The sequence below is a fragment of the Typopeltis vanoorti genome, chromosome 24, assembly GCF_054136105.1.
Source record: "Typopeltis vanoorti isolate ZY-2024b chromosome 24, IOZ_Tvanoo_1.0, whole genome shotgun sequence".
Lineage (NCBI taxonomy): Eukaryota > Metazoa > Arthropoda > Arachnida > Uropygi > Thelyphonidae > Typopeltis > Typopeltis vanoorti.
Window position 1 is genome coordinate 79705694 of NC_143572.1, and position 72089 is coordinate 79777782.

The 72089-nt window shown below is 34.4% G+C and overlaps 1 protein-coding gene across 1 annotated transcript; it reads left to right on the forward strand.

Annotated features, from left to right (window-relative positions):
- The first annotated feature begins 11397 nt into the window (after positions 1-11397).
- On the forward strand, positions 11398-43636 carry LOC150093443 (zinc finger BED domain-containing protein 5-like). The gene is made up of 2 exons (XM_090413615.1): positions 11398-11636; positions 43078-43636. The coding sequence occupies exons 1-2, from the start codon at positions 11398-11400 to the stop codon at positions 43634-43636; spliced, it is 798 nt and encodes a 265-aa protein (XP_090269741.1).
- The last annotated feature ends 28453 nt before the right edge of the window (positions 43637-72089 follow it).

The following is a 72089-nucleotide window of genomic DNA, read 5'->3' on the forward strand; positions in this document are numbered from 1 at the left end:
TTAAAAAACAACAGAAACGACACAGTCTCTAAAGAAAAGCTTGTTTCGTCTAAAAACTGGGAAACAATTTTCTGAATAAGGCTCTTAAAAAAAATCTCATGAAAAGGCACACCAGAGATTACTCATTTGAATGCAAAATCTGTCACAAGAAATTTTTCGGCTTGTCACGCCTGCAAAGACACCAAAATGTTCGCAGAAATATGGTACACCTGTATGGAAGTTTTAATTGCCGATGGCAATGTTTTAATTGCCGACCTGAACTGCTTTGTGATTGGTCTTTTTAGACCAGCTGGTGTGACGTTGATCGTTTCCCGACAGCCTTATTTCTAGTATAGTTTAATTTCTCCCCTTATCAAAAAGTAATTAAATTTATCCCCTCAACCTTTGTTTCGAGATCGTAATAGGCTAACGTTTTTGTACCTCAACGAATGAGGGGGGGGGGGAGAGGCTAGGCTTATTTTTGACCTGAGTCGAGGTCATGGGGAGAAGTTTTAATTGCCGACGGCATTGTTTTAATTGGGTCAGATAGGGTCATGCTTTGAGCCTGTGTTGGTATGACATCATGTACATCAAACGGTCTGAACTGGTTTGTGATTGGTCATTTGAGATCAGCTGATACAGTATCATTTCAAGCGAAGTTTTAATTCCTCCCCTTATCAAACGGAATTAAATTTATCCCCCTCGACATTTGTTTCGAAATCGTAATAGGCTAACGTGTTTGTACATCAACCGATGGGTAGAGAGGTACGTCATGGACGGTTGGCTTATTTTTGACCCGAGTCGGGGTCATGTGTTTTTCCCCTACTTGAAAGCTTTCTTGTGTATTTTTAATGCACATTTTTTCACTTCCCTCAACTATAGTTTAAATTGCAAACTATTAATACACACTTTTATATGAACATAAAAAAACAAAATACTAATACAATCATTTAAAAATAGATACAAGAAACCTGACTATTTCAGAGATATTAGTTTTATTGAACACACGTTTCAAAAATAGGTTCATTATTTTGACAATGCATAGATTACATTAACATGGATAACACGAATAAGAGGAATTGTGAGACACATTTTCACAAAATCTGTGGAAGAATTCAAGAAACGTCTTTTGTCTCGAGCTTTTCTAAAATACCGGGCAAGGTGTTTTTATTCTATTCTAAAAATGTGAGTTAAAGGGAATTTTTATTGCGGTGTTTATTATCTATCAATAAAAACATACCAGCTTCATTTTTACAACCGGAGATCGATATCTTTTTTAATTTTGGTTCATGAATATCGTGAATTAATGTTTGAACGTCTCATTACTGTAGGAAAACTAATTGGCTTTTTCTCCAGACAGTATACTAAGATATCAGACGTGTGGAGTCTATGAACATATTTCATACAACAGTCTGTTCTGAAGGGGGGGGGGTAACATGGTTTTTGATTTCTTTAGTGCATTGTTTAGAAATCATTTTGACAGTAATGATCACTCGATTTTAAATCTGGTTTTACTCCATTTCCCAAGTAAGCAAACAGACAAACAAGTCAAGTTTGCGCCTGCAAGTGTTGCAAGTCTAGCTGATCCTAACAGGTAGTGCTGCAAGACTTGGGAAATGGAGTAAACCAGGTTTAAAATTGCTTGGTATCTTTAACATTTATTATACGCAAGGTAAAAATATTTTCTACATTTATATCTCCTCCAGAGATTTTCATTTAATAAGGTTAAAACACCTTATGGTAACTTGTTCTGGTAAACTTATAAGCTCTGTATTACTAAAATCTTGGTATTTCTAGCCTGGTTCTCACTGATGGGGGCTGGCTTTGAGAGGCTCTGCTTGGGGATAGGTTTTTGCCTGTCTCTGAGTATGGCCACCGCTGAGATTATGGCTTTGGCTGGTGGTGGGGTGAGCCTGCCACTGGGTAGAGCCAACGCTGAGAAGTTCTTCACATGACGGGGTGAGCCTGTCACTGAGTGGAACAATGCTGAGTTGGACGTTCTTTCGGCCACTGTGGAGTGGTCTAGGGATCGTCCTCATTTTTAGAGAGAGGGCTTTACTTAAATACACCTCAATAAAGGTCGAAACCGGTCTGGGTAGTGGTCCCCTTGCCTTTAATACAAAACATCATACATCTCCTCTAGGAGATGTGTTTTCGCATGAAGGGTAAATATTAAGATTAATGATCAGAGCTTATACCACCTTTACCACGAGTTGCCTTGGTCTTGCACTACCTGTAGAATCAGCTAGACTTGCAGGCGCAAACTTGACTTGTTTGTCTGTTTGCTTACTTGGGAAATGGAGAAAAACAGGTTTAAAATTGCTTGGTATCTTTAACATTTATTATACCCAAGGTAAAAATACTTTCTACATACATTACATATATATATATATATATATATATGTATATATATACAAACAATTTACCAGCAGAGAATCACTAGAATTATCCTCTGCTCCTCTACCCTAGCTTTCAAGGGAACTCCCCCTACCTGGGTGTCCACTTATCATTGGCGCACCCAGGGAGGGGGACAAGGGGGCCCTGGCTCCCCCAAAAGAAAAAGGAAAAAAAAAGACTAGAAAATTTTTTCAAAAATCTTTTCCTAATTAAAATTCCTTTTTTTTTTTATTTATATTGTGTCGTGTCTTCTATTTCTTTACTACTTATGAATTAATGGTCACATAAGGTGGGAATACCCTATAGCTCTCGGGAATGACTGCCGTTGTGAACGCAAGGCGAACGAAGTAGTGCTCGGGCAATACTTAGTTCGCCCTAGCCAGGCCATAGATCATGGGTATCGTGTATTGGCGATCACTACAGATGCTCAGTCGTAGGCCGTATGCAATGCGTAGTGTGTATTCGCAAATCGTCTACTCAACTCGTCCCCCCCGCCCCAAGATTAAATCTTGAGTAATCGGCCCCCTCCAAGATTGAATTCTGAGTGCGCCACTGCCATTGCTTTTGAACTTAAAGTCAAATTTCATTTCCGGAATCCTTTTTGTTTGTACTGTTCCGAGATTGGAAAGTTTTAATTTTCTAATCTTGTTTTCAATGAAGTAATGAATCCATCATCTATTCTCTAGTTATATTTCAGTCATCAAATTGACAATGAAATAATTGAGTCAATAAATATCCAAGAACCTCTGAACTTTGGTGTCCTAACTGTTTGTTTTACGCAGTTGGCAAATGAAAGTCAGTTGCAGGTGTGATGATTAAACTCTTCAAGAAAAAACACCCTTACTATTTAGAAAAGCTGTTATGTAGATTATTGATTAGAAGTAAAATATAAATTGTAGTATTATTTCTAAAATAAATTAAAAAATCCATAAGTCAATTAGAATGCATGTCACTTCAGAATAAACTAGAAAGCCAAGTGTTAAAGACTATATTTCGAAATAAACGTATTCGACATGGAAAGCAACAGAAAACGATGCTAAAACATCAACGATGTGACTTTCAGGAATCTTACATTATACAAAGCATGTATGTGTGTAGAAAAACTGATATTTCGCGAAGAAGTAACCTTTCTAACGAAAACTCTGAATAGAGTTTGGTTTATAATTCTGAACACAAAATAAAATGAATAATTCGGGAGGTTCATAATCATTTCTACCATTAACATACTGCTTCCTATTGGAGTTAAAAACAGAACTAAATAACAGTTGAAATTTAACAATAAAAAAAAATGATTAATTATTATTAAAATAATATCATCTACCCAGTGAATCTTTAAATTGTTATGCTGTAATTATCAAGTATTAGAACAGTAACATCAAGGTTATTTGTAGGTCAGTGAAAAGTACAAATTCAAGTTTGAACTGTTAGCATTTAGTGACGTTCTGCACATGATTTTTTTATGAAAATAATTTATTTTTTGTGGTAATACATATGGATTTTTATTTTCAACATGATAGAGAGAAAAAAATTCGTATCAGTCTAACAGTTTTAGGGTAACATTTCCTCAGAGGTTATTAAATTTTTTAATAAAATATATCCAATTTGACAGAAAGAACTAAAGTATACTAATGCAATTATAGTAAAAATAGATACAAGAAACCTGTCTATTTCAGAGAAATTAATTTTATTAAACATGTTTCAAAAATAAGTTCATTACTTTGACCATAATGCATAGATTACATTAACATGGATAACACTAATAAATTTATAATGATGAGAAGTAGATTAGATCTGACATAGTATTTAATACACAGTAAATAACCTCTACTCAGTAACTTAACTGTAAACCACAAGTGTCACTACTATTTGGTTTCAGATTTTTAAGGTTGTCCAATATCCAATGATATACAAACAACAAAAATTCCAAAACTAAGTGTAAAAAGCTTCTAAGAAGTAAGGAAAAACTCCCACTCCCCTAACAAGGGAGGGGAACTGGTTGTAACAGCCTCTTTTCACCTGAACAAGTAAAAACAAGATACTACGATAAAAATCCAAGAGGGTATTTTTCCGGCGACATAAATTAAGTTAAGGAGGATAGTAAATCCGGTATTATTTTACAGCCGGGTGCGAAACTCAGAGATCGAAATATAAGAGTTTCATGCCGAAGAACTGTCGGCGAGTCCAAGCGTAAGTCATCACTTGGTTAGTACAACACTAGGGCAACTCTGAGTAAAAGTGGGGCAAGCTCCGTCACTTGCTGTTTTACATCAGGAGGAGAGGTCACTACCCAGACCGGTTTCGACCTTTATTGAGCTCTCATCAGTGAGTAGGTAGACCTGGAATATCAAGGTTTAAGTGAACCGAACTTACATATACCCCCCACTAACGAATTGCCAGACTGGTGTATTCATATTATTAATTTACCAGTCTGGAAATTCGTTACACATATATCCACATCCATTTATTTCTGGTTTTGTAATGCTGAATGCATTCTATATTCACATTGTGCTTGAACAAAACCTTTGTCATCAGGGATGTACCTTGAATTCCTTATTCTTAAATAATGTAAAAGTAACAAACATTTGAAGCAAACATTTTCCTGCATAATTTACATGATGTTTTCTGACAGTCGTAAAAGGTAACAAATGCAGTCCATTTGCTTTAAACATATATGGAAATGCTTTTCTTTGTTTATTATTACAAACAAATTTTATAAAGTAATTTTTAAATATGATAATCATTAATCGAAACACTCTCATATGCATTATGTTTCATTACACTTTCGCATGAACATCCTCTTTGTGAGAAAGTAAAATAACCATCAGTTCCAGTGATGCATGTAGAATTATGTAAAAAACAATTGAAATCACTATTATAAATAGAAAATATTATAATGGTTTTCTCATCTAGATAAAAAGTGATTACATTTAAATTGTCATCGACAATGGTATAATCATACAAAAAAGTAAATTGTTCACTTACATGTTGTAATTCAGAAAATGATGTTATCAATGGCAAGTTAATCTCTAACACGTTATATTCTGGTATTGCAAAACCATTTAAAAGTTTCTGAACAGTAATTCCCATAAAATGAAAACAATTAGTTTGATATACTAAATAATTATACAATCTCACTGGTACTATTCGATGTAATTTTTTAAATATATCATCTAATTCACTATACGAGTCACTTGATTCAATTTCGTTATTGTTAACTTTAAACAATTTATGCAATTCCTTATCTAAATTTTCAAAATATTGAAATTGTCTTGAGACATGTCCAGTTTTCCACAGAGAAATAACCACATGATGAAGACAAGTACTGGTAAACGAATTCTCTTTCAAACTCGTTTCTACCGATTCATATTAGAGATTTGTAAGTTTTTGTAACTTTTTATTTGTGACATAAAGCCATTTAAAGTTCGCAATGTGTTTCTCTATCGTTTCTCCTAAATAATTCTGTATCGATGCATCTCCATCATGTCTTATTAGACACTTGGTGCATCTCCATCATGTCTTATTAGACATGATGGAGATGCATCGATATCCAACACAAAGAGTAAAATGTCGTCACCTAGTAGAGCCCTTTTAGAACCTGTACAAATAGCACAAATAAAATTAACACATTATACCCTTCAACTACAGAAACGTATGAAATTGAAAAATTTCGAAGATATCTACTTCCATTATGTATGTTATTTGTATATTTACTGTCATTAATGATCATTAGTTTATATTGTCCATTACAAAAAAAAGATAATAAATGACATTATATATATATAAAAGAATCAATGTATATAAGTTAAGAAAGGAATTAAGTATGTCTATCCATATTTAATTTAACTCTTGCATCATAATATCAGATGAGTAGGCTTCGGATGGCTTATAAGAGAACGGACTTTAGGGAGTGTAGTGAAAAACGTCCTGATGTTGTATTTTTTAAGGACTTTAGCCAATTTATTGGAGACTGAACTAATGTAAGGTATTGAGATGCTACCTTTAAAATTAGTAGTTTCTGTAGTACACTGCCTAGGAGGATCTAGAAGAAATTTCTTAATCGCTTTTTCAGAATATCCATTTTGTTTAAAGATAAGAGAAAGGCGATTAATTTCTTTTTGGAGCTCATCTGGTTCATTTAAAAGAGAGCGTGCTCTGTGTCCTAAGGTAGAAATAGTTCCGAGCTTTTGTGGTGGAAAGTGATGAGATTGACAATGCAGATATCTATTGGTATGAGTGGGTTTTCGGTGTATAGAGATTTTAAATCTATCAGAGCATTGTGTAAGAATTACATCCAGGAACGGAAGGCAGTGAATTTTATATTAGAATGCTGGTTGTTAAGATGATGAAGAAAATCCAATAGAGAAGTGTGCCCGTAACTCCATATGATAAAAATGTCGTCAACATAACGTAACTACCGTTTCAGTTTAAATGAGAAAGACGATATGGCTTTCGTTTCAAAATATTCTAGAAAAATGTTTGCTAGAACCGGGGATAAAGGGTTGCCCATTGCTAGGTCTTGGTTTTGTTTGTAAATGGAGTTCCTATATCTGAAGTAGCCAGATTCAATACAATGCTTTAATAAAGCAAATATCTTTTTAGACAATTTGTCCTTAAGTAATGTTAATACCTCCTCAGTAGGGACGTTAATAAATAATGAGAAAATGTCAAAACTTGCATTGATATCATTTTCGCTGATGGAAATATTTTTGATATGAGAAACGAAATTTGTTGTGTTTTTGATGAACGATGAAGATTTATTGGAGAAACACTTGAGGTAGTCTGCAAGATGTTTAGAAAGCTTATAAGTAGGACCATCAATTCCTTCCACAATTGAGCGAAGAGGGGTGTTTCCCTTGTGGATCTTCGGAACTCCATAAATGCATAGTATAAGAGGGTGTAGAGAGCATAAAGAAATGCGAATATTGTGAGGAAATTAACTTGTAGTCTTTAACAGAATGTTTGTGCGGTTTTGTAGTTCCCTTGTTGGATTATTCTGAAGAATTGAATATGCAGTATTGTCTTCAAGCAATTAAAGCATCTTATTGTGGTAATCTTCAGAGTTGAGGACGACTGTGGCATTGCGTTTATCTGCAGGTAAAATAATCATATTTTTGTTCTTTTTATGATTCTTTAAGGCCTGTCTTTCGGCAGGAGAAAGATTATCTGTTGGAGGTTTAGCATTATTGATAATGAAGATGGATTCAATACGGAGAAGTTTTGCCAAATGATTAGGAATAAGTGAACTGGCTTTTTCTATTTTAGTAAGTAGAGATTCTTTTGGAATAAACTTTGGTGAGGGAATGAAATTTAGACCTTTACTTAGAATATCTTTTTCTGCAACTGTTAAAACACGTGACGATTTGTTTACTACAATTTTAATAATAATAAGTTTAATAATAATAATATTATTATTAAGCTTAAGTTTAATAATAATAAGCTTAATCTTATCAAGAAATTTGAGATTCTTAAGAGAGTATAAAACACATCTGTTCCTGAAGGAATATATGTATTCCTGATGCTCAAGAATACATATAGGTTATATATATATATGTATATATATATATATATATATAGAGGTTACTTTATTAATTTAAATTTTATTTTATTACTGAATTACTTTAAAAATATTTTTAATGTTTCGCTCATTAGACTAATAAGTCGGAAGACGCCACAGGAATTCGCATTGAGTTTCCTTGGGATAGTGATGAATGTAGATTTAAGCCATTCTGGTGGATATTCGCCAGTTGCATATATTTTATTGAATAGTTGTTCAAGAAGTTTAATGTTGTCTAGTTCTATTAATTTTAAAAATTCTGTTTGCACACTATCTGGTCCACTGGCTTTTCCTGTTTTACCTAATTTTAAAGCATTCTCTATTTCATATTTCAAAGTTGCTGGTCCTTGAATGTTATCTTTTATATTTATAGGCTTCTGTCTAGTATTGTTGAAGAATTCTGTTACATATTTTATCCAAATTCGTGCTTTATTGTCATCTTCTATAACTATTTTTCCACTTTCGTTTCTTAGAGACACTGTTTGATTTTTTTCTTAGTTTTCTGCAAATTTCGTTGATTCTCTTATACAGATTGAAATGGTCATGTTTATTTTGAAGCAGGTCAATCTCGGTACATAAATAAATTTTTCATCCAATTTTCCTTTGCTTCTTTTATTTTTTTCTTGATGTTATGTGTTTCTGTATATTTGGCTAAATCTTTGTTTTTGTAGATTCTTCTTGTATCAATAAGAGAAAGAATCTCATTTGTCATCCATTCCTGTTGATTTATATTATTCACATAATCTACCTTTTACAATACTTGTTCTTACGATAGCATTCTTTAAGCTATTCCAAACAGAGTCCACTCTTTCATTTTCTTCTATGTTAATCTACTGTAATCGCAGGTTAAGCTGTGTCTCAGCTCTTTTATTTATCTTTGGGTCTTTTAATTTTTCCACATCAATTTTCTTTTTTCTTCTTTTGTGATTTTTTGGCTGATTTCAATCTAAGTCGTATTTCTGCAACTATGGGATTGGGGTCTGATGAGATATCTGCTCCAGGATAAGTCTTTGAACTCTTTATACTATTGTGGAATCTTTCATTCATCAGTATTTAATCAATTTGATTTCTGACAATGTTATGCCATTATTTTGAGGCGATTTCCAAGTGTACAGTGTTCTGGTTGGGAGTGTAAACCAGGTATTTGCAATTGATAGATCTCTTCCTCACAGAACTGGACAAGGCAATCTCGTCGTTCATTTCTGGTGCCTAAGCCATGTTGGATAACATGGCTTAGGCACCAACAAATTTTTCCAATACCCTCTCGGCCTACTTCCTCATTGAAGTCACCCATCGCTATGTTTATCTCAGGTTTCTTTGTTAGATATTTAATCTCTTTTAAGTGTTCATAAAACTCTTCAACTTCTTCACTTTTGTCAGCTATTGGTGCATAAGCTTGGATGATATTTATATTAACAGGGTTTCCCTTAAGTTGTAACAGCATTATCCTTTCAGAAAATGGGATGCAATTTATTACTGATTTATTGATTTGTTCATTTACTATTACAGCTACATCATGTCAATGTTTGTTCTCATCATTCCCAGAGTAATACATTGTCATATTATCTTGTTGATACTTTTCAGATCATGGCCATCTTGTCTCGCAAATTCCCAAACTCCGTAAGCCCAGTCTCTTCATTTCTGTTGCGATATTTCTTAATTTGGCAGCTTCATACAAAGTTCTGACATTCCAAGTTGCGATTTTAAAGGTTGACACCATTTTGAGCCCGGAGATTTTTCGCACCGCGTTCCATTTAAGCGATGCCGGGAACTCGTGGCTAATTGTAAGAGTTCGCTCGCCATGGGGGTTCTTCTGGAGATGAGGTAGAGCAGTAGTTTCTCCATTTGCATTCTGCTCGCAGTATTACAAACGTACACAATGTAATCTTACTGCCATCTGCCAATTTCTAATTACAAGCTTTTCCGTGATCATTTGGCTTCAACCTTGTGTCAGTACTGAAATGGTGCTTCCCACTGTCAGGAGCAGTGGCCCAATCAGGTGCTTATTTAATGGCGTCACTACTCGCCATGTCACCGAGTTGTCGATGGGCTTGGTGAGGTTTCAAGTGACAGAGTTGCCACTTCTGCTCCCCCACGCCGTGATCACTGTTGGTTCATGGCTGCTTATTCGCCAGATAGCTCTGCTTATCTCGCAGCTAGCCTCCATATCTGAAAGTCATTTCCTGATCCGCCACCTTGGGACGCAACCGGTAGTAGTCAGCTCTGCTCCAGAACAACTGACATAATGTTACAAATTTCGAATGCCGTGTAATTGTTATAAAATTTTGCATCCTTTTCTTTCCATCGAAGAAAGTAACATGACTTTAAATAACGAGCATAATATTACACAAAAGCTTGTGTATCATGATTCAGACTGTTTCAAACATGGTTCACATTGTTGCATAACATGAACTTCAATTCACCAGTACAACTAGACAGAATAGCGTCACGTGTGTTAAAATAATGTTCAGTTGAATTGGCTTGGCTGTTGACATGTTTGTCTAATGCGAGTCACTTCAGAAGAGATTTCGCTGGAATGGAAACAATGTACCATGGCTCCATTGTAGGATGTAAAAAATCCGATGTGTTCTAACTACCGTCATGTCAGTCGTCATATCACTCGCAAATTCCCAAACTCCGTAAGCCCAGTCTCTTCATTTCTCTTGTGATATTGCTTAATTTGACAGCTTCATACAGAGTTCTGACATTCCAAGTTGCGATTTTAAAGGTTGACACCTTTTGGCGCCCGGAGATTCTTCGCACCGCGTCCATTTAAGCGACGCCGGGAACTCGTGGCTAATTGTAAGAGTTCGCTCGCTGTGGTGGTTGTTCTGACACAGTGTTGAGAGACAATGTATATTTTGCTAAGACAAAATGTGTTTACTAAATGGAGGTCATCAGGTTTTAGCAGTGTGCTTATATTTTATAAAAATATTAGGGTTGCGTTGGATAAAGGGAAAGTATACAGCATGATATTAAGGCATCCCATAAGCTACCACATAAAATGCTGTTGCTCAAACTGAAGAATATCGTTTGAATATCTCTTGTCTTCGATAAGTGGATGGTTGATAGACAGATATCAAAAATGGTATATGGTGGGTGTAAATTTGCCAGATTTAAGATGACTAATGGTGTAACCCAGGATTCATCCCTTGGACCATTGTTCTTTAATCTATACTTTAATCATTAATGATATTGGGAAGTACCTGAAAGCAGATGCTGAATTGTTTGCTGATGAGGCAAAAATGATAGGGTTCGCTACAGATATACAGCACTTATGAAAGTATTAAAATATGCTGGAACAGTGGGTAAATGTTAGTGGCTATCAATTCAGTGTGAATAAGTGTAAAGTTTTTCCTTTTCTTTTTTAAGGATCACAACTATCTGAAAAATCATGGCAGCGTCATTCAGCCTTTAATGAACCAATGGATTAGTCCAAGCAGAACTTTTCTTTCATCACATTTTAAATGGATGAGTTGAAGTTAAAGGCGATTCTGAAATTTATTCGTGAAGGACGGCTTGCGATCACCCAATTATTCTGCAACGCCTTCGAGACACAGTATTTCGGAAAGGACCTCACACATGGTTTTCTGATCCTTGGAAATCTGCGAGCCATTTCTGAATTTGGAAAATGCAATGCCATGCCTACTCTAATTTACTTAGTTAGGCAGAGCTCTCCTGGGCGGAGTATAGGATTGGTTACCAGGTTTGATTGCCTGTGATTTCTTCTTCAGGCTGAAAGAACTCTCAGAAGAAACGATATCAAGACATCGCAAATGTACAATTGAATACGTTGATGAAGGAACTAAGAACAGTCTGCATATACATCATATCGTGTGTGTGAATATATATATATATATATGAAAAAGCTTTAATGACTGATACCAAGAGATAAAAAGATGACAAGATATATTTGAAAAGATACTACTAGTACACTAGTTTCGTTGAATTCATCAACATCTTCAGGTATCACAATCAAAGAAATATATAAAGAATTACAGAGACTTAAAATTGTAATAACAGAACAAGTACAAAAAGACAGTAGCTTGTTTGAAAACAAAATGTGAGCTTGAGTTCCAAACAAACGTATACTACGCGCTGTCGCGAGAGCGCCAGTGCTGAACAGAGGCAACGTGTGTGTCAGAGAGATTAAAACTCAGGCTGTTGTTGATATGAGAGGAATCTAGAGGAATTTCCCTAGATTCGACAATCTTGCTCTCGAGTTCAACCTACCACACATGGATGTTAGAAGTTTGAGTCCAATTCACAATGTGTTGGCGGCCTTCGTCTGAGTTAACTGAAAAGAGAACGTGACTAGAGAGAGCGCCTGGTTTTGGTCCTGTAACGTGTTCTTCCAAACGTAGAAGGATGGATTTAGCAGTCTGGCACTAGTATGGCTTTCCACAATCACATAAAATCTTGTACACTCCTGGAAACTCAGTTGGAAGATATTTCTCTTTAGGTTTACTAAGTATTGATCGAAGTTTTGGGAGTGTAGTGAAGCAAGTTTTGAAGTGAAACTTCTTGAGAATTTTTGCCAGTTTTGGTGAAAGAGAGCTGATGTAAGGAAAAGAGATGAAGGCTGTGGGGGAAGAGGGACCTTCAGAAGTAGTTAAGTGACTGGGGGAAAGAAATTTGTCAATTTGTTTAGGAGAGAAACCATTATCAATAAAAGTTTTTTTTTAAGAAAAAAGGAGTTCATTTTCAATTTCTGTTTCTTCTGTAAGTGAATTTTTTCATGACACTTATTTAGGAGGTCTAAACATAAATTGAGATTGTTGACACCATCTTCCCAGATGAGGAAAATATCATTAATATAGCGATACCAGAATTTTGGTTTAAGATGGAAGGAGTTAATAGCTTTTTTCTTCAAAATCGTTGAGAGATATATCTGCAAGAATCGGAGAGAGCGGGCTGCCCATGGCCAGAGACCTGAGTTTTGTAAGTAGATCGTATTGTCCTATTTGAAGTATCCTGACTTTGTGCAATGGGAGAGAAGAGCAAAGAGTTTTTTGATAATTTGTTCTTGAGAAAATCGAGGACTTCCTGAGCAGGTACTTTTGTAAAGAGAGAAACAACATCGAAACTGGCCATTAAATCTGTTTTTTTAAGTTTGATATCCTTGATTTTAGAAACAAAATCTGCAGAGTTTTTAATATGTGAAGACGAAATTCCAGAGAGAGTTCTTAGAAACCTCGCGAGATATTTGGAGAGGTTATAGGTAGGAGAGTGTATGCCCTCAATTATAGGTCTGAGTGGGCAGTTTGTTTTGTGAATCTTGGGGAGACTCTACAGTCGTGGGTTGTTTAAGGAATAAAGTGACCTAAGAGAAAGACGAATGTTTCTTTGTAACTCCAAGGTGGTTTTTAATAAATTATTAGTTCTATTGTGTAGTTCAATCGTAGGGTCACTATTAAATTCTGAGTAAGTATCATGTTTAAAAGTTCCAAGATTTTATTATGGTAATCAGACTTGTCTAATATGATATTCGCATTCCCTTTGTCTGCCAGAAGAATAACTATGTTATTATTATCTTTTAAAGACTTGATAGTTGTTCTTTCAGTGTAAGAAATGTTGTCTGGTGGAGGTCTAACTTTATTTATGGTGAAAATTGCTTCCATACGAAGGAGGTTAGCTTCTTTGTTTGGTAATAAAGAAGCTGCCTTTTCTTTCTTTGTTAAGAGATGTTCTTTAGGAATGGATGTAAGAGCAGTGACAATTTGAGACCTTTAGCAAGTATGCTTTCTTCTGCCAAAGATAGTTGATGGGATGACTTATTGATAACAACTTTCTTTAAATAGGAGTCAAATGAGAAGTTTTGCTATCCTGTATATATTTAAGAAAATCATATTTTCTAATGAGGTTGATTTTATCTAAATTCTGTATTTTAGAAGCTTTAAGAGTGCTAATTTCTTTTCAATAGTTCCAAGACGAACTGTTTAGATGTATTTCTCAAAAGATGTAAGTGCAATTCTATTATTCCACGCTTCCTTAATTTTAAAGAATCGATAAAAACCGATAGAGCTGAAAGGATTTACAGGAGAACAAAACTAGATCTTTTATCGGAACGCATTTGTAATAACAAACGTTGTCATGCTGCTTATTTCTCTAAGAAGACCTATCATGAAACACGTTTATCTCATTCTCTAAACAGTTCATCTTGGAACTATTTAAAAGAAATTAGCACGGTTCGAGTAATGTAGGAAATCATTTCTAGTTCTGGAGCCTACCTACTGGCAAATGATGGAGTTTCAAACCATCCCGAAGAGAGTAAAAATGAAATTGCAATTATTTTCATCACCAGTTTCTTCAAGACCTTCCACTTCATATATCAGGGGTGTTCAATCCGTCTATCGCGATCGACCGGTCGATCGCGAAGTGATTTTTGGTCGATCTCTTGTGTATTCCTCCTTACAAATTTAATTAAAACTGAAAACATAATAATTTATTTATCATTATTTTGTATTATTTTTAATTCGCTTTAAGTGTATTACTATTGTTTATTTATTTTTCGTTAAAATTGTCAAATCAGTAATTTTCTTAATAAGTCCGGGTAAATGAATTAATTTGGATCAGTGGAAGTCAAACAGCGAGCCGAGTGAATACGATTATAAACAAAGTGTAAAAACTCGATTGTAGCTTAAATATTTCAAAGCACATTACATCGATTTTTTACTTAGGTTAAGTCCCATGTGAATATTGTAAGAAACTACACTTTGTTTGTCTCGGTATAGTTAGTATTAGATGTTTTTGTAAAAAATCTTTTGAAGCTAACCGAATATATACTGCTTTAATAAGAATATCTTAGAGTGTTAAAAACAAAGACACTGCTTTTGTCACCGAAGCTGTACATGGCGGCATTAGAAAGATTGTTATTGAAACTTGTATGTATGAGAAAGGCTCGCAGGCTCTAAGTGTAAACATCTCCGAAGTCAGTCAGAAAGAGTTCAAACAACTTTCCGATGGCCGGCAACTTGCAATCAAAAGAAACCAGAGAAGAACAAAAGGCGTGCGTAACTTGAAACTTAAGATGAAAGACTCATACCGATTCTTTGGGGGTAGCCAAACTTCATGCGAGGTCTCAGAGGAGGCCTAATAAAAAGGGACTGAAGCAAGCAAAAGGGGTCCTGGTTCCAGAATTGCTGTCAGAGAGGAGGCCGCAGGGTCCAGAGTTGCCGTCAGAGAGACTGCCCGGATCCACGTTGCTTGAGAGAGGAGTTTTCCGCTTCCAGAAAGGAGCTTCTCGGTTCGAGACTTCGCTAGAGAGAGAGAGACTACTTCTAGGCCGCAGACAAGGTTTCAAATTGCCGGAAGGAAGAGTTCCAATTACCGGAGAGAAGTTTCCAGGCCAGAGAGGGATTCAGTTAACAGTTGGCGGCAGTTGTAGCTGTTGAAACGGTAGAAAAAGAAGGCAGTCATCCAGGCATTTTCGGCGAGCTCAAGCAAGGAGAAAAGGCAAGGCAATATTTCCCGAAGCACCTTCACTCGTACGTTTTCCTTTTCGCCGATATATAATTAACGATATAAAATTTTTTCTTGAAGAAAAAGGAGATATTTATCCACAATTGAGTGATAAAAGATGATTGTTACACTTATCATTTTTAGTAGATTTCTATACGAAATTAAGCAATTTAAATTTAGAGTTTCTAGGTAGAGATAAAAATTTATTTGACATGTTAAAGTCAATAAAAACTTTCCAACAATACTTACTTTTATTAAAGAAAAATATAAATGACCGCAAACTTAGGCATCTCCCATATTTATTAAAATTTTTTGAACAAAAGTAAGAAATGCTTCGCTATGATTTAAAAGAATTTGTTCGTGAAATAGAATTAGTAGAGGAAGAAATAAATTCAAGATGTAAAGATCTTTTATCAATAATCCATTTCAAGAAAACTTGAACATCACAGAAATTTCAAAAAAAATTAGTGGGCTGTTTGATATAAACCAAGCTGAAGTAGAACTTGTGATAATAAACTTTCAGAATACTTTATATTTAATACACAATGAAGTCATTTGGAAGTATGTACATGAAAAATTCCCAATATTAACTGATATTGCGTGAAAAATTCTGTCGTGTTTCGGATCGACATACTTGTCAGAATCCGCTTTTTCAATTATGACCGTCATAAAAATTCAATTAGGAAACCAAATTAAAAATGATCATTTGGATGATTGTCTGCAATTGGCCACTTCTTCATGTCAACTTGACTATGAAAATATTGCGAGGTCCAAACAATGCCAAATTTCACATTCACTTTTTTTTTTTTTTTTTTAATAAACCAGCATTTCCTGTAACTTGTGAGTTTGTAATCAATCTGTTGTTTTTTCTAACTTTGGTTTTCCAAAATAGAGAAATAAATATTCTATTCCAATATATTTGTTTTTTTGTTGTATTGAAATATTTGTTGTATTAAAATAATTAAAAGTGATAAATAAATTTTTAAATACACAAATCAAGTTTTTCGTTGTGTATTTTTTTAGTTGTTTATTTGTGTGTAAACAGATATTAGGTTGTGGGGCGGGGACCTGATCTATATAAGAGAGTAGATCGCCGAATAACTTTTTAAAGAAAAGTAGCTCGCGTAATAAAAAAGGTTGAACACCACTGTCATATATCGACACTTCCAAGACCGCGTAATTAATCACTTCACCACTATCTATAAAATACTGTATATAATTTTATATTGCTGTTCTTCATCCGACTGAATTTCATTCCGGCAGATGTCGCGCATAGCAGTGGAATAAACAAGTCGATGTCATTTGTTACATTATAGTAGTGTACTGAAGTCCTCATTTTGAATTCCAGGTGGCGAGTAAATTGCTGTAGTCTCACGGAGCGGTTAACTGCGAATTATTATTATTATTATTATTATTATTATTATTATTATTATTCCTGATACCTCCAAGGAGTCCGAAGACTCATCGCGGGAGCACATCTTCAACTGTCTCTACACCTTACCTCTACTACGAATCAACGCCATCTACCGCCCACCTCCAACACCACTACAATTAGTAATTTTTGTCTGTAAATTGCGTGTGTTCTGAAGGGTAAGTATATTAGTAAGTATATTTTAGTGTGTACCATATCAATTATTCTACAAAGTGATATAATTGATAATTCTGTGTCCCTAACAGTCAATGAAAAAGGTTTCCATACCTGAGTACTGCCATAACCTTCTGACCTACGTACATGGCAAGTGCCGATTTTAGGAAATAAGGTGCGTGAACTCTGATTGTAACGTTTTTGTTACAGTTAGTTTTTTTTTTAATTTTTACTATAATTTTTGCTGCGCATAACTGAGTGAAATTCAGTACAAAAAATCAGAAAAACAGAAACCTGACCTGTCAATGTATGACCTGAAAATTTAGAGATCAACCAAGTTCAAAGCGGTCAAGTTCTTTGTCCGAAAGTGGTATGCATTCGACTACTGAACGCAGGGAAATGTGTCACTCGGACCTGACAGCAGTGCAGCTACGGAATCGTACTAAATTTCAATACTTGCATATCATGCATTTTCGTAACTTTTAGTTATGACAGCGCAACCAAAGAAAATTAAGACTCAATAGCACATTTTGAATTATTCCATTTCGAAAATCGTACGCTTTCCTTCGAAACGGTCATTTCGTTAACACAGGAGTCTATTGGAGATCACATCGGACGTGAGAGGGCACCTCGTCTTAGTTGGCAACCGGATCTGACGTTTACGGTAGGAGGGTACAAAAGGAAGTTTCGCATTCAAGGGCTAGCTAACGCACAGTTTTCCTAGAGCAGGAGGATAACGGTTCGCTACTCGAGTTCCGATTCAATGAGTTAACAGTTTTTCCTTATGAGCAGTTGTGAGCTATGGAATTTTAACAAATTTCGTCGAGTAACAAAAAAAAAAAAAAAAAAAAAAGCCTATCTTAGTCCTTATAATACTTATACTGCGACTTTGTAGCGCTTCTGACAGATATAATAATTCCTATAGGATATCAATCATTAATGCTAGATCTTTTAAAAATTCCAATTTGAGAAGTCGGTTTAAAAAGCCCTTATATTTATCGTTCGATGCAAAATGCTTGCATAAAGCTGGGTAATTTCTCCACAAAGCAAGAGCCGTTCGTAAACTGCAAGCTGCCCATCGTGGTTCAAACACGGCCGATAAAATTTCGATACCAAGGTCTTTTGCAATTGTATTTAATTCTCTTTCATTTTTTTGGTGATTGATGATAAAAAGTGTATAATTTATCCATAAATATTTCAAAATTATTTATTTCTTTAATGTTTTTTATCGAATCGTCTAATGCTAAGTGTAAACGATGAGCGCAGTGCCAAATCACAACGCTGGGAAATTTTTGTAGCAGTTTGATTGCAACATCTGATTTGTTTCCTAACATTACACTAGCTCCATCAGAACAAAATGCACTGAAATGATTTTTTATATAGTTATCAGAAAATCCATATGAAGCAATTATAATAGCATGTATACATTCCACAGTGGTATTTTCTAGTTCTACAAGATTATTAAACAAGATGAACAAGGGGCTCGCAAATTTGAGAAAAATTTAACAAAGGGCTCGCGCGCGGCCCTTATATTTCACCACTGCTTATGAGGAATTATACTACCTTCTTTATTATGCAACCATGTTAGACTGCATAGATTTTGCATTTTTTACTCTTTCTATTTTTTACTATTTTTTTATCCTTTAAAATGGTGCAAACTGGAGAAACGGCAAGAGAAAATTTCTCTGAAAGAGCTTTAACAGGGCTTGATGGCTGGTGACAATTTCGCGTTTTTTCTCTAATTGCTTTCCTTTGTTTCTTTTGCTCATTATGTAGTTTTGTACTGTTGCTTCTTTTTGACATTGTTGTTAGAGTGAAAGGATTATAGTTAAAAAGAAAACAAAATAAAAAATCAGGTGTAATTGAAGAAAACTACGAATAACAGACTCGCTTCGCAAGGCTCGTAAGTCACTTAGGTTCGTTCATTACGTCGTTATCTTCTTCACGCATTATGTGTAATATAATGTCTGTTGTTACCAACAGGCATTAAAAATGTGTATTTAAAAATAAAATATAAAAAAATATATATATATTCTGGCAACTTTGAAATCAAAAAAGGAGTAAGGCTAGGATGTGTCTTATCACTCTTACTGTTCAATATATATAGTGAGCAAGTTTTTAAAAATATTTCAAAACTGAAGGGTGTAAAAGTCTTAGGTAGGAACTTCAATAACTTCAGGTATGCAGATGACACAGTTCTTATAGCTGAAGCTGAAAATAATCTTCAAAACTTAATCACAGAAATTTACAACAGAAGCGTAGACATGGGACTAATTATTAACCTAAAGAAAACAAAGTGCATGATTATATCAAAAGAACCAATAAATAAGAAACTGAACATAACTATTAACAATTGAAAATTGAAAAATTGAAATCAAAAAGAAAAGTGAACAGGTTCAGTCTTTTATATATTTGGGACAAATGTTTACAGCCAGAGGAAATTCCCTTAAAGAAATAAAAAGAAGAATGGAGATAGCAACAAAAGCCTTAACTGGTATGAAAACTGTTCTAACATCCAGAGGCATTAATATAGACACAAGAAAAAGATTAATAAAATGCTATATCTGGTCAAATCTTCTCTACAACAGTGAAACTTGGAGTCTAAATAAAGAAGCAAAGAAAAAATTAGAAGCTTTCAAAATGTGGATCATCAGAAGAATGTTGAAAATACCATGGACAGAGAAAATGAAAAACGAAGATGTTTTAAAGAAAGCAAAAATGAAAATAATTAAAGAGCAAAAACTTAAATATTTTGGACATAGATTTTGGATATATAACTAGACAAGAAGGCATTCAGAAATTAATATTAGAAGGGAAATTGGATGGAAAAAGGAGAGGTAGACCTAAGAGAATGAGATTTGAAGACATTAAGGACTGGACTGGCTTGAATTACCATAAATCTTCCAGAGCAGCAAAAGAAAGAAAAAGGTTCTGTGACATGGTTGCCAACCTCCTTCTAGGGGATGACACTTGAAGAAGTTGCTACCAAGACTTCATCTTCTTTTATGATATCGTTTAATCTTTTTCTAGGTCTTCCTGTACCTCTTTTATTCTTTAGTTTCCAGCTGTAGACTTGTTTTATTATTCTTTCTTCCCTGCACATGTTTAATCCATTTTATTCTCCATTTTATGAGCAATAAACAATTGAATGCCAATTGTTTATTGCTCATATTTTGCAGTTTTCTTATATCTGTATTTTTTATTTTATCCAGTGTAGGTTTGTTTACTCATTTTCTTAATACATTCATTTCACCTGTGTTTAACAATTGTCTTGTTTTTGTAGTGTCTGGTCTTGTTTCTGCATTATATGTCAACAATAGGCTCATGATTACTTCTTTATAAATTTTGGTTTTTATCTCAACTCTAAGATGCTTATTTTCCCATACTGTTGCATTCAAGCATCCTGATATTCTTGCAGCTTTTTCAACTTGTTCTTATTTCTAGGTGTGGCCTTCCTTCCCGGTTCAGTTGTATACCTAAATAGTTGTATTGTGTTATTTGTTCTATAATAGTACCTTCCAATTCTAATTTACATCTTTGTGGTTCTTTTGATACTGTCACACATTTTATTTTAATTTTTTATATCTTCATATTTTGTAATTTTGCTTCTTTATTAACTGTGCAGTGCTCGCGGTGGTCAAAATTGCAGCACAGGTTGCGGTATATCTGAGAGATACATTCATTACTAGTATGTGCTAAAATGCAATAAAACATAAAGATAAAATACGGCAAATATAATACATGATGGTAAAAATTAAGTGGATATAGAAACCACAAGTTTCGTACCGAATATATAGAAACTAAGTTTCGGCGGATGCAAGCATAAGCAACCTTATGGGCAACTCGTAGTATAGGTGGAGTAAGCTCCAGATCAATTTCCATAGTATTTTACATAAATGTAAAGCACATCTCCTAGAGGACATGTATGATAAATAAGCCTTTCTCTCTCTATTTCAGTAATACATGATGGTTTATTTATTTTCAGTTACAATCTAGAAATTATTGAACAAAGAATAATAAAAAAAAAAAAAAAAAACTAAACCAATACTATACTGACATGGGAGGTCGGGGTATTTCTCAGATACAGTTTACTGTCAAATATCACATAGCTTTACAAAACATGTGTTAAACCAAACTGACAGCAAAAAATAGTGTGGAACATCACATGTATCATATGAATGCACAGCTACTCATTACCTCTAAGCTATACACTGAATTGTGTAAGAATATTTATATTAAACATTTTGCATGTATCTGTGAGATCAGCTGCAAGCTCTGCAGGGTTAAGTACATGTAGTAATATTTGTAAGTGGGTTTCATTTTCTGCAATTAATAAACACATCATCTGCATAACATATAATTCCTATTATTCTATTTTTTTTATTTCCACTCTTGTATATTGTATTTTATTAACACTTCGTATTATTTTATTCATTATTGTATTGAATATTCTTAGGCTTAATGAGTCTCCTTGTCTAATGCCATTATTAATTTGTATCTCTTTACTAGTTTTTCCTTGTGTTTTTATTATGCAACTATTGTTATCATATATTTCTTTAATTATTTGTATTATGTTTTCTGATACTTTTCTTTTCTACAATGTTTCCATTATATCTTGAATTAATATTCTGTCAAATGCTTTTTCCAGGTCTATAAAGCATATAAATAATTTTCTATTGTATTCTATTCTTTTCTCATTGAATTGTCTAATTATAAATATTGCACTCTACATAATCTATCTTCTCTAAATCCTTGCTGTTCATCTAGTATGCTAATTTCCTTTGTTATTTTATTATTTAGAATTCTTCTTAGTACTTTTGAAGTATTTAATAATTTCATCCCTTTAAAATTTTCCGTTCCTCTATAATTTTCTGCATATTGGTTGGTCAAGCAGACCAACAGGTGTGCAGCAGAGGAATAACAAGCCGGCTGCATTAATTACCTGAAATCTTTAAAGATGAATTCTCCAGGAAATAGATGCAGAAATAATGCTACTGCATATTGGAGAGCCAACGTGCCTAACTCAAGCCCACATAGAGTAGGCAAGAAGAGAGCTATGTAGAACACAAAAAGCATATATAATATTTCAACCATCAACATCAGGACATTGTACAAACCTGGTAAATTAAAACTGATAAAGAACTTGAACTGTTCAAATTGGAAATAGTGGGAGTTGCAGAGACCAACTGAACAGGTAAGGGAAAAATCAACATAAAAAAATGCAACCATATTTTACTCAGGAAGAAAAGATAACCAGCATGTGTAGCACTAATAATTAAAAAATGGTTCCTAAACTCAATAGTTGAGGTAAGACCAATTTCCTCTAGAATCATCTCTGTAAAATCCAAGTAAAAGATGGAGGAATATTCATAAAAAAAAAGAAGTTTATGCCCCAGACCAGTCACATGAAGATGTGGAATATAGTCATTTTCTTGAACAAGTGCAAGAAGAAATCAGGCAAAAAAGTACAAGAGATATCTTGATTATAATGGGAGATTTTAATGCAAAGATGTCAGTACTCTGAAGATAAAGCAGAAGTAATCGGAAAATTTGATCGTGGAGAGATGAATGAAAAAGGAGAGGACTTGATTAATTTTTGCAAAATAAATCAACTTTTAAACACAAATATCTTATTCTACCACAGGCCACAACAAATACACCTGACATCACCGAACAATGAAATCAAAAACTATAGACTAGATAATTGTTAATAAGAAATGGAAAGTGTGAAGCATAATGGTAAATGGAAAAATATAACACATTTAAAGTAAAACCAGTAAAGTAAAGTCAGTTTTAGTAAAACAAAACTAATGATAACAGGAAGAAAAAGGGAAGCAATCCAAATGGAAATTGGGAACAATAATATAGAACAAGTAAAGCAGTTCAATTACCTAGGATCAATGATCACTGAAGAACTAGACTATTTTGAAACCATAAAACACCAAATCAATAATGGATGGATAACAATGGGCACACTGCAAAAATACGGAACAATAAAAGTTTAAGCAAATAATTGAAATTGAAGATATAGAAAACGATAATCCCACAGTACTCTATGGCTCAGAATGCTGGATCCTATGAAAAAGGAAATGGATAAACTCAATGGTTTTGAAATGAAATGCCTAAGAAAAATCAATAGAAGAAACTGGACAAAAAGAAAAACAAACAAAAAAGTCAAAGTCAAACTTAACTTTAGAGAAATGATAATTACAGAACTAAAAAGAGCCAATTAAGCTGATTTGGACGTGTTTCAAGAATGAACCCAGAAATACCACCAAACATATTAAGTGATCGAATCGAAGGACAGCCCAGCAGAGGAAGACCAAGAAAGAAATGGATTAACAACATTAAAGAAAGCCCCCACTTCAACTCCAGAATAGAACTTCATAAGACAGTAGACAGAAAGAAATGGCAAAGATTGAGGAACTCAACCCACCATGAGCAGAAGAGAAGAAGATAATTTTCTGTTTTCTTTTTAATATTTTTTTTAATTATTGGTATTATTATATTTTTGTCCATTCTACCAAAATCTTTTTTGTTTTTATTATTTGATCGTATAGTGCATCTAAACTCTGAGTTATAATTTCTTTACCATTTTTTAATAATTCATTATTGATATTATCCAAACTGGTCATTGCCTATTCTTCAGTTTTTAATTGCATTTTCAATTTCATGTTTTTTTTAAATTTTTATCTCAGTGGTATTTATTTCTGTTTCTTGGTTTGTTTGTTTGTTTACCTAGTTGTACTTTTATTTCAACTATTTTATTATAAAAGTTTTAAAATAATTTTCTAATTCTTCTATTTCTACTTTTAATATTGCAATATATCCTACCTCTTCTTTCTTTTGTGTATCAATAAATCTCCACATTTGTTTCTGTTTAACATAAAAATCATTTTCAAGGTCTTTAGTTATATTATTCCTGGAATTGATTTCTACTTTCTATTTTCTTTTCATTAGCTTATTTCTTATTTTTTATATTCGTTCCAATTATCTGTTGTTTTCATTTGCAGATATTTTTCTTTCTTCGTACCATGGAGTCCATTTTCTTAATTTTGTTCTTTTATTATTATTATTTTTTTTTTATACCCCTAATACTGCTGTTGCTATTTCAGTTAAATTTGTTTTATAAATCTTTCAATTATCTTCTACATGTTATTTGCTGCTTAGTGAGTTATCTTGGAGCTTAGTTTTAATCTGTTGTAGTATAATCTTTTTATCCTTTCTTCTTTTAATAATTACACTTTAAATTTTCTATTGGCATTGTGTTGATTTTCTTTAAATTTTAATTTCACCCATTTCTTGTTAAGTCTTAGTTCACATATTAACACGTTAGGTCACCTCCAATTTCTGCTGCTTTTAACACTATAACGTCTTCTATTTCTGATGGGTATTTCTTGTGAAAAGGGAATTTGGGAAACATATGTCAGAAGAACTTCTGCCCAAAGGCCAATAACTACCAATATAGCCGACCAGGGGGGGGGGAGGGGGGCACCATCAGGACTTTAGGAAAACGGTTGCTTCCTCGCTTCGTTTCTCATTTGCTGTTATGTAGTACTTGTGTGCGCTTGTCTTTATTTTAAGTTTCCAAGAAGATGGCAACGTGACGTTGCCGAAATATCGGAAAGTATATATTAAAGTTGTTTTAATTTATATTTCTAATGTACGCTGTCAATTCCTTAATTATTAGTTATCATGTTTAACCAGCGTATATGCCTTTCCACAAGAATCACGATCATTCATGGAGATTCCTTCGCACGCATGGCCTGCCATTACGGCAAACTGAATCTGAAGTTATCCAGACAACTGAATCGGCTGACCTTCCTAAAACGCTGCCAGGATAACCAGGTAATCCGAAATTGTGTAAAATTGAAACACTGTTTCGTTTCACAGAAAGCTCTCCGTATCTACAACCGGGCTAGCCAGGCTTTACTTCGGGAACAAATTACCGCTACACGCGGTTCCCTAGCTGACATAAACAGAGCTATTTTAGCTCTACAAAATGATCTTTCAAATACGCTTAATCACGAACTTTGGTCAATTCTACATGACGTCTTGTGTACGGCGGCAAACAAAGAATTCGAACGAATACCGAGTCGACATATCAACAAGTTTGATCAATTAAAAAAGAACTCGACGTCCAACCCAAAACTACAAATCAACACTGTAGTTAACCTTTCTTCAGTTATCTTGAAGCCTGAAGCACTCCTCTCTCACACGTGGTCACAACTTTGCCATTGCTCCTAGGAAATTACCGGCCGAGGAATTCACGATCCAGATTGAATGAGGGATTCGCCACCTTCCAAACCACCTCGCCAACGATATTAAATTGGATGTAGCCTGTGTTCTCACAAAAGCAAAACCACCAAAAACCAACATATCCATTAGTGAATACAAGTCAGCACAAGAATTGAAGAAAAACAAAGAAATAGTTATCACCAAAGCAGATAAGGGGAACGCCACTGTGGTACTCAATCATAATGGCTACACAGGTAAGCTTAAGGCTTTACTATTAGATCGAGCTACTTACCTCCCCATTGAATACAATCCCATCAACTCACAAATTAGAAAACTCCATAGGCTCCTTAAGAAGGTCACTTCTTGGCCTGTGGAGATTACTAACAGACTAAAACCATATAACTCTAGACCCCCCCCCGTATATATGGGCTCCCAAAAATATACGAAGAAAATGTGCCATTATGTCCCATAGTGGATGGCATTGATTCCCCCCACTTCCAAACTAGCTAAGTATTTAGCCAAAGCGCTCTCACACTATACTGGCAATACACCTTCACATGTAAAAAACTCAGCCCACTTCAAAGCCAGTATAGAAAACCTTACACTCCAACATAATGACATAATGGTCAGTTTTGACATCTCCTTATTCACAAATGTCCCCCTCAAAGAAACCTTAGAGATAATCCAAGCTAAATTTCATCATGATATCTCAGCCCTGTTTCAGTTCACAATGAACTCAAGCTATTTCGTTTGGCAGGAGAAATTCCACAAACAGATAGAGGGGACAGCCATGGGTTCACCACTTTCCCCACCCATTGCCAGCTTCTTTATGGAGACTTTTGAAGAGAAAGCCTTAAACTCAGCCCCACAAAAACCTACCATATGGCTTCGTTACATTGATGATGTGTTCACTATTTGACCACATGGCCTGGATACACTCCTGTCCTTCTTAACACACTTAAACAACCAACACCCTAGAATCAAGTTCGCCCTGAAAAAAGAGAAAACAATAGCCTCCCCTTCCTAGACACACTATTCAACTGCCACCTGATGGAACCTTGGTTTTCTCAGTTTATAGAAAACCCACCCATACAGGTAGATACATTCACCAACAATTCCCCCTTCACAACAATATGGAGTTATTAAGACACTATTCAACAGGGCAAAACTAATCTGTTCAAATGATCAAGCCCTAACCACTGAACTAAATCACATCCTTAACACTTTTTCGCTACCCCCCCTCCAAAAATCCAAAAAATACTTAAACCAGTTATCCACAACCCACTTCCCCCCTTCAGAAAAAATATTACTCTAAATCCATCACCATTTCCTACATCCGAGGCACTTCAGAAAAAATCAACAAAATCCTAAAAAAACATGACTTGACCACTTGTTACAGACCATATAGAAAATTGGCATCCCTTATCCGCTCCACTAAAGACCAACCACTTCCCCTAGACCTACCTGGTGTATACCAGGTCCCTTGCAGCTGTAAACTGTCCTATTTTGGCCAAACAGGCAGGACAGCAAATATCAGAATCTCCGAACACAAGGACTACATCCGATTTCACCAGTACAGCCACTCTGGGCTTGCAGACCATGCTCTGGATACCCGCCACAGAATAAGGTGGAAGAAAGCCACAGTAATACACCATAGCAAGTTCAAATATGAAAGACTATTCATGGAATCAGCCTCAGCCCTTAGGAACATGCCAAACTTCAACAAATTTGGATGAAAAATGGTAGCTTCCTTGCTTCGTTTCTCATTTGCTGTTATGTAGTACTTGTGTGCATTGTCTTTATTTTAAGTTGCCAAAAACATGGCAAAGTGATGTTGCTGAAACATCGGAAAGTATATATTAAAGTTGTTTTAATTTATATTTCTAGTGTATGCTATCAATTCCTTAATTATTAGTTATCATTTCTGATGGGTGTATTACTTTATTGCATATAATATAATCTATTATTGATTCCTGAACTCTTGTGTTTCCAAATGTTATTTTATGCTGTTTTTTATGCTGATAAAATGTAATAATTATTTCGAACTTATTATTTGATCAGAATTGTATCACTGTTTCTCCATTAAATCTTTGCATAATTCAGTTTATTGGTATATTTCTTATTCTTGCATTTATGTATCCCATTATAATTAATTTTTCATTTGGTTTTATTTCTTGTACTATTTGTTGTAGGTCCTAATGAAAAGCTTCTGTTTTTTTCTTTTCTTCATTCTTCTGGAGTATATACTGTAATTATATTTATTTTACCTCCATCTGTTTTTATCCTGACTATTAATATTCTTTCATTTATATATTTATATTTTTCTATATCTTGTTTTAACTCTTTATGTATTACTATTCCTACTCCAGCTTCAAGTCTATTTTGTTTTTTACTCTGCTGTATATAAATATTAGTTTTGTATGTTCATTATTCCATTTCTTTTTTGTTTTGTTTTGTTTTGTTTCTGTTATGCTGCATATTTTAATGTTCCTTTTGGTTATTTATTGAATAAGTTCTTCCTCTTTTCCAGGGTCGGTGCTGTCAGGGAACGGTTCATAAGTTAATTTTTAAGAAACAAAATTTTTATCATAAAAACAAAAAATTCTTAGAATGATCAATATTAAAATAAATAAGGCTGGATACACCGAATAAAAATGTATATTGCCGCCTCTTTGATTAGCCAGCTGTTTACAATTTTGCAGCGAGAGCAGGCTAAACTTACCTGCAGAATGTTGTGTCTACTGCAATCTATCTAAAGTGAAACGGTTTTTATGCGCAGCAACGAATTTTCGTACAAAACATTTGTTTCTAGTTAACCAGTCATGTGGTATGCATCTCAGTAGGCTACTGACAGTAGCACAGTGCCGACTATTATTTCGTCTCTGTGTCGTGTTATGTAATAATTTCTTGTGGGCAAAATAGAAATGGAATCAAAAATTTAAAAAAAAAGTTATTCGGTGCACAAAATCGTAAGCATCATGCTGAGAAAGAAGCAGATATTAAGAAACAAACTGGGGCTCTTAATAAATTTGTTAAAATATTAAAATATTCTGATGCAGATTGTAACCAACTCGATACATCAGAAATCAGAGTTGAACCGTGCACATCATCCAGTTTGCATGAAAGTATTATTGCAACTATTGAACAAGATAATTGAACATGATTTAAGTGAAAAATAGTTAGGATTTAGTCAGCTACAACAAGATTTAGTTGTAGTTGTCCACAAAACTAACACATTGTTAGTCTGTAAATTCAGAAGATCCAGGTGAAGGGGGAAATATTGATGAAAAATTACAAGTTGTTTTAATTGAAATGGGGCCTGTTCAAAAGAAAAATATAATATATCCCAGAGATACGTATGGTCGTAATTGGCGACATGTATTATAATAGAAAAATGGAAAACGGGAGCTCGTGCCAAGAACATGGCTCATTTATTCCAAAACTTTAAATTCTGTTTTTTGCTTTTGTTGCAAACTTGTCGCATCAACTGAATCACCTACTGAGTCTTGTAGACGGTTTTAATGATTGGAGAAATGTAAGTACAACTTTACATAGACATGAGACTAGTTTAACTCACATGAAAATTTTCTTTAAATGGAAGGAATTTGATAAAAATTTAAAAAAACAAAACTACTATTGATTTCCAGACTCAAAGCATGTATGAAATGGAAAAGAAACGATCGAATGTTTTAGAACGCTTGATTGAAATTATAAAATTCCTTGGTAGTCGAAATTTAACTTTTCACGGATCATCTGATAAATTATATGAAAGGAGTAACGGCAATTTTTTAAAATTAGTCGAACTGTTTGCTATGTTTGATCCCATTATGGAAACTCATGTTGAAAGGGCCCTACAACGAATACAATAGGGTACACTATTTCAGTAAAGACAGTCAAATGAAATATTGGAAACTTTAAGCAACACAATCAGGGATACAATTTTATTATAAATTCGAAAATCTAAATATTATTCCATAATTATTAGACTGCACACCTGATGCAAGTAAAACAGAACAAATGACCATTATCATTCACTTTGTTTCCTGTGACAATGGAATTGTCAAGATCAGGGATAACTTTTTAGGTTTTGTAGATATATCAGATTCCACAAGACGTGGTTTATGTGCAACAATAATGGAACAACTGGAAAAATGGAATATTCCTATTGAAGACATGCGAGGTCAAGGGTATGACAATGGGACAAATATGAAAGGGAAAACATATGGGCTCCAAAATTTGCTTTTGAACAAAAATCCTCGAGCGTTTTACGTGCCATGTGCTGCTCATACTCTAAATTTAATCATTAACGATGCAGCCAAAGTGAATGCAGATACAATTAGTTTCTTTGCAATTATTCAAGAAATATAAAATTTCTTTTCATTCTCTGACAAACATTGGGCAATCCTTTTTAAAGTTCGTAAAAAAATTAACATTGAATCAGACATCAGAAACTCGAAGGGAAAGTAAAATTAATGCAATCCGCACTCTACGGTATCAGTTAGGAGAAATTTATGAATGCACTTTTTGAAATTTTAAATAATGAAAATTTTAATAAAGAAACAGCATGAAGCACAAACATTATGTGCTAAAATTAAGGACTACAAATTTATTTGCTCTCTAATAACTTGGCATGATTTACTTAACAGAATAAACTCTATGAGTAAAATGCTTCAAGACAAAAATATGAAATCTATAGAAAACTTAAAAATATTCTTACAAGAGTATCGATCAGATACAAACTTTAAAGAAGTTCTAAAAACGGCAAAATAATTGAGTGAAGAGGTGAACAAGAATTTAAAACTGGTACGGAAGTTCGACGATGAAAGAAGATACGACAATTTGACTATAAGCATCATGATGAAACGCCACAATCGCCAGAAGATAAATTTAGAGTGAATAAGTTTTATACACTTCTAGACGTTGCAATGTGTTCGTTAATAGAACGTTTTGAACAACTAAAAACATATTATGATAATTTCAATTTCTTGTATAGATTACTACAAATTAATAACGAAGATTTACAAAAAAATTGTGACGATTTAGAGATTCTCTTGAAGGACTGCGACAATAACAACGTAAATGCAATAGAACTGTATGACGAGTTATGTGCTTTCCGGGATATTTTTCGGAAGGATAATTTAAATATTCAAAAGCCCTTTCGATATTCTTAATTTTATTGTGTCCAATAATTTATCTTTCCCTAACTTTTCAATTACTTTAAGAATACTATTAACCTTAACTGTTAGTGTAGCGAGCGGTGAACGCTCCTTTTCCAAGTTGAAATAGATTAAAATCTACGTACGAACAAGTATTCACGAAAAAAGCTTGTTAGTTTGGCGTTAATAGCTATTGAAAATGATGTATATGTGGAATTAGACGTTAAGACCATTATTTCTAATTTTGTGAATATGAAATCAAAAACCTTAAAATTTTAATTAAAAAAATTTCAAGTATATTTATGTAATTTAATTTATTTTCTGTTATTCTGTAAAGATGTTATTTTTTGAATACTTATATTAAATGTTCTAATTATTTCTGAATTCTTTTCTTATTTTCTCATCTATCTTGAGTTTCTTTCATTTTCCTAAAATATAGTTCCACTTGTAAAAAATTTTTAATAATTTTTATAAGTTCCTTAGAATTTAGTAACTTGTAAAATGCAAGAATTTTTGAAACTTTAGTTCAAATAAATTTCAACTTTAATTAAAATTCATTTTAATTTTGTTAGCGATTCGGGTCGATCAGAAGGCTATAATCCCTGTATCGTTATTTTCAACGATTAAAGTGAAGTGGCTTTATCAAAATTTGCTTTAAATTTTGAGAATTTTTTGAATATTTGGGTTTTTAACGATTATCCTGCCTAGTCAACACCCCCGGTTCGTTACATTTAGCGAACCAACGTGTGGCTGTTCTGTCAAAATTTATTTAAGAAATTTCAAATAGTTAAAATTTTTATTATCGTAAAAGAACCACACACTCCCGGATCGTTACAGGGGCGCTTAGATAGAAATTGCATGCGGGCGGCAAAGACCCTAGCGCCGGCTCTGCTATTTAATATTAATTGCTATTACATTCATTGTTTCTTGTTTTATTAGTCCATATCATATTCGTTTCCGTTTCCTATCGATATCCAATTTTCCCATTGGATTCATATTTCTGTTGGTTTCTTGAGCAATATTGTTTTATGTCCAATGACCAGTTCCTAGCCCAATCACCATTTGCCTCCCACGTTAGCCAGGAATATTGATGTAGCCTTCATGCCTAGGTTGGCCCTTCTGGAAGACCAAGCTTCCGACATACTTCACCCGTTCCCCTCTCCGCCACGATGAGATATGGGTAGGATTTAGAAAGGTATGACATTATATATTGCATAATTCCCCCTACAATTGCCTTCACCTCACACAATTTGAAATTAAAATTCCAATCCAAAAAATGCGTAAAGATTAAAACTCGTTGTGGGAATTCGTAAAGTGAGAACTACTAGTATTTATTTATTTATTTTTAATGAAAATGTGTGTATTAGAAAAATATATATGAAAAAATATAAAGAAATATAAAAAAATATAAAGCAGTTAAGGTCTTGTTCATAAAAGCAGAAAGAGTTGTTTTCAAACAGCAGCAGTATGTCTAAATCTGTAAACATAACCACGTGACATGCATATTTCCATACAATTCTAGCAGTGCAAGATAAAATCAAAAGTAATGTTCAGAACTTGTTTATTGTAATAAATTTTGTTTGATAACATTTTTTTTTTAAGAATATTTTAAAACAGTTGCTTAACACAAGGGCAGAATAGGGAAGGTCCTTTCCATTCTATTTTTTTAGAGTGGGGGGGGGCAAAAAAACGCTCGGCACTTCTGCAACACATGCACAAATTTTTTTCTTAATTGAAATATTTCTTTCCTTCTTAAATAACTGCATCAAATAATTTAAAGTTTTCGATAATAAATTTGAAATTGTGATTGTTGCAAATTAAAAAAATATTTTGAAATATTTTATCATACTGTAAAAGAAATATTGTTATTTCTATTTAGGAAAGAATTGAAAACGAAACAAGACTGCTGATGTATGACGCACTACTGCTTGAGGCTCTGTAGTGTCACTTCTTAAGAAGTGGTCCTTCTTTTGCAGTTTCTTTTATACTTTATCTGCAGTGAGGAGATTGTTAAGAGAAAAGTTATTTCAGCAGCAGCAAAAGTTGTAATATTTAGAATTTTTTTAGAAAAAAAAAATAGGCAACACTACTGAAGCATTGATGTAATCGGTTTTTAAATGGTGAAAATATAGAATTGAATTTCCAAAATTTCGGTGGGTGCAACAATATTACTGGCTTACGTGTTTTATCAAACGGTAAAATGAAGTAACATATTGAATACTGTGTGTGAAAACTTTCAGACCAGTAGAAATTAGATAGAGTACAATTCATTTCAAAGAATAACATTCTGAAATATAAAAAAAAATATTGGACCAAAATTTTGGTTAAAATGACTGAAAACCAAGAAATAATAATAATAAATATTATTATTCTTCCGGGCAACTCCAAGGAGTCGACAGACTCATCGAGGGAGGCCCTAACATCATGTCAAGAACAACTATTCGACATTGACACAGTATCTATCATACCTTGCCTTGAACTCATTCACGGTCATAGCACCCACAACAGACTGGAAGCTTATTCCACTCATTCACCACTCTCCAAGTAGAAAACCTAGCTCTAACACCTTTGTCAACCACGCTCTTGCCCAGCTTCCATGCATGGCCCCTAGTCCTCCCACCACCAGTCATTTTCAAAAATATCTTCTGGATCAATCTTATAGAAACCCTTCAGTAATTTCAATGTCTCAATCATATCACACCTCCTTTGCCTATGGTCCAATCTCTGCAACCCGCAAATCCTCAACCTCTTCTCATAAGGTTCATTCCACAGACCTGCTATCATCTTGATCACTCGTCTCTGGATCCTCTCCACTTCCTCCCGATCATGAAGAAACCCTGGTGCCCATAACTGGGCACAGTAGTCCAGATGGGGTCTTATCAAGGCTCGATACAGAGGAACAACTTGTTTGTCTCTGCATGTTAAAGCATTTTTCAGAAGCCAAGTGATTTGATGAGCTGTTTTAGTCACTTTTGCAATGTGCCCCCTAAACTTCAATTCCCTATCCACCAACACTCCCAAATCCCTGGCCTCATCAATCTCCTGGATTACCGTTCCACCAATGCGATATACTCCTGCTATTCTTTTCACCCCAAAGTGCATAACCTTACACTTTGCCACATTAAATTGACATCCATTTTTCCTGGCCCAGTCCTCCAAACGATCCAGTTCAGCCTGTAAAATTTTGACATCCTGTGCACTCACAATTGCTCTACCCAACTTTGCATCATCAGCAAACAAGTGAACACTTCCTCTCAAATCCTTTCCTATATCATTGATGAACAAATTGAAAAGCAGTGGTCCAAGAACAGAGCCCTGTGGCACACCACTAGTCACAAGCCATCTTTTAGACTCCACTCCTGCATAAACCACTCTCTGGTATCTCTCCTTCAACCACCCTCCTATCCATCTCACCAACCCTATATCTATCCCCATCTGCTCCAGTTTACTGATTAGGGTTCCATGTGGTATCCTGTCAAAGGCCTTGGCAAGGTCCAGTAGTATCACTAAACCCATTACCCCTTTCCAGTTCAGCCGTAACTCTGTTATAAAACGTGACCAAGTTACTGAGGCATGATCTACTCTTCACAAAACCATGTCCCCCATACAATATCCCATTTTCATCTATCCAATCCTGTATTCTTTTCTTGACTAATTTCTCTAAGACCTTGACAGTGATTCCTGATATGCTAATCGGTCGGTAATTTACAACAGCAGTCTTGGAACCACCTTTATGCAGTGGAACTATTTTCCCCTCTTTCCATCCCCTCGGGACTAACCCAGACCCGAGACTCAAATTAAACAAAATGGTGAAGGGTACTGACAATTCTTTAGCTGCTTCTCGTACGACACGAGCTGGTATACCATCCAATCCCACAGATGTATTCACATTAAGATTATGCAATAGACTACTCACTTCCACTTCATTCACCACAATTCCCGTATAATCTACTGGTTTATTCGTTTCTGCAATGTCACCACCTGGATGATCTATACTTGCAAAGTGCTGCTCACTCAGTAACTCTATATCAACTGATATAGAGTTACTGAGTGAGAGTTACTAACTAGATTAACTGATTCAGTTACCTCCCTACCATCGGCAATAATTAAAAATTATTGCCGATGGTAGGGAGGTAACAGTATTATTAGGCAAACAGTATTTTTTACTTATTTTAATTAAAATTAAAATAAGTAAAAAATACTGTTTGCTTAAGCATGATTAATATCGTCTTCAAAGAATAATTCTTCAGGTGCACAATCAGAGGGAACAAACAGCTAAAAATTGCAAAAGAATAAAAATCAATACATTAAAGCATTAGCAGATTGACAATTGAAGGTGTTCTGGGTATCTCCCCATTGTTGGGTGTGTGAATGCGTTCAACATCTCGTGAACACCAAAGTTGGATGGCACCTGAGAGATTATAACCGAGATTATTGTTAAGATGTATCTGATTGAGGACGATTTCTTTGGATTCCATAATCCTTCTTTCTAGTTCATCATAGCAGCGAAAGATATTTTCAGATTTGACCCATAAGACTGAATGACTGACGTTTTCCTGATTAGTGTCAGAAGAATTCATGACTGCCATATGTCGACATGGTTCGACATGTGGCAAAACAAGAGCTAATGCTCTTGTTTTGGTTATTGCTGCAAATATCGGTAAACCCCGAGATATTTCAGGTTGCCATGTTTTTGTTTGGGCCTATTTAGTAAAGAAGGGAGTGAAAGAAGTCCGAATGGTTTATTCGTTAAGAACTTTGGCCAATTTAGGCGAAACGGAGCTGATATATGGTAGGGATATGTTTCCATTTTCACTAGTTCTATCTGTAATATGGCGAGGAAGGAGGTGGATTGAAAAATAATTTATTAACTTTGGTTTGAATAACAATTTTGCTGAAAGGTAGTAAGAAGAAACTGAGGCTCCTTGATTTTATTTTCATTTGTATAAACAAAGAAATCTCTGGTTTAGCAAGGGCAACCCGTTATTGTCCATACTATTTAATTGATATTTGGAATCTTTTGAAGAAAAAGTAGTCTCCTCCTTTCCTTCGAATCCAAAATTGTGTAAGTGAAATATTGATGATATTTTCTTAATCTGGTGCCACGATCCTGAATCTCTAAAGAAATTCCTTGTCCACTTCAACAGCCAACACCCCAAAATCAAATGTAGTGATAATTTGGAAATTGATGGCTCTCTTTTCCATTCCTGGATGTCAAACTCACTCTTATTTCTGAGAAATTAAAAATCTCCATTTACAGGAAGCCAACTCGCACCAACAGATCTCTCCATGTACAGTCCCATCATTTTGCACCTCAAAAACTTGGGATTATCTCTACTCTAGGCAAACGTGCTCGCACTCTGTGAAGAAGATGTTAATTAGGAGCTTCAGTTTCTTCTTACTACCTTGCATCAAAATGGTTAATTGAAACAAACAGTTATTTTCAATCCACCTCCTTGCCATGCTGAAGAATAGTGAAAAAGTCTAGATATCCCTACGGTATATCAGCTCAGTTTTGCCGAAATTGGCCAAAGCTCTTAAAAAATACAATATCTGGACTTCTTTCACTCCTCTTCAGAAACGCCGTTCCTTGCTCAGCAGTTTCAAACTAAAACATCGCAAGCCCTGAAATATCCCAGCGTTTACCAAGTTTGGTGCAACTGCAATAAACCTTACTTTCATCAGAGCAAAAAATCCATCGAATCACGTCTTGAAGAACATAAGATACATCACATACGGCAGAACAAGAGCTAGTGATCTATCGAATCATGTCTGTTGAAGGATTCCTGTATATAAAAAAAATAAAATAAAAAAAATAATAATAAATAAATATAAGAAAATAAAAGTCAGTGGTGTAAGGTCGTCCCCAGAATCGATCGCCCTGGATAAGCACCCAGCCCGTCTAATGCTTCCTCCATCTCTATACTATTCATAGGGAAAAACAACTTGCTGCGTTTCCTAAATGTTATTAAATGGCGCAGAATTTATTACAATTTTTTAGTGCATATCCATATTTAATAAACGCTAATATTAGAAAAAAAAATGTTTAAGTTATATAGGACTGAAACAGCCTTACCTGCTGCCCGCACGGAGAAATAAAAAAGGTGTTAACTAATTTCTTCAGCTGATTTACTTTTTTCTACTCGCTTTAGCATCCCTTGAAGTAGGCGCCCCGATGCGACGCATTGGCTGCTTACAGTGTTGAGCCAATACTGGCTGCTAGTTTCGTGTTACCACCATAAAAAAAGCCTGTAATTCAACCTCCCTTATCTTTTGTACTGTTAACGTGCGGTCTCTGTCGGGAACATGCGACCAACCACACCGTATCTGCTGCACTCAGACAACAACGTCTTATTATTATGGATGTCATGGGGAGTATATTAGCCGTTGGTTTCCGTACAAAGGAATATTCAAATCAAACACGCATCAAAACGTAACGAACACAAGCAGCACAACTTCTAACACAGAAAACCTTTTTATTTACTACAAAATGAACGTGCACACATCTCGAACATAAATAAATAACTTTCGAAAGCAGAGCGTTGCCTATGGCTCACCAACCACGTGGACGAAGATGAACAGTACGTATGATAACGCTATTAAGACAGCGTTTCGAGTCAGTGACTAGCTATCACGTGAATAATAAAAGCGTTTTTGGTTTAAATTTGTTTTGTTTTTCAAAGAGAATGACATAATTTATTTCATTTACTATTATAATAATGAAATATGATCATAATAATTATTTACATTGTCATTCATTAGATAGAATTGTTATACATAATTAGTTACTATTAAGAATAAATACTCCTTGAATTCAGACCTACTGCACAGAGTCGTGGAGAGGAAATCATCTTGGGAAAAAGTTAAGAATTGTGCGCATAAGTTCAGCTTCCTTGAATGCCACCAGCCACCAGCCGTAACTGTGATAGGAATTGTAGGAGTTATGAATTATAAGTAGTAAAGTTGACTAATATGTAAATTGCAGGCCAGAAAATATAGCACTATTTTACGGTAATCTAAGTTGGAGAGGGAAAGAAATTGGCTGCACACTTCAGTCTAAAGCAATCCAAAATAATTTGATTGGTTTGTTTTTATGCTGTTGCTAGTACTCTGTTTCTGCTCCCGGGTGGCTGTAGCATGACTTGAGCTGGTTTTTATATCTCTTCTTGACTAGTATGCAATTAATCTGGTGTCGTGAAGTATCTCCTGGCGATTTTGATGTAGAGAGTCTCCGTTTTGTTTCATCTACAAAACGTATAGTGCCGCGCATAACTAGAGGGCCAATTTTACACGTTAAGCAGGCGATGCGTCGCATCGGGGCGTCTTCTTCAAAGAGCGCTGAAGTGAGTAGAAAAAATAAAATAAAAACACATTTAGCATTAACATTTATTAAATGTCGATATGCACTAAATGTATTGTAATAAATACTGCGACTTTTAATAACATTTCAACTTTTAATAACAAAAAATGAAACTTGTTTTTCGCTATGTATAGTATAGTATAGAGCTGGCAGAAGCACTATAAAGCCCGGCGATTGTTTCAATGGGCGCCCTTACACTACCGACTATTTTTTTTTTTACATGCAGGATGCATTCAACAGACATGGTTCGACAGAGCTCTAGCTCTTGCACTGCCGTATGTCACGTGTATTTTATGTTCTTCATGACGTAATTCGATGGATTCTTCCCTCTGGGCAAAGTAAGGTTTATTGCAGTTGCACCAAATTCGTTAAGCGCCGGAATATTTCATTTTTTCATGTTTGTATAGCATACTGGCGGAAACACTAGACAACGCGGTGTCGGTTTGCAGGGGGAACCCTTACACTACTGAATTTCTTTTTATACCCAGCATGCATTCGCTAGTTAGCATATGAGGTGCGGACTTGTATCCGGCCTCATGTTTATGATTCATCGAATTGTTGGCTCCTAAACACACCATGAATGCGTAGTTCTTAGCCACAGTGGTAAGAAAATTCAAAATTTAACCTACGGCTTTACAAATCAAAGAAGAATGTATGCATTTCTTTAAATATTTATTTTTATCTTTTATATCTTACAAAATTTTTGATTCAATAAATTTCTTAATTTCAGAAATTACTCCTGGAACTGAATTATATATAACCAATCTCTTTAATTTTCTACTTTCTTGTTTTGCACTCTACAATCATTTGTTCAGCTGTTTGTCGACATTATTCTCAGTTTTAGAAATTCTTTTCTATAATTTCACCATTTAATAACCGTTTACATCTATGCAACAAAAAAAGAAAGATCAATAGCGTTTGTTTTTTCTTAAATTCCAATTGTTGCGACTTTTACTGCTTGGAAATAACTTTTGTCTTAACAATAATCTCAGCTGGAGGGTTAAGGCTAAATACTACTGCGAAAGAAAGACCACTTCTTTAGAAGTGACACTAGAGAGCGTCAAGCAGTAGTGCGTCATACATCAGCAGTCTTGTTTTGTTTTCAGTTATATTCTAAATAGAAATTTGAGATTTCCAGTAATGGCTGATACAATATTAATTTTAAATAATCTTTTAATTTGTAATAACCACAGTTTCAATTTTCATATCGAAAACTTATTTAAAAAAAAATGATAATGTGTTTGCAGAAGCGTTCAGTTTTTTTTTTTTTTATATATATATATATATACTTCCTAATGCCTATGCAGCCAAATCTACTTGATCCACTCGCATTCGGCGGCTGAGCGCGCATCGTATCTGCGCATAAAGTAATGTAATGTAAGTGCTAATATCCCGCCCCCTTGGCAGGATATTAGCACAGTTATATCGGTTTAACTACAGTTCATTTTAAATATTATTCGTTAAACAAACCTAGCCTGAAAATGAGCCAACAGAAACGTAAACGTTCATCTTTTGAAGCGGGATTTAAATTGCGTGTCGTGCAGTTTGCAGAAGAACAAAATATCAGTGTTGCTATGAGAGAATTTGGTGTAGCAGAGTAATATTAGACTTTGGCGTAAGCAAAAAGACAGTCTTGAAAAAATCCCCAGAACGAAACGTGCCCGTCGTGGAGATGTAGCATCCTTTCCAGAACTCGAAGAAGAGCTAAATGAGTGGATTTTGACGCAACGACAAGATAACATTGTAGTAACAAGAAATGCAATTCGTTTTCGAGCTCTACAACTCAAGATGGATCCGAAGATGATGTCATATACGAAAGCGAGGATGACGCGAAACAAAATGGAGATCATGATGACGATGACAGTAGTATACCAGCCACTTTGAAACAGATCAAGATAAGATAAGGAATCGTGACGTGATTGGTTGTTCATTTGATGACGGCATTGTAAGCGTGATATTTACATGACAGGAATTGAGCATCATAACAGAACAAGGCAAGAATAACAGTCAGCAGAATATTTTAAAGGAATTCTGTAAATTACGAATAGTTTTAAATGGTGCTATTTAAAATGGTTCCTAATACGTTTTGAGGTTATTTGACCTGTTCTCCTAAATATTTTATGGCAACTTATTTTTTTTTAAATATCATGAAAATAACATATTTTTGCATTTTAAATTTGAGTAAAGTTTATTATACTGAATTTATTATTTAACAGTAATCGTTATCCCATTCTTGTGATTTAATAATTAACAATAGCCCTTCAACAACTCTCTAAACGTCAGTTTTAATCGAGTACATATTAAGCAAATCACTTTCGAATAAGTATTGAGAATAAACATCATATCACGTAGTTTACAAGTTGCGCACTGCACAGGCATGCATGGTTGGCATATGCTAAGAGTAACACGATTGCTTTCTTCTAACAGATGGCAAATCAAAACGAATCTCACTAGAAAGTCATCGTTTGAAGTAACGCAGCTGTCTCCAAATCCTATTTCAGGAAAGCCTCTGCAATAAAGGTGAAGGATTTACACATCACTGGCAGTCGCCATTCCCCAGTCATGAGCAGAGTGCCTGCGTATCATCTGATTGATAATGAAGTCCTTATTTGTATATTACGAAACCAAAAAAAAAAAAAAAAAATTGTTTTTTTCTTTAAATAATATCTTGTTTTGATGAAAATTTCAGTTCTCAGAGGAAAAAACATCAGGCATTTTTATTTTAAATACAAAATTATTCTTAATATACCCTAATATCGAATAATAGCATTACCATATTCTGAATTCTCAACATAAAGCAGTATGCCGATTATAAATTATATTCGCATTAAACAAGAATTGGAATATGATCAAATTGGTCTTTATAATTTGAAACAATATATATTCATTTCTAGGGAGATTTTCTGGGGAGGGAGGATGGAGTGTTCACTTTAAACTATTGCGTAAAACCTCCATTTCGTCTAAAGAAATCTGCGCGGTTAGCCTAGTGGCTTTGAGCTTCGCAACCACATGCCTAGGAAAAGGGTGTTCCAGGTTTGATTCCCTTCGAAGACGTGATGAGTTTAAGGATCTTTCTCAGCCATAGTCAAGTTAGCTGGTCTTGGGCGTGGAGAGTAGGGTTTTTCTCCTCAGTTTATCTAGTGTTTTTACTCTCGCAAACAGGCAAATTGGCCCCCTGAACACACATGGAGTACAGTAATGAATACATCCCAATCAGATCCCGAAGAATATGAAGAAAATGTAACCACTGATAGTCAGCCAAAAGAGATTTCACAGAAACAATTTCAAAATATTTTTCGTCCAATCAAAAGTTTTTAAACAGCAATGCTTTGAGGCTGACCCTGACGAAGCAGTAAAATTTGCGGAAAAGTAGAAGAGGCAATAGGGCCATACCATCGGTTGTATAAAAAAAAAGAAACAAAATGCACGCCAAACTACGTTAGCTGAAGGGTCAAAAAAGAAATTTGAGGAACGAATTATACTTTTTCCCATAGGATAGGTGTGTTAGATGTGTTAGAAGGGGAGAAACCGGAGAAAAGAAGAGGACAGCCGAAATATAATTTCATAGAAGAAGTGATTCCTTTATTCAGAAGAGGTTATAAAACTGTTAAAGAGGAAAGCCGAAAATAGGGTGATCTGGAGGAGGGAATTCTGCATATCCACAGGGATTATCCCTAAGATCAGGGATTCTCAACCTATGGTACGCGTATCACTGGTGGTACGTGAGCCACTGCCAGGTGGTACGAAAACAGAGTATAAAATAAAAGGATTAATTAACATATTTTTTTACTCATAACATGAGTTAAGAATTAAAAATGTATGCACAAATATTTCACAGTTCTACTTAAAATATTTCATGCAACTAAATGAAAACAATTAGATTTTACATTATTATTAAAAACTTTTGTATAATTATATACAAAAATAATACGAAAGAACAATTTGAATTTAATAAGTGTTAATCAAATGACAATGACAGAAAGTAACTCGAATATATTTGATCGGACAACAATGGGAAACAGTTAGTTCGTTGTCGTTTGTTTAGCCGCGAGCAGCAGTTACAGTTAAGAAAGTAATTGTTTTCGATTATTGACTTTGATTTTGAGATTTTATTTGCGAAATTGTGATATTTATATGTAGTTTGTTCTAGAGGATAGAAACCCGAACATGAATAAGTGGTTAACGATCGGGGTCCTCAAAAAGATCGAAGGGAGAAATAAGTGTAAGCGGGGGAAATAATTCTCTGCCAGAAGCCACTACTTCGAATCCTAACCAACCGACGGAGGACATCGTTGTACAAGAATACAACAAACAGCCCCGTACAGCACAATGCAAATATAATCTTAGGTTATTTACCATATGGTTACACGTATTTGGGGAAGAAACCGCACCTGTTCCCCAGTGTGTGATTTGTTATGAAACGCTATCAAAATATACGATGAAGCCTTCCCTTCTTAAATGTCATTTAGAAACCAAGCATGGCGATTTAAAACACAAACCTTTGGAATATTTCCAGAGAAAACTGTCCGATTTGACAGCAAGGAAAAAACAAACATCCTCATTTTCAGGATGTAACACGAAGGCTCTGGAGGCATCTTATGAAGTCAGTTTAAGAATAGCTAAGGCTGAAAAACCTCACGCGATCTGAGAGTCATTAATATTACCAGCAGCTACAGATATGGTTAGAATAATTTTGGGGAAAAATGCAGCAAAACTATTTGAAATGATTCCATTATCCATGACACTATAACTAAGGATTTCAGATTTGTCTTCAAATGTTAAGATGTAGTTAATAGAAAAAGTTCAGGCTAGTAAATATTTTTCCATACAATTGGATGAAATGCATGATATTACCAGCATGTCTCATCTTCTTACGTATATAAGATTTATAGATGGGAAAACAGTGAAGGAAGTGTTCTTGTTTTGTGATCCACAGCCTGCTCGAACAACCTCAAATGAAATATTTTCAAAATTAGACCAGTTTATGAAAATGAAATAGAATGGAGTAAATGTGTTGGTGTTTGTTCTGATGGAGCACGTGCAATGGTTGGGAAACACAGTGGCGTTGTTTCAAGAATTAAGAAGTAGCTCGGAAAGCAACATTTGTGCATTGTAGCATTCATCGTATGACTTTAGCCGCAAGAAATATGCCTGTTGCTCTGAAGACAGTTTTGAATGAAAGTGTGAGAATTGTTAACTTAAGTCCAGAGATATGAATTCACGACTATTTTCCATTTTGTGGAATGAAATGGGTGCTGAACATGATTCTCTTTTACCTCGCATCGAAGTTAGGTGGCTGTCGAAGGGAAATGTATTGAGCATACGTACTTCTTTATTCTTGGTTCAGGATAAAACTGCGGCTCTTGGGAAAAAAACTTGGCTTCATCGTTAAAGAAATCGATACTGGAAACACGTGTTCTTTTCCATTGTTGGATGCTTTCTTAACAGAGAATGAAATTTTTCATAGTAAACTGGCAGTGAATATAAAAAAGCATCTTGGTAGTCTAATCACAGATTTCATGGAATACTTCCCTGGAAACCTGGCTCCAGAATTTTGGATTAGAGAGCCGTTTTCCATTAACCACACTTTACCAGAAACATTAACTCCTTCCGAGAAAGAAGAACTGATCGAGCTCTCCTGCGATGGAAGTCTCATGCAAACGATCGAGAGGATGGATTTAACAAACTTCTGGTTGGCAAGAAGAAATGAATATCCAATGATCTCAGAAAGAGCTGTAAAATTTCTGTTGGTGCTTGCAACTACTTATCATTGTGAATGTGGGTTTTCTTCTCTCATTTATATCAAAAATAAGTTAAATGTTGAACCTGATTTAAGACTCAAATTAAGTCAATTGAAACTGACATTAAGAAGCTGTTTAGCTAAACAAGCACAACCTTCACATTGAACCAAGAATGAGTTCTGTAAATAAAAATATGTTACATTTATATAGTTTGTACGGATTTTAAGTTTATTTGAGAACTGGAGCACCATTATAAGGAATATGTGTTTGTCAAAATTTGTTTATGTATTCACTCATTATTATTTCAATTTTTAAAAATTGCACATTTTACAGACCAATCCATTGAATAGATTCAAAGAATAACTGTTTCTCTAATAAATATCCGAATAAAATAAAAATAACTAAATAAATCACGGGTATTATAGGGAAATGCTTATTATGCCCCTGGGACCAACAATCCTTCTTGTCCAGAATAAATTTGCTTACTGGTACATCTAATATCCTGAATTAAATATAGTGTTACACCAAAGGAAGAGTTTGAGAACCCCTGCCTTAGATGATAGAGAAGGAAATCCACTGAAATAAGAACAGACAATAATATCAACAAAAGAATAGCTTTTCATGCTTCCTACAATAATAAATCACAATTGCTCGTCTGGTAATAACTAACATCCAACCAACTGAATAATGTGAGATTTCTTAAGAAATTCACTTGCAGATTGAAAAGCCATTTAAACGTTGACTGTTATTTTGCAGTTGCCATGTGTACAAAAATATGTTCATATCAAAGGTCATCCTTAGTGTTAGTCCTGAGGACATGTTCAACTTTCGATTATAATCCGACGCCGTGGCTCGCTGCTTAACTTATTATTTTGTCATGATGCCTTTGGCAAGCGAAAACAAGTTTTTCTTACTCCATTTTAAAGAGCGACAATACTCTGTTATTGTCCATTGGAAGTTTTACGTTATTTTTTGTCCACTATTCATTAAAAATAATAAATTTCTAGATTAAAACGCATACATTATTTGCTATTAAATATTAGATATGTTGAGAATATTTTATTTATTTATAAATCGAGTTTTAATTTGGCATTAATTACCTCGTTTTCCTTTACAGATTTTAGGATTACTGGCATAAGATATTTTGCCTGCTAATGCATTAAATCCAAGCTGATAACCAGCAATTTATGATGATTTAGTTGTTGGAAACATTTCATGCTGGATTTGCAAAATAAAAATCAGAAAATTCCGAGGAGGTTGCACTTCCAGTTTCGTAAGGGAAAATCTTCAAAATGCGAAAGCAATCGACGACCCAAATTCAAAAAACAATTGGTAATTCTCCTGCAACAGTGAAGAGGTCTCAATCACATTTCCTATTGAAATAGCTTAACTTAGATGAAAATAGTGAAAAGTATTTCGCAAGTGATCATGCAAGAAGCACTTTTTATATCAGAGTCGCCTAAACCGACACCAGAAAACTCACAATAATTAGTCGAATAATAACAAAATCTTTATGTATGCCACAGCGTGGCATACATAAAGATTTTTGTAAAAATCTTACAAAGCTTACAAAGGCTTTATGTAAGCCTTTAAGCGCTCAGATCAACTTAAAATGCACGAGACAATTCATAGCAATCAAACAGTAATAGACTCCATTAGTAAATAGTCATGCGAAAAATATGCGAAAAACTTTTTATCGCCTGACAGCCTAAAGAGGCACCAGAAAATGCACGTAAAAAACGAAGGAAAACATTTCTTCTGTAGGCATGTTAGAAGAATTTCCTTGATTCAGCAAATCGATGGCATCTGAAAACACACTCAATCGAGAAGCAATTTCCATGTGAAAATTACAGCAAGAACTTTTACTTGCTTACTGACTGAACGGGCACAAGGCTACAGTGAACTGCAATCAACATATGTTGACATGTGAAATATGTCTTTGTGACAGGCGGTTTTCCAGTTTATATTATTTGAAGATACACAAACTTGTGGTTCATGCACCGGAACATCAAGTGCGAAAAATGCAAGAAGACCTATCGCTTACAATCGTGTCGGTAACTGATAAACGTGGCTCATACTGGGAAACGTTTTCCTTTTTCCAAATGCAGAAAGGAGTTTTCCTATTTTAACTCTTTTGAGCTGCATTTAAGAAATTGTGAACACTACAAACACTTCTCGATTAAATTATCATTCACAGAGAAAGCAAATACAGCCGGCTGTAAATCAGTCTGCAAAGTTCCTAGAGAGAGAGGCATGTTTCCTGTAAAGCAAATGCCAAATCATTTTTCTCAATGGCTTTCTTAAAAGATATTCCGTTCTTCACTCAAGTTGAGTAGCCTTTTAAATCCAAATATTCCACAAGACATTCGATTTCTCTCAGAAAACAAATACAACATAGGTAGTGCGCACTTAAAGGAGAAACCTTACATCTGTGAAATATTTGAGACAGCATTTTATGAAAACAAAGCTTTTGTTTCACATTAGAGAGGTTCACAGAAAAGAGAAGCCATATGAGTGTGAAATTTGTAGGAAATCAAGACTAGACAAATCCATAAAAAGCATCTCAGATCTCACACTGAAGGAAATGTTTTATTTTCTTGTGTAGCTCTAGGTTTCAATTCTGCAGTCCCTTAAAAGGCACCATGATCTTCATGGATTCACTGAAGAAACGTTTTTCGTGTAAAATACGTGGCAAACAATATTCTCAATCATAAAAACCACATCGAAAGGCAAACTAAAGATGATAACTCGTTCATATCTGAAATCTGTTGCAAGAAGTTCTTTGATCTGTCTCACGTGAGAAGTCACGAAATGGTATACACCAGAGAGATACATATTCCATGCGAAATTTGCATCAAGACGCTTACAGTTTGCATCTGAAAAGTCATACGGGTAAACCTTTTCTATGCGAAATATGATAAAGGATGTTTTCCTGCAGTTCAAGTCTCGAAATGCATCGAAGAATTTATGTGAGAAACCTTTTTTCTGCGAAATTTGCAACCAGACGCTTACAAACAGTTAACATCTGAAAAGTCATCAAAGAGTTCACACTGGTGAGAAATCTATTCAATGCGAAATTTGCATCAAGATGTTTTCAGACAGTTCGAATCTGGAAAATCATCGAAGAATTCATTCTGGTGAGAAAACTTTTCTATGCGAAATTTGCAACAAGAAATTTTTAAAGAGTTGGAATTTGAAAAGGCATCTAAGAGTTCATACTGCTGAGAAACCTTTTCTATGCGAAATTTGCAACAAGATGTTTTCAGACAGTTCAAGTCTGGGAAGACATGGAAGAATTCATACTGATGAGAAAACTTTTCTCTGTGAAATTTGCAACAAGAAATTTTTAAACAGATCGCATCTGAAAAGTCATCTAAGAGTTCATACTGGTGAAAAACCTTTTGTATGCAAAATTTGCAACAAGAGGTTTACAGAGAGTTCACATATGAAAAAACATCTAGGAATACATACTGGTGAGAAACCTTTTCAATGCGAAATTTGCAAAGATACATTTTCAAACGGTTCGCATCTGAAAAGACATCAAAGAGTTCATTCTGGTGAGAAACCTTTTCTATGCGAAATTTGCAACAAGAACTTTTCATGCAGTTCAGATCTGAAAAAACATCTAAGAGTTCATACTAGTGAGAAACCTTTTGTATGCAAAATTTGCAACAAGAGATTTACACAGAGTTCACATATGAAAAAACATCTCGCAATACACACTGGTGAGAAACCTTTTCTCTGCGAAATTTGCAACAAGATGTTTTCAGACAGTTCAAGTCTGGGAAGACATCGAAGAATTCATACTGATGAGAAAACTTTTCTCTGTGAAATTTGCAACAAGAAATTTTTAAACAGATCGCATCTGAAAAGTCATCTAAGAGTTCATACTGGTGAAAAACCTTTTGTATGCAAAATTTGCAACAAGAGGTTTACAGAGAATTCACATATGAAAAAACATCTAGGAATACATACTGGTGAGAAACCTTTTCTATGCGAAATTTGCAAGAAGAAATTTTCAAGCAGTTCGCATCTGAAAGGTCATCTAAGATTTCATACTGGTGAGAATTTTTTCACTTTTCCCTTGTGTAGCTCTACCTTTTAGACTATACAGTTACTTAAAAAGCACCAAAAAATGCTATCATTTGACTGATGAAAAGCTTTTTACAAGTAATATATGTGGCAAACAATTTTCTTTATCAATCTATCTTAAAAAACATGAAAAGTCACACCACAGATTGCTCCTTTTCACGAGAAATTCTTCAGCTCGTTTAACCTGAAAAGACACGAAAGAGTTTACACCAGAGAGAAACCGTTTCCATTTCAAAATTGCAACAAGAAATTTTCACATGGTTCGAGTTTGGAAAGACATCTAAGGTTTATTCTGGTGGGAAACCTTTTCTATGCGAAATTTGCAACAAGACGGTTTCAGACAGTTCGAATCTGAAAAGACATGAAACTATTAGACCATAGAAACAATTTCTATGCAAAATTTTCAAAAAACGGTTTCAGTCATTTATGCCTGAAAAGACATCTAAGAACACACACTGATGAGAAAACTTTCAATTTTCCCGTTTTCAGTTCTATGTTTTCACTCTAAGCTCCTTTGAAAAGCATTAGAAATGGAACCGTCTGACTAAAGAAAAGCTTTTTCTTGTAAAATATGAGGCAAACAATTTTCTGAATAAGGATATCTTAAATATCACATGAAATGGCATAGTGCAGATTACTCCATTACATGCAAAATCTCCCAAAAGAAATTTTTCAACTAGTCTCACCTGAAAAGGCACGTATGTTCACACCAGAGAGAAACTATTTCCATGTGAAATTTTCATCAAGAGTTCATGAAATAAAGAGCCAAATGGCTTCACTTCAGCGATCTAAAATTATTTAAATTAAGGGGATATTAAATCCCACATTATTTCAAAGTCAAATAAGAAACTCAAAGATAGAAATCTAAGAGTTTCTTGCAGAATATAACAAACTATAAAAATTTCGTCGAATCCTAGCATTATCTAAACATATGGTTCAATACTAGGGCAACTCTTAGCAAAAGTGCGTAAAGTTCCGATCACTATTCTTAGTATTTTTAATAATGTAAAAACACATCTCCTAGGAGATGCATGCTGTTTTACATTATGGGGGAAGGTCCCTAACCATACCGGTTTCGACCTTTGTTGAGGTCTCATCAGTGGGTAGGTAGACCTAGATAATACCAAGGTTGTAGTTAGCAGAACTTGTATACTTTGTTATACGAGATGCCATAAAAGGTGCACCAATCAGTTACTGAAATATAGAGCCAAAAGGATTCACTACGGCGATGTAAAATTATTTAAATTAAGGGGATATTTGCTACGAGTTGCCCTAGTATTGAACCATGGTTTAGCTTACTCTAAAATTTGCAGAAATTTTTATAGTTTGCTATATTCGCCATGAAACTCATAGATTTCTACCTTTGAGTTTCTTATTCGGCTTTGAAATAATGTTGGATTTAATATCCCTTTAATTTAAATAATTTCTTCAAGTGGATTTCACGTTGTTTGCATTTGGAAACACATCTAAGAGGGTATACTGATGAGAAACATTGCACTTGCAAATGTGCGGGAAAACATTCTCGCGGAAGGAACATCTGGTGACCCACTGAAGAATTCAACACAGCTAATAAGTGGTGTGTATAGTACAAATGAGAAGCACTGCTTTTCCAAGTGTCACTTGAGTTTTAAAAATATCATACTTAATGTACCAAAGGAAAAGTTATTGAAAATTTATCAAAACAGTGCGAACGAAATGGGTTTGAATATCACAAAAATTGAACTACTGGTGACATTGTTTAGTGCTCTGCGGTATTGAGAACTTGCTAAAACCATGCAGGCATTTTTTGAAGTCACTTCAAGAGTTCACTATTTTTTTTTTGCTTCTAATTTAGAAATATAATCCTCTTGAAGGAATGGATACACTTGCGATTTTCTTTTTTTTGATGGTATTCGGTCGATTCTTCACATGTTATTTAAATTAAATAGATGGCTTCGCAATTGACGATGATAATAGGAGAAAAATCTGTTTCAGAGAAGTGTTTGAAGAGCTTGGTGTTTCTGGTACGAGGCACTAGGCAGATGAAAATTATTTCAGATCACTCTGAGTATTTCCTTCTGTGAGAACTCTCGGGTGAATTTTCTACATGTTAATAACTAATGATAAAGACAAGTTTCCACCCAACCTTTTTAATGTGTAGCCACACTACACCTCGTGCTTTGAAGTTCATATGTTTCAACACCGTCAGAGTAGATAAGAACATGAAAGTAATGAAAGTGGGAACACAGCAGCAGCTAGTATACGGTAATGCCCAAATTCACTGTATGCATTTTAGATTTTTTCATCCTAAATTTCAAAGAGGTCTTTTTCAGTGACTTTTTAGATGAATAAAATTTTAGTTGATTAGTTTTACTGTAGTTATTGAGTTATTTTTTATATTTGCTTACACTACAATTTCATATGTTCCACGTTTTTTTTTTAGTTTAGTGTGAAATGACAGCAGAGAATTGTTTTCGTTTACTTTGCAGAAAAGTCATGTAGCATAAATTGCTCAGCAATTAAAATTGTAATTTCTAAGCAATTTCGGCTGAGGAGCTTCACTTTCTGAAATTTAATAAAATGCAGTTCTTTTTTAATGTGAGAATATTTTAATAACATCATTGCTTTTAACAAATACTCGTTTTAATGTATAAGTTTTTTAAAAATTAAAATAAAGAGGTTTCGGATATGTGGGTCCAGGGATATAACTGAAATTCAATTCTAAAAAAGCAAATAAAATCAAGTAATCACACATGCACATACACAGTCGTTTTTCTACTTCATAATGAGACTTGTACTTCTCTCCTTGACTTTTTTGTTCATGGAAATGTTATTTGAAACTTCACCTAAATATGAACTAATGAGAGTATTCTCTTCTATTGATAACGGCAATTTACCTAATTTCTAATCCCATTTATAATCGCTTTAAATTCAATTTTTTTTCATTTATTTCTCTCATGATGCTCTTTCTCTATGCAAATTTTCTTCCCTGTATGGTGTAGTTTCATTTGAGACGACACCATACCCACAGGATTTTGTACATGATTCAACCTATTCACAGAACTGCAGTAGAACCATTCAAAGAAGTATTGGCCATTATTATAACTGACATCGGCAAAAGGCATCTGATGACATTGGAGAGAACGTTTTAAAAGTTCACATTGTTTTCTATTTTGGAAACATATTCAGTCGACTAAATGCCAAGTGTATTTCGGGTCAATTATTAAAATTTCAGGTATTATTTCATTTATTAATATATGTTACAATCACTGCATTTTAAAATAATAAAACTAGTATTATGGGAAGGAAATGAAAATGCCACTGTCATACTAGCCGCAAAGACAAAACAAAAGCTACTAAAGTTAAAACTCCAGTTGCGCTGCACAAGGATGTTAAAACACTACTTCAATCCAAACCTAATGACCACATCAGCATGTCACACACTGGACTGCATTCACTCAAACACTTCCCAGACCGGTTTCGACTTTTATTGAGGTCTCACCAGTGAATAGGAAGACCTAGATTGTTATATTATCTATTGTAGTGATTGTTATAAACATAAGTCACTACTTAAAAGCCACCGCAGATTCCACACTCCCGAATCAAAAAATTAGAATAATCAAAGAAAATGCGTTGAAAGATTTGCAGTTCTAATTTATTGCAAAGAATAATTATTACAAACTATCGTCGAAATCTGCTTACTTTCAAGATTATATAACCAATAAAATCATATATAAATCTAATTTAAATTACAAGAAAATTTTTATTTGAAAACATTTAAAAAATTGAGAAAAAATTTTAATGTGACTCAAAATATTACATTATTCCAAATTTCTTCGATCGGTTTTGAGGAGAGCTTAGAAGTAGCATGTATTTCAGTAGTTGCTGGACTGACTCGTATATGAGGAATAGTTTGTGCCTGGATTTCAATTAATCATTTGCTAAATAAACATGAGTTGTATAGCAACTTCTTAGCTTCCGATATGTCACATATCGGAAGCTAAGAAGTTGCGTTCGGTGTCTAAACAAAGAAGGTCAAACTCCACAGATGAAATTATGTTTTGTGTGCAGGGTCGGCATAACCCGAAAAGCAGGCGATGCATCGCATCGCGGGGACTTCTTTAAGAGCCGCTGAATCGGTGAAAAAAATAAAATATGAACATGTTTTAATATTAGCGTTTATTAAATATCGACATGCGCTAAATAGATCGTATTAAATACTGAAAATTTTAATAATAACATTTAGCAAACACTGCAAGTTTTTTCGTTATGTATAGTATAGAGTTCGCGGAAGCAATGGATGAGTCTGGAGCTCGCCCAGGGCATCGTGTGCAGGAGGATCTTTACACTATCCACTCTCTTTCTTACATGTAGCATTCGGCAGTTAGGCCCTGTGGCGCGTACTTGTATCCGGCTTAATCTGTATTACGCAATGGCATTTAGGCGTTCGTTGAGGAATGGACTTCACGTGGTTTTGTAAATCGTCGAGTTTTTTGATTGCTAAACACACAGTGAATGTGTAGTTAATTCACACTGAAGTAAGTAGATTCAAAATTTAACCTATGGCTTTGCAAATTATAGGAAAATTTATCAATTTCTTTAGGTATTTATTATTTGGATTTACATTTATTTTTATATCTTAACAAGTTTTTGTTCAATAGGTTTTTACTTTAAAATATATTTTTGGGCATAATGTAGACAAAAAAATTATACAGAGCTGCAAATAAAATTGCTTTTAGAAAATAGAAAATTTCTCAAAGTTTGAAGGTTTATCCTTGTACCTCTTAGATTAAATATTTAAATTTAGGTATTAAAAATTCGTGGAAACAAGAATACGATAAAGTGCCGAACACGGAAGCGTTAAGACACATATATGCGGAGTATACTCATTCAATTAGGTGATCGCTGATGCTGCCGAAGTCGATAATGAAACAGCGAGGTTATACAGAACTATGTAAGAAATTTATAATTTCTTTCGTGCTTTGAGTAAAGGATGTGATGCACTGTATAATACAGCAAAATTACACTTAAAACTTTATAAGGTACTAATGGGATATACACACAATATGTATACAATGGCCATTAAAGGATATGGGCTTGTATGACCTCAGAGGTTCCAGGTAGGCCGTGTATTGTGTATGAAAGAGTCAATTCCAAAGTGTACCATCTTGCTGAAAAAGGAAATCACCATCAATTAAATCTTCTGATGTCGGAACAGAAAGCGTTCAAAACTTTGTGATGGTGAATTCCTTTTTCAGCAAGATTCAGCTTCTTGTAACACTTCCAATAGCGCTTGGCTGGCAAACTTACCAGATTAAACCCACCCCATTGAGCTTTTGTGGTCAATTACGAAGAAACGCCTTCGAGATGTATTCCCAAGAGAAAAAATGAACCTGTTTCTAGTCTGCAGATCACATGGGGATCTTTCGATTAAAAAAAGACAACTGCTGGTAAATAATATACCCAACAATTCACAAACGGTCATAAAAGCTAAGGATGAGGCAACAAAGTTCTATTTATCAGGTTGTTTCCCCTTTGATTGTAATTGTTGTGCATTTTCCCCCCATTATTCTGATATTTTTTAAGCACGTTAAAAATTATTCTAATATTGTGAATGATTTCAAATAATTTTCTTATAATTTATACACATTTATATTCTGTCTAGCAGTGTGGAAGTGGAACTTTCGCCCTCTTCGGGTTGGTCTCTCAAAGTTAGACTTAGGTTCAAATCTAGTCGTCGATGGAAGGACCGTTTTCTAAGTATATCCGGTTATCGAGTTAATCGATCTTTGCCACGGGCAAGCAGATTTTTTTTTTCCTCTCAGAAACTTGGGTTTTTGATCCCGTATACTAAAGAAAATCGACAACAGTACCCATATTATTTCAGATAGTAACATATTATTATTATATCACCGCCAGAGAGTCCAAAGCCTCATCGAAGGAGAGCATAAACTCTGCAACACCACGTCTCACTACTCCACCAAACTTCATCATCTACATCGCCATCTACAGCCGACCGCAACCGCTATTTTCTTTTTACAGACAATCACAAACATCCATTCCCATGGCGGGATTCCAACCCGCAGCCTTTTGGCTGGAGAGTGGATATGCTTAACCACTCGCCCAACCAGGTCGGCTGTTAGGGTATTTATATCCTGTTAGGGAATGTACCTACCTGATGATAACATATCTAAAGCTGTGGTATAATGAATTTTAAAATTTATTTTCTGAACGCAGCGAACAGCATGTCTGAGAATTTTTCACGACTTTACATATATCTTTGTCATTTGTACGAAGAGTAGACAGGTCATCTCCATGTAGAAGTTTGTACTGGCGAGAATTGTTCAACTATTAAAAAAAGCAGTCCAAAATACAATTTCGATGCAATTTTCCGACTGGAGGCACTTTTTTCGAAGCCATACTCGACTGAACCGTTGGACCACTTCTTACTCCCTTACAGGAAATGAAATTCCTTAGATTTACTATTTTGTTTTTAAGTTAGTAGCTACTTATGTTCCTATTAGTATACTATCCATCTATTTCCCTTCTTCTGAAGATAAATGCTGAACTATGTCTCTTCCTGGTGTATACCAAGTTTCATGTGACTGCCATCTTTCTTACATTGAGCAAACCGAACGTTCAATAGAAAAAGAATACAAGAACATCAATCTTATATTCTTCACAACAAATCGCATAAGTCTGAATTATCAGAACATGGAATAGAGGCCGACCACAACCGTCTCTGATCTGGAACAAGCCTTCCACACTGATTTCGATATAAATTTGAACGCCTATTTAAAGAGTATTGAGGCCTTACTTCACTGCCTTAACTTGAATTGGAATGACTGCCTATCCTTGTGAAAAATATGGGAAACTCTGAGTTGATTAACACATTCTTTTTTTAAGGCCAATAAGAATATTTACAAAGACATAAACCATCTGGATACTACAGTTGTCTAGTGATCTGTTTAGTATGATATTATAAATTATATATTTCTATATGCAATTTATTTTTACACTTTTACGATTAACTTCTACTTCAGTGAAAGCATAGCGCTATTAGCGATTTAACTTCACTCGGCTCGTACTATTTTGAATAAATCAGTGGTTTGCATCCTATCTTGAAAAACTGTTTTTTAAGCCACTAACGATAGTTTGTTAATTTGAAAGTGAAATATTTCGTGTAGGTAATTTATAGATGACATCTTAAACCACTGATTTAGAAGGTGGTTGAAAAGAGAAGGATCGATCTCCTGACAGATAGTCATCCGATTGTTTTGCTTGTGTTTATCAGCAGCGAATATTCCGGAAGTGTTAAGGGTGCGATGCACATCCGCACAATAGCATTAATACGGATATTGCATTTTTGCATTTATTCCGGAGACTCACCTAACTCCTTCGACTTCGCGTGAGTCCGAAAATTAAACACAATACACTAATGCTTCATAAAGAGGACACTTTTCGGTGCGTAAACATTGCATCACGTTCGTGTTAATAGTCTGGATGTGTGGTCACAGATACAACTTTGTGCTGTTAGGACAGGCGTACAGATGGTGGAGCAGGTCAAATTCTAACGTAGCAGGGTTTTAAACCGCCCAAAGCCCGAGGCAAGGTGTGCGCTGAGACAATAGCAGCTAGAAATCAGTGGCTGTGATTGGTTCTTGTCTCCTGCACTCCAATAGAACGTTCTCATTGGTCACGAGTTGCTGTTTTAGTTTCATCTGTTTTATGTGTGTGAAGTGTGAACCGTCGTGTTTATGACACCGACATATTTACAATTGGAAACAGTGTTGACGATCTTCGAATGTCGCGTTTTCTGCAAGAGCTTTTGCGGATTATATGATAGATTACAGTTGAATGAGGTAAGAACTTGTGTATGAATTTCTTTAGTTCAATCCCGAAAATTAATAATTTCCCATGTGATTACTTTTTCCGATTTCTGTGTTTATTATATGGTTGTTATTTAAAAAATCGCATCAAAATTCAAATTATTGGAGTCTCACTCTAGTATTTTCCAATGATAATCTAATCTCCTCACGAAGCGTAAACCCCTTGGCTTATCGCACACCCGGCGAGAAAGAAGCTTGGCTATTGTTCATTTAACCTTTATGCTTAGCATATTTAAAATTATATTAATTGATAAATTAAAGTATTCGAGCTTCTCCTGCATTGAATATGACCAATTAAGATGAGCGCTGATGTGCAACGCACTCTTAACACTCTCATGCATCATAATTAAGATGAAAAGCCAAAACGGCTATATTTTCTGACGAAGTTGATTAAATTAAGTAGGGATAAAAATCCCTTATCATAATATAATAAGAGATTTTTATCCCCACTTAACTCTCATGCATCATTAAAAAAACAATCATACGGTGAAAGTAACTTGAATTTTGTAGTGCTGGTTGCATAAGCCAAGCGACAGCAGATGCAACCCACGCGACGCCACTGGTGTTTATATTGCCTGAACCATCAGAATATCCGAAAGCGTTTAATAACTATTTTTAGATTTTTAGAACCAGGAATGCTACAATGCAAATGCAATTATATCGCGTTAGTTGCTAACCGCACTTAATGCTAATTTCTTGAAAAAAGAGAAAAAAAAGACAATGCACAAATTAGATTTAGGTCAGTTCATTTAGAAATGAGTACAAAACGAATTTTATTCATTACGACCAACGGGGACATGTTTACAGATTAACGTGTGAGTGTGTGTGATTTGATTCTGCTGCAAACTTAGTAAACAGGACCTCAGAAGCGTATAACTTCTGTACAGAACAACAACGATTGTGCAAACGACATTCAATTGATTTAAAATATCTTTTCAATGGTTGAATATCAAAGCAATGCTGACCGCTTTCTTCGATGCGCTTAATAAATTATTTCAGTCCCACGTAATAAAAGCACGTGACATCGTCTCTGGAAATTTGGAAATATTCTCCAATCGCTTTGAGATGCAGTTTGTCGGAAAGGATCTCACAGATGTGTCTGCACCAAGATTGGGCGAGACGTGCCATGGCTTTGGCTCATCCATTTAATTAATGAAAGGTTCATAAATTATTTCAGTTATTCCAGAAAATATAATTGAAAGTATTGCATGTGTTGGAATGTTACTCTGTTGGATCATTCTGTGCAATGGCAATATTTATGTGATTAAAAAAATAAAAAAAAAGCATTTTGCCATGATGACTCATTAATGCAATAGTTCTGTAATTGGTGCATTCTAAAGCACTGCCTTTGTTATGAGGAACAACCAAGACCGAATATTTCCACTCATCAGGGGATACTCTGATCTCCATATTTCATAACATATGTATTTCTTTTACAACCGATTCTCCCGAATATTTTAGCATCTCGCCTATTATGCTGTCATTTTGTTCTTGAGATGATTTATAGCCTTATTCACCTTCACTTCCAAGATGTCATTTTGAAAGATCTCTGTGGAGAGATTGCTTTTAGTTCTTTGATTACTTCTGTTGCAGTACCATTTAGTTGATTTTTATATAGTTCGCTGCAATAACTTGTCCATCTGCCCTATTGATATTCCTATTGACCTTTCTTATAAGTTTGTAGACCTCTCTAGTTTGTGTTCTCCATAGCACTGTTCAATATCTTTGCACGGGTACTCTAACCATTTGGCTTTATCAGATCTTGTTGCTTTTCGTACTTCATTGCATATTTGACGGTATAGCTCATTTCCTGCCTCTGAATTATCTCTTTTAAGTTTCAGTTCTCTTTTCTCTTGTACCAATTTTAGGGTTTCCTGGGTTATCCAATTCTTGTTGATCTTTTTTCTTTCAGGAATTACTTCCTCTTCTGCTTTTTTTTTTTTAAGCACTGTAGTAACTCGTTCTGCTCTTGTATTTATATTTTGTTTTTCACTTGGGGTCTTAAGCTTAATTTCCAATATGTTCTGATATGCTGTTCTTAGCTTGTCTTCATTTAGTTTTGAGATGTCTCTAGCTTATTGGAACTTTCCTTTGTACTTCTGTTTCAGTTTTAGTCTTATATTCTCAATCACTAAGCTGTGGTTCGAATCAATAGCTCCTTGGAATGATGACCGGTGAACTGAGGTTCTCCATTTCTGGTCTATCCATATCAGGTCGAACATATTCTTGTGTTTGCCATCGAAGGAGCGCCACGTCCATTTACGACAATCTTTTTGTTGGAATGTGGTATTGCAAATCATCAGGTTGTTATCTGTGGCAAATTCCAGAAGCATCTCTCCACGTTCATTTCTTTCTCCATATCCAAATTTTCCCATAACCTTTTCCCACCCTGTGTTATTTTTGCCAATCTTTGCATTCCAGTCTCCTCCAATGACGAGTTTATCCTGCTTCAGCACCGCATCAATTTCTAGTTGTAGATCCGTGTAAAATCTCGCAATCTTTTGTTCTACATTCTCTGCAGTGGGCGCATATATTTGAATGGTTGTGATATTAAATGGTTGGGCACTGAATCTTGCAACTATTATTCTTTCACTAACTGGTTTGTATCCAATCATTGCCTGACAGGCCTTGTTTCTTAGCAGGAAACCTACGCCTGCTTCATGCTTACTTTCATTTCCTGACCAGAGAACTCTCCCACCATTTGATTCTCTTGACAATGTCCATCTCATTTTTGAAATACCCGATATATCACATTTGCATTTCTTCTTGAAGCAACTGAATTTTCCAGTTGCCCAGAGTGTACGAGCATTCCATGTGCCAATTGATATTCCATCCTTTACAGGCCTGAGTTTGATTTTTTTGTCTTTGTTTTCAGTAACTGATTTTTCGATCCAACAGTGATTACTCGATTGGGGATGCGGACCTTGTTTGACCGGGCGACATCCGAGCCGGCATGAGTCTCTTTTCTTGTTTTTGGGATCAGATTTCAATCGTGTTTTCTCTTTACTGTCATCGACACTTATCTGACAAACATTTAGCCTTCCTTGAAGAGCTTGGGAGAGAATCAAAAGGAGCATATAGATTTAGGCTTCGGGCGGCCTAAGCTCGCCTTGACGCAGGACCGTCATTGGACTTCTGAGTCATTTTATAGAGTTACTGGAGTTGACTACTAACCCACCATGTCCTGTTAGTTTGCCGCTTCTTGTCCGGGACTGCTTATTGGCTATTCGCAGTTAGCCACCATCGCTGGTGGCCATTCCGCGATCCGCAACCTGGGGACCCTTCAAGTGACATGTAGCTTTGCCTCTGGGGAGAAGACCACAGACCGAATGAACTGAATACCAAATGATAATCGGTGATATAAACATAAATATTATAAGAGAAAACCACAACATCACTGTTCAATACCAGATATGCTATTTATGTATAACTTAATCCTAACCATAATATCAAGTACTAGAGAAGAAATAGTCAGAAATCTATCACTGCTTCTTGCTCATATCATATAAACATTTGGGCACCACCAAATAGTGACAGTCATAAAATCTAATGTAGAAGTCCATTACTTCACGGCTCTAAACCTGCACACTAAGCCAACATCCATGCAATCATCCGCATATGAAACGCAAAAAAAAAAATAATAATAATAGACATAGAAATAGTCAACTAGGAAATAATAAAAATCGACTAGAAACAAATGGCGTCACGAGATTCAATGCATACCTTAAACAACAACATAATATTTTCACTGTATGAAATATATAAAAAAGTTGCAAAGAAAGTCAGAATTTGTTCAAAAACAAGCTAAAATCCGTGGATAAGACAAAACATAATCCAAATAAACATAAACATAATAATTATACACAGAAATGGCATCCTATGGGAACTTTTAAAGCGGTATCTAAATAACGCAGCTTTAAACACTGTATATAAGATACCAAGGAATCGCCTTACAACGCAAATAAGAAACAAGGAAAGAAACTCTTACAAAGACAAATTAACCTCCGCAGGAAATAACATGAAACAAACCTGGCATCTGAACAACGAGATATTAGTTTGTTTTCCAAATACCACTACCTCTGAAACCATAAAACACATTCTTCATAGTTCTATCCAACAACTAACAAATGACAATACTTTGTAGACTCGAATAAACACTACACAGAAATATCCCTCCAATCAATCAATCTGATCCCCCCCCCCCCACTTTGATCACAATCAAAGCAAATGGCCATAATCTAACGAGAGATCGAAGTTCGAATGCTACATATGAAGTTAAGAAGGTAAAAATCTAAAATTCCGAACCGTGAGAAAAGATTGAGAACCCAACAATGACTACCATATGAAGTGGTCAAACAGAACACTGTGTAAGTCTTCATTTAAGACTGGCTAATGGATTGGAAACAGGTATATCTGAGCAATTTAACTTGGAATATTTTCGTTCTTTCAGCAAAGTCTGAAGCGTTGAGCGACGAACGAGTTTTAGTGTCGCGATTGAATTCTCAAAATAGAATATCAATCAGCAAGATGAAGGCAGGAAGTTTTGAATAGTTGAATATGCTAATGATGATTGAAATGTATGTCATATAAACAGGGGTGGCTCGTGCATAGGCAGTGCAGAACTGCAGCTGCCCTTTTTTCTCGATATATAAATATATTTATTCATTTAATTATATTTGCTTGTTATATTTAATTTTATCATCAGCAATCCTATACAATTCTCTTATTTTGTATAAAAAATAATAAAAATCCATCTTGTAGCACTTAGGAGGGTGAAGAACGCTAGCAGTACTGTGTTTACCACAGTGTCATGTTGCCACGCTGGCAAGCATATGGACGTCATAGTGAGATGCGAGCTATTAGCATAATGCAGAACTGTCCGTCGCGCAGTTCCACTGTTGCTTATATGCAGTTTGCGCCAATATTACAGTGTTCATAGTGCTCATCGTGTTTACTCTATCTCTTTAAATATTTGGACACATTGCACTCCTCTCTTTCATTTGATAAACCTTACCCTACACAACTCACTTCAACCCACAGAACATCAACCACAACTTCCCTTAACTCAGACCTTCAAAACATCCTCCGATTGGGCTCAGATAACCTTGTCAACTTCAACGCTAGTAAAACACAGTTCTGTCTTATTTCCCACAAAAAAGAACTGTTTCCCCAGTATTATTTATTTTTGATAACACTCAAATTCCCAGACAAGATGAAATTTCGCTTTTCGGAATCACCATGACACCAGGCCTCTCCTGTCATAAACACATCATAAGTATTGCATCCACAGCTTCCAAAAAAACTAGGCTTTCTCTTCTGATCAAGACGTTACTTCACCTCAAAACAGCTGTTAACATTATACAAATCGCAAATCTGCCCAGCTATCGAACACTGTTTTCACATTTAGAGTGGGGATCGTAAAAGCTCCCTCAAAATGCTTGACTCAATACAGAGAAGAGCAATGAGATTGATAAATGATCAGTCTCATAGCAACTCACTCCCCTCCCTTTCATAGAGACGTTTAGTCTCTGCAATTTGTGTATTCTACAAACATTTTCATGGAAAATGCTCATCTGAAACAACATCAATAATTCCACCCCTGTACTAAACCCATTGGAACACATACAGCTACCTCCAAACATCCCTTCACAGTACACTGTGAAACCTACAGAACAAGTTTCCTTATTTCCTCCTTCATCCCTGTTACTGCTGTACTGTGGAACAGTTTTCCTCCTGATGTATTTCCCAAGGAATACAATATAGAGACTGTTAAATCGAATGTTAACAAGTTTCTCATTTCCCATTCCACTACCCATATACAGTACTAAAATACTATACGTTGAGCAGCCAACCTCTGGTATATGGGCCGAATATAAAAAAAAAAATAAATAAATAAAAAATAATTTTTAGCAAAATTGGTAGGATACTCTCAAGACCAGATGCTTTGTTTTTGTTCAGGTTATTAAGGATTCTTCGGATATCTTCTTGTCGGTTAACTCTCGAAGCCATGAGGAGTGCTTTTGTTCTTGGAGGTAAGTGACCTTTCTCCAGATCGTTAATGCAGGAATTGGAAGAGAAAGGTGATTCCAGTAAGTTGGCTTTGTCTTTATGTCTGATCATACAGATAACTTCTGTACCATCAGGATATGAGAGTGATAGAAACTTGGGTGATAGAAAATACTCCTAATGGCATTGCAACTGATCAGAAGGACCGACTGCCATTAGGGCATGAAGCGAGTTTACAGAAATTGGCCCTTTCAAAGTCTGACTTCGATTTGGTGATGATTATTTTATGACTGTTGTGAGGTTGAGAACCGGAAGAGTGGGCAACAGAAGATTTCACCTTCACACAATCATGATATGTAGAGGTGTTTTTCTTTTACAGCATTGATGGAATTTTTTGAGAACATGGCTTTGATGGTGGCTGAAAATTTCGAATAGAATTAGAGATCAAAGCCTTCATTCCTGTTAAGATGATTTCTGTTATTCAGTCTGGGCAAAGGTTTGGATTTGAAGAACTGAAGCAATAGACGGACAATTCGATGGCAGAATATAATCCACTGAGATCCTCCTAGATGGCACATTTGTGTTACTTAGTTACCAAGAAGAGAACTGATAAACACAGTATACCTGGATTGGGAGCTTGTTACGATGAGGTTAAGTGCGTTTGCAAACTGGAGGGAGTTGTCAGGTATTCTGGTAGGAAGATTGACGATCTGAGATAGGTCATTGCTGATGAAAAATACCTCAACATCCCTTCCTGATCGATCGAGGAAACTGAAGAATAGAAAACTGAACCAATATGAATTTTGGACTGTGAATTTCCCCCAAGAAGGTTGACCTTACTGTTGCAGTATTTCAACTGCAGAACGTTCAGTTTTAGACAGAGATAGCTGAAAATGTTAGAGTGTTTGATGGAATTTGTAGGACTATAACAGATCACATGAAAAGGGCAGGTTCATATGGAAGAGAACTTTTGAGCCAATGCAGTTCATTTAGTTGATATTCAAGGATTTGCAGTGTGGCATGGTATCTTGGTTCTGGTAAATGCAAAAGCGCCGCCCCTTGGGCAAAAGAATGTGCAATGAGTATTTTGCCGTATAGGGTTCTCATAGGAAGAGTTATTCTGATTTCCATTATGTAGGTGGCACTGCACATCGTTTATACTGCTTTTTAGGTCTTTGAAATTAAGTCAAGTTAATGTGGAAAGTTTTTTTTTTTTGTAAGAATTAGTATTTAATTATTTGTCTTTTTGATGTTCTTTTATGTTTCGATTTTTTGTTTTATTTTTATGGGTTTTTGAAATACTTTTGTGGAAGAATTGTTAATATCAGCAGTAAAATCACATCTCTTTGGCTTGTGTTCCTTTGCATAGATGTTGTGCGTGACAATGTACTAAACAAGATGTGATTTCTTACTTATACGTATGTCGTGAATTTCATCCCATGTCGAACAATATTGTAATCGCAAATTATGTAAGGATTATTCATCTAAAGAATTTGCATGAACAAATCACATTTGTGTGCTTTTGGTTCCCTGAGTTATTTGATCGTCCGTTTCGCTACGGTTTGAGTAATGTAGGAAATGATTTCTTGTTCTGCAGCTCACCCACTGAATATTCATTGGCAAATGATGGAGTTTCAAACCATCCCGAAGAGAGTAAAAATTAAACTGCAATTATTTTCATCACCGGTTTCTTCAAGTCCTTCCACTTCATCTACATCAACACTTCCGAAACCGGATAATTAATCACTTCACCACTATGTATAAAATACTGTATATAATTTTATATTACTGTTCTTCATCCAGTTGAATTTAATTCCGACAGGTGTCGCGCATACCAGTGTAATAAACAAGTCGATGTCATTTGTTGTACTATCGCTACAGTAGGGTAGCGAAGTCCTTATTTTGAATTCCAGTGGCGAAGTAAAGTTGCAGTAATATAGTCTCACGGTATGGTTAACAGCGAATTAGTAAGTAAATTTTAGTGTCACGAACCTTATCAACTATTTTACAAGTTGATATAACTGATAATTGTGTGCCCTTTATAGTAACTTAACAGTCAATGAAAAAGATTTCCTTACCCGAGTACTGCCATAACCTTCTGACCTACGTACATGGCAGGTGCCAATCTTATGAAATGGCGATACACTGCAAAGTATGCGAGGAAATAGCCGATGATAATAAGACTATTATAAGGTGCGTGAACTCTAATTGTAACCTTTTTTGTTACAATTAGAGTTTTTTTAAATATACTATCATTTTTACTGCGCAAAGCTGTGTGGAATTCAGTACAAAAAAATTCATCAGAAGACAGAAACCTGACCTGTCAATGAATGACATGAAAATTTAGAGAGCAACGAAACACACAGCGCTCAAGTCCTTTGTCCGAAAGCGGTCTGCATTCTACCACTGGACGCAAATATATCACTCAGTCCTGACAGCAGTCAACTACTTAATCATATTAAATTTCATATGATGCATTTTCTTAACTTTTATGTATGATAGCGCAACCTAAGAAAATGAAGACGCATTAGTACATTTTGAATTATTCCGTTTCGAATATCGGACTCTTTCCTCCAAACGGTCACTTCGTTAGCACGGGAGTCTATTGGAGATCGCATCGGACGCATAACTGCGTGAGACGGCAACTCGTCACCCTTGGCAACCGGATCTGACGTTGCCGGTAGCAAGGGACGAAATGGAAGTTTCGCATTCAAAGGCTAGGTGACGCAAAGTACTGCCAGGAGGATAAGGGCTCACTACTCGAGTGCCGATTCAAGGATTTAACAGTTTTTCCTTATGAGGAATTATAGTACCTGTTTCTTTATTATGCAACAATGCTAGACGGCGTAGATTCGCATTTTTAACTCTTTCAAATATATATTTTTTTATCTTTTAAAATTGTGCAAACTGAAGAACCGACAGTAGAAAATTTCTCAGATAGAGCTTTAACAGTGATACCCGCTTGATGGCTGGTGATAATTTCTCGTTTTTTCTGTAATCTGCTTTCCTTTATTTCTTTTGCTCATTATGTGGTTTTGTACTGTTGCTTCTTTTTGATATTGTTGGAAGAGTGAAAGGGTTATAGTTAAAAAGAAAACGAAATAAAATAAAATCGGATGTAATTGTAGAAACTACGAATAACAGACTCGTGAGTGACTTAGGTTCGTTCATTACGTAATTATATTCTTAATGCATAATATAATATCTGTTTCTACCAAGACTTCATCTTCTTTTATGGTATCTTTTTCTAGGTCTTTCTGTACCTCTTTTATTCTTTGGTTTCTAACTGTAGACTTGTTTTATTATTATCCTTTGTTTATTTCTCTGCACATGTTCAATCAATTTTTTTATCAGGGTTGAAAGTCAATTGTTTATTGCTCGTATTTCACATTGTTTTCTCATATCAGTATTTTTTATTTTATCCAGTCTAGTTTTGTTTACTATTTTTCTTATTTATATTCATTTGCCTGTGTTTAACATTTGTCTTGTTTCCGTAGTGTTGGTCTTGTTTCTACATTATAAGCAATCATCAGGCGCCTATTATATGTCATAATAGGCGCCTGATGATTGCTTTATAAATTCTGGATTTTGTCTCTACTCTAAGTTGTTTATTTTCCATACTGTTTGATTCAGGCTTCCTGATATTCTTGCAGCTTTTTCAGCTTGTTCTCTGATTTCCTTCCCAGTTCAGTTGTATACCTAAATAGTTGTATTGTGTTATTTGTTTTATAATAGTACCTTCCAATTTAATTCACATCTTTGTGGGTTCTTTTGATATTGGCACACATTTTGTTTAAATTTTGATATCTTCATATTATATAATTTTGCTGCTTTCCTCTCCGGAACTCGCAGTGTGTAAAATCGCGGTGTATCTGAGAGATACATTCACTACTAGTATGTGGTAAAATGCAATAAAACCTAAAGAGTAAAACACTGCAAATATATTACATGATTGTAAAAATTAAGTGGATATTGAAACCAACATTATTTCATAGCCAAATATAGAAACTGCAAGAGTTTCCTGTCAAATATATAGAAACTAAAAGTTTCAGCAGATGCCAGCATAAGCAACCTTATGGGCAACTGGTAGTAAAAGTGGAGTAAGCTCCAGATCACTTTCCTTACTGTTTTCCATAAATGTAAAGCACTTCTCCTAGAGGACATGTATGATAAATAAGCCTTTGGCTCTCTATTTCAGTAATACATGATGGTTTATTTATTTTCAGTTACAATCTAGAAATTATTGAACAAAGAATAATAATAAAAAAAAAACTAAACCATACTCTACTGACATTGGAGGTAGTGGTGTCTCTCAGATACAGTTTACTGTCAAATATCAAAAAACCTTTACATAACGTGTTAAATCAAACTGACAGCAAAAAAAATAAAGTGTGAATATCACATATATCATATGAATTGCACAGCTACTCATAACCTCCAAGCTATACACTGAATTGTGTAAGAATATATATATATACATTAAACATTTTACAGGTATCTGTAAAATCAGCTGCAAGCTCTGCAGGCTTTAATGCATGTAGTAATACTTGAAACTGGGTTTCATTTTCTGCAATTAATATTACATCATCTGCATAACATGTATTATTGTATTTTTTATTTTAATTCTTGTATTTTATTAATATTTTGTATTATTTTATTCATTATTATATTGAGTATTGTTGGACTTAAGGAGTCTCCTTTTCTATTGCCATTATTAATTTTTATCTCTTTACTTGTGTTTTATTATGCAACTATATTTCATATATTTCTTCAATTCATATATTTCTTTAATTATTTGTATTATATTTTCTGATACTTTTCTTTTCTACAATATTTCCATTACATCTTGATTTAATATTCTGTCAAATGCTTTTTCCAGGTCTATAAAGCATTTAAATAATTTCCTATTGTATTCTACTCTTTTCTCTATCAAGTGTCTAAATATATATATATTGCATCTCTACATGATCTATGTTCTCTAAATCCTTGTTGTTCATCTAGTAGATTAATTTCCTTTGTTATTTTATTATTTAGAATTCTTGTTAGTACTTTTAATGAAGTATTTAATAACTTTATCCCTCTATATTTTCTGGATACTGCTTGGTCATGCAGACCAACAGGTATCCAGCAGAGGAATAACAAGCCGGCTGCATTAATTGCATAAAATCTTTAAAGATGAATTCTCCATGAAATAGATGCAGAAATAATGATACTGCATATGGGACAGCTGACATGCCTAACTCGAGCCCACTTAGATTAGACAAGAAGACAGCTATGTGGAACACAAACAGCATATATTATATTTCAACCATCAACATCAGAACAAAATTTACAAACCTGGTAAGTTAAACTTGATACAGAGAGAACTTGAACTATTCAAAAGGTAAATAGTGGGAGTTGCACAGACCCGCTGAACTGGCAAGGGAAAAATCATCATAAAAGAATGCAACCATATTTTACTCAGGAAGGAAAGATAAACATCACAGAGAAGATGTAGCACTAATCATTAAAAAACGGTTCCTAAACTCAATAGTTAAGGTAAGACTGATTTTCTCTAGAATCATCTCTGTAAGATCCAAGTAAAAGATAGAGGAATATTCATAAAAATAATAGAGGTTTATGTCCCAGACTAATCGCACAAAGAGGTGGAATATAGTCAATTTTTTTAACAACTGCAAGAAGAAATCGAGAAAGCTAATACAAGATATATCTTGATTATAATGGGAGATTTTAATGCAAAGATCGGTCAGTACTCTGCAGATAAAGCAGAAGTAATCGGAAAATTTGGTCATGGAGAGATGAATGAAAGAGGAGAGGACTTGATTAATTTTTGCAAAATAAATCAACTGTTAAACACAAATATTCTAACACAGGCCAAAACAAATACACCTAGACATCACCAAACAATGAATCAAAAACTGTATAGACTATATAATTGTTAATAAGAAATGGAAACATTCCTTCCAAAATGTCAAAACATTATAGAATATTGACATGGATAGAGATCATGAACTTCTATCAGACAAACTAAAAATCAGTTTCGAAAGAAAAAGAATAAATTACAAAACACAAAAGAAGATAATCATCTCAAAATGCAGTGATAGATTGATAAGATCAAACTATAAGAGATCATTGAAAAAAAAATTAAATAATCTTGCTTTGGATACCATCCTGGATTCTAGAAAGAAAGGTAAAGAAATTATTAAAGAAACGGCAACAAAACACCTAGGCTATCAGACAATTGTAAATAGAGATTATCTTACACCAGTGAGAGAGAAAGAATATCCAAAACTAACCTCTCCAAATAAGATAATGAAGAAAATAGAATATCATATAAAAATTTGAATGGAGAAATCAACAAAACATTCAGATTAGTAAAAATTACACATTTAGAAGAAAAACCAGGAATGTGTGAAAAAGCATAGCAAAAACATGAATACAAGACCATTTATGAAATAGTCAGAACATACTCCCCCAACCCAGTTTCAATATTGCAACAAGATGGAATCACAAGTAGCACTGAAGCAATAAAAGAAATGTGGACTAATTCTTTTAAAGAAACACTTGCAGTGAAAAAAACATAGATCAAAATCCTGAAGTCATCTGACACAAAAGACATCCTAAATGAAGAAGTACATAGAGTAATCAAAGAAATGAAATATGCATAGAGAACATTTAAAAAGCACTTCTAGAAAAAAAATGAGAGAGTGTAATAAATTTCCTAGGGACACTGTTCCACAAAATACTAAAGAAAGGAAATTTACTAACAGAATGGAGAACAGGCTAGATCATTCCCATTCACAAAAAAGGAGATGGCAGATCCTGCACTAACTATAGATCTGTCACCCTTCTAAGCCACAGCTATAAAATATTCATTAGGATTCTTCAAAACAGAGTTAAACATTCCTATGAAGAACAGTTGGAAGAAGAGCAAATGGAATTTCAAAATAGCAGCAGTACAATAGATGCAATTTTCACATTAAATAGATAAGCAGATCTTATGAGAGAAAAAATAAATTCCACTGCTCTTTTATCGACTTCAAACAAGCTTGTAACTCGATGAACAGAGGCAAACTCATTAAAATTCTAGAAAACAGAGGGTTTGACAAATACCCATTAAATTGCATCAAGAATTACTATTCAGAAACACAGCAATAGTAAAATACAAAAACATAGAAACAGATCAAATAGCTATTAAAAAAGGAGTTATGCACTTATTCAACCTGTACCTAAAAGAAGTAGTAGATGAAAGACTGCAGATGTGTGAAGGCATAATGGTAAATGGAAGAAATATAACACATTTAAAGTATGCTGATGATATAGTTATCACTAGAGACAACCAAGGAAAATTAGAAAATATCCTGACCAAGATTCATCACACAAGTGACAAATATGATATGAAAATCAATTTTAGTAAAACAAAGCTAATAGTAATAGGAAGAAAAAGGGAAGCAATCGAAATGGAAATAGGGAACAATAATATAAATCATGTAGAGCAGTTCAATTACTTGGGATCAATGATCACTGAAGATCTAGACTATTTCGAAACCATAAAACACCGAATCAATAATGGATGTGAATGGGCAGACTACAGAAATATAGAACAATAAAAGATTAAGCAAATAACTTAAAGATATATAAAAGAATGATAATTCCATAGTACTGTATGTTGCAGAATGCTGAATCTTAAGAAAAAAGGAAATGGATAAACAAACGAAAAAGTCAAAGACAAACTTAACTTAAAAGAAACAATAATTACTGAACTAAAAATTTGCCAATTAAGCTGATTTGGACATGTTTCAAGAATGAACCCAGGAAGACTACCAAACATATTAAATGATCATATCGAAGGACAGCAAAGCAGAGGAAGACCAAGAAAGAAATGGATTAACAACATTAAAGAAAGCACTCACTTCAACTCCAGAATAGAACTTCGTAAGATGACAACAGACAGAAAGAGATGGCAAAGATTTGTCTTTGAGAAATTCAACCTACCATGAGCAGAAGAGAAGATAATTTTCCATTTTCTTTTTAATCTTTTTCTAAATATTTGTATTATTATAGTTTCTGGGAAACTATAATAACACCAATAAAAAATTAAGTATAGTTTTCCCAGAAACTATACTTTATTTTTATTGTGTTTGTAATCATAAAACCCTTCAACCATTGGTATTATTATATTTTTTTCCATTCAACGAAATCTTTTTTTATTATTATTATTATTTGATTGTATAGTGTACCTAAACTCTGAGTTAGAATTTCTGTACTATTTTTTTTAATAATTCATTATTGATATTATCCAGATCTGGTGATTTCCTATTCTTCAGTTTTTAATTGCATTTTCAATTTCATGTTTACTCAATTTTTATCTCTGTTGTATTTATTTCTTCTTCTTGGTTTGTTTGTTTACCTAGTTCCACTTCAACTATTTAATTATAAAGGTTTAATTTTCTAATTCTTCTATTTCTGCTTTTAATATTGCAATATATTCTGCTTCTTTCTTTTGTGTGTTAATAAATCTCCACATTTTTGTCTGTATACCATAAAAATCATATTCAAGTTTAACTGATTTTCACTTTCTTTTTTCTTTTGATTAACTTTATTTCTTTATATTCGTTCCAATTATCTGCAGTTTTCGTTTGTAGGTAGTTTTTTTGTTTTTTTCCATTAATACTTTTATTTCTTTGTTATCCATGGAGTCCATCTTTTTAATTTTGCTATTCTTTTCTTTTTACTCCTAATACTTCTGTTGCTATTTCAGTTAAATTTGTTTTAAAAATCTTCCAGTTATCTTCTACATGTTCTTCGCTGCTTAGTGAGTTATGTTTGAAATTTGTTTTAATCTGTTGTAGTATAATGTTTTTATCTTTTCTTCTTTTAATAATTCCACTTTAAATTTTATTTTGGCATTTTGTTGCCAATTTTATTTTCATCCATTTCTTGTAAAGTCTGTTTACATATTAACAGGTTATGGTCACTTCCAATTTCTGCTGATGATAACGTTATAACATCCATTTCTGATGGGTGTATTACTTTTCTGCATATAATATAATCTATTATTGATTCCTGAGCTCTTGTGTTTCCAAATGTTTTTTTATGCTGATAAAATGTATTAATTATTTCGAATTCATTATTTGATCAGAATTGTATCAATGTTTCTCCATTATTGTTTGTTTCTTCATTAAATCTTTGCATAATTCAGTTTATTGATATATTTCTTATTCTTGCATTTAAGTCTCCCATTATAATTAATTTTTCATTTGGTTTTATTTCTTGTACTATTTGTTGTAGGTCCTCATAAAAAGCTTGTTTTTCTTCTGGGGCACATACTGTAATTATAATTATTTTACCTCTGATCTTCTTTTAACTCTTTATCTATTACTATTCCAGCTTCAGCTCTATTTTGATTTTTTTACTGTGCTGTATATAAATATAAAGTCTTGTATGTTCATAATTCTATTTCTTTCTTCTTTTTATTGTTTCTATTCTGCTGCATATTTTAATTTTCTTTTGATTATTTCTTGAATATTTTTTTCTTTTCCATTAATTGATCTTGCATTCCATGTTGCAAATTTTATTATTCCGTATTGTATTCTTTTTCATTTCCAATCGATATCCAATTTTTCCCATCCGATTGACATTTGTCTTGGTATCTCGAGCAGTATTGTTTTACTTCCAATGATGAGTTGCTAGCCCAATCACCAGATACCTCCCACCTTAGCCAGGAATGTTGATGTGTAGTCTTCATGCCTTGGGTGGCCCTTCTGGAAGACCAAGCTTCCGCCACACTACACCCGTTTACTTCTCTGCCATGATGAGATATGGGTAGGATTTAGAGAGATATGGCATTATATACTGCCTTCACCTCACACAATTTAAAATAAAAATTCCAATCCAAAAAATGTGTCAAGATTAAAGATTGTTAAGCGGAAATTCATGAAGTGAAAACTACTTTTTTTTTTAAAATGAAAAAGTGTGTATTAGAAAAATGCATACATCAACCTCCCAACAAGCCAGAACGCCTATTTGTATATGTCCTAGAAAATCTGGTACTATGCATGCTTTGAAAGAACATGGATAAAAAGTGCTGTTTGGGCATCATGTTCAATTGAATGTGCGATACACCTTCATGCTATGGTCACGGTTATCGCTGCATCTTATTTGATAATAACAAGAAATGCAGTTCCTTGTTCCATGTTGGGTAACTGGACTTTTACTTATATGGGATGGACAAAAAAAAAATATAGAAATTAATTTTTCTCCTTTTATTATACAATTTTTAATGCCAGGACAAAATAAGAGATCCTTGCACGCTTTATTCACTTGAATATTACATTACCTTAGAAAACTGATGTCGTTTTCAATTTTTTGTGCTAATTCCATCTAGTTGACAATACATTTAATTGTTCTCGAAGAATGTTTTTCAAGATAATATTTAAAGTATTTTTGGGGAAAAAAATAGGCTGTTGACTTTCCTGATTTTGTTATTTTAATTTTTATTCAAAATCAAATTTCGTAGATATCCTGAAGGCAGCACTTTGACTTTGGAGACAAAAATATGAAAATGTCTAATCACATCAAATGTGTAGTGAAAAGTATAAAATACAAAATTAGTTGAAATTAGATATTTATAAGTCAGTTACTATCAGCGT

What these genes read in the sequence shown, in the direction of transcription:
- LOC150093443 (XM_090413615.1), top strand. Translation starts at nt 11,398, where the DNA reads ATGGATGAGTTGAAGTTAAAGGCGATTCTGAAATTTATTCGTGAAGGA. An exon ending in AGTATAGGATTGGTTACCAG is followed by an intron (nt 11,637 to 43,077) that starts GTTTGATTGCCT and finishes TTCTTGGTTCAG; the next exon opens with GATAAAACTGCGGCTCTTGG.